The 60,948-nt window shown below is 37.4% G+C and overlaps 3 protein-coding genes, 2 long non-coding RNA genes and 2 pseudogenes across 6 annotated transcripts; 5 read left to right on the top strand and 2 right to left on the bottom strand.

Moving 5' to 3' along the window:
- The first annotated feature begins 3,649 nt into the window (after nucleotides 1–3,649).
- LOC113303708 lies at nucleotides 3,650–5,965 on the top strand. The gene is made up of 2 exons (XR_003337706.1): nucleotides 3,650–3,829; nucleotides 4,927–5,965. It is a non-coding gene; the product is annotated as an uncharacterized LOC113303708 (long non-coding RNA).
- A 3,852-nt stretch (nucleotides 5,966–9,817) lies between these two features.
- On the top strand, nucleotides 9,818–11,874 carry LOC113304395 (salutaridine reductase-like). Its single transcript, XM_026553497.1, has 5 exons — nucleotides 9,818–9,954; nucleotides 10,044–10,290; nucleotides 10,463–10,552; nucleotides 10,734–10,919; nucleotides 11,130–11,874. The coding sequence occupies exons 1-5, from the start codon at nucleotides 9,926–9,928 to the stop codon at nucleotides 11,505–11,507; spliced, it is 930 nt and encodes a 309-aa protein (XP_026409282.1). The 5' UTR covers nucleotides 9,818–9,925; the 3' UTR covers nucleotides 11,508–11,874.
- Nucleotides 11,875–12,949: 1,075 nt separating this feature from the next.
- Nucleotides 12,950–14,398, bottom strand: LOC113305237 (3-ketoacyl-CoA synthase 1-like). Its single transcript, XM_026554317.1, has one exon. It carries the CDS (start codon nucleotides 14,396–14,398, stop codon nucleotides 12,950–12,952), a length of 1,449 nt encoding a protein of 482 aa, XP_026410102.1.
- A 3,440-nt stretch (nucleotides 14,399–17,838) lies between these two features.
- Nucleotides 17,839–19,483, top strand: LOC113304397 (annotated as a pseudogene).
- Nucleotides 19,484–21,011: 1,528 nt separating this feature from the next.
- On the top strand, nucleotides 21,012–22,836 carry LOC113304836 (salutaridine reductase-like). The gene is made up of 5 exons (XM_026553976.1): nucleotides 21,012–21,088; nucleotides 21,181–21,427; nucleotides 21,645–21,719; nucleotides 21,808–21,993; nucleotides 22,203–22,836. Exons 1-5 carry the CDS (start codon nucleotides 21,060–21,062, stop codon nucleotides 22,578–22,580), a joined length of 915 nt encoding a protein of 304 aa, XP_026409761.1. The 5' UTR covers nucleotides 21,012–21,059; the 3' UTR covers nucleotides 22,581–22,836.
- A 15,578-nt stretch (nucleotides 22,837–38,414) lies between these two features.
- On the top strand, nucleotides 38,415–41,236 carry LOC113302838. Of its 2 annotated transcripts, XR_003337144.1 has the most exons (5): nucleotides 38,415–39,153; nucleotides 39,267–39,695; nucleotides 39,780–40,024; nucleotides 40,173–40,230; nucleotides 40,922–41,236. It is a non-coding gene; the product is annotated as an uncharacterized LOC113302838 (long non-coding RNA). The 2 variants fall into 2 exon arrangements; XR_003337143.1 differs by lacking the exon at nucleotides 40,173–40,230.
- Nucleotides 41,237–47,882: 6,646 nt separating this feature from the next.
- On the bottom strand, nucleotides 47,883–52,300 carry LOC113304901 (annotated as a pseudogene).
- Between the last annotated feature and the right edge of the window lie 8,648 nt (nucleotides 52,301–60,948).

The following is a 60,948-nucleotide window of genomic DNA, read 5'->3' as shown; positions in this document are numbered from 1 at the left end:
ATGCATCGTGGCCAAGATTTCACCTTGTAGATAAATTTACACCATGAACCCAATTTACCTCTTGACTCAAACACTACACTGTCACCATGAAGATTTTTGCACTCCCTATCCTCTAAATCTGGGTGCTCTGACTGTCACTTGAACATTACCTAGTTGTAGCGTCTTCTTCGCATTGTGATCTAAAACTTGTTTAGTATCGCAATTAATCAGAATCCTGATATAAAAATTTACACCTTGGACCTAAGATTGCTATCAAATATCAATCCTTATATTTATCTTGTGACCCAAACCTTTCTCGGGATTCAAAGATGCATGTGGCCAAAATTTCACCTTGTAGCTAAATTTACACCATGAACCCAATTTACCTCTTGTCTCAAAAATTACACTGTCACCATGAAGATTTTTGCACTCCATATCCTCCAAATCTGGTTCCTCTGACTGTCACCTGAACATTACCTAGTTGTAGCGTTTCACTCGCATTGTGATCTAAAACTTGTTTAGTATCACTATTAATCAGAATCCTGATATAAAATTTATCCAATGTCCCTAAACTTGCTATCAAATATCAATCCCGACATTTATCTTGTGACCGAAACCTCTTCTGGGGATTCAAAGATGCATCGTGGCCAAGATTTCACCTTGTATCTAAATTTACACCATGAACCCAATTTACCTCTTGACTCAAACACTACACTGTCACCATGAAGATTTTTGCACTCCCTATCCTCTAAATCTGGGTGCTCTGACTGTCACCTGAACATTACCTAGTTGTAGCATCTTCTTCGCATTGTGATCTAAAACTTGTTTAGTATCGCAAATAATCAGAATACTTATATAAAATTTACCCCTTGTCCCTAAGCTTGCTATCAAATATCAATCCCTATATTTATCTCTTGACCCAAACCTTTTTCGGGATTCAAAGATGCATGTGGCCAAAATTTCACCTTGTAGCTAAATTTACACCATGAACCCAATTTACCTCTTGTCTCAAAAATTGCACTGTTACCATGAAGATTTTTGCACTCCCTATCCTCCAAATCTGGTTCCTCTGATTGTCACCTGAACATTACCTAGTTGTAGCTTCTCACTCGCATTGTGATCTAAAACTTGTTTAGTGTCACAATTAATCAGAATCCTGATATAAAATTTACCCCTTGGCCCTAAGCTTGCTATAAAATATCAATCCTGACATTTATCTTGTGACCCAAGCCTCTTCTCGGGATTCAAAGATGCATCATGGCGAAAATTTCACCTTGTAGCTAAATTTACATCATGAACCCGATTTACCTCTTGACTCAAACACTACACTGTCACCATGAAGATTTTTGCACTCCTTATCCTCTAAATATGGGTGCTCTGACTGTCACCTGAACATTACCTAGTTGTAGCGTCTTCTTCGCATTGTGATCTAAAACTTGTTTAGTATCGCAATTAATCATAATCCTGATATAAAATTTACCCCTTGTCCCTAAGCTTGCTATCAAATATCAATCCCTATATTTATCTTGTGACCCAAACCTTTCTCGGGATTTAAAGATGCATGTGACCAAAATTTTACCTTGTAGCTAATTTACACCATGAACCCAATTTACCTCTTGTCTCAAAAATTGCACTGTCACCATGAAGATTTTTGCACTCCCTATCCTCCAAATCTGGTTCCTCTGACTGTCACCTGAACATTACCTAGTTGTAGCGTCTCACTCGCATTGTGATCTAAAACTTGTTTAGTGTCACAATTAATCAGAATCCTGATATAAAATTTACCCCTTGGCCCTAAGCTTGCTATCAAATATCAATCCCGACATTTATCTTGTGACCCAAGCCTCTGCTCGGGATTCAAAGATGCATCATGGCGAAAATTTCACCTTGTAGCTAAATTTACATCATGAACCCGATTTACCTCTTGACTCAAACGCTGCGCTGTCACCATGCAATTTTTCCCACCCCCTATCCTCCAAATCTAGCTCCTCTGACTATCACCTGAACATTACCTAGTTGTAGCATCTTATACACATTGTGAATTAAAACTTGTTTAGTGTCACAATTAATCAAAATTTTGATATAAAATTTATCCCTTGGCCCTAAAATTGATATCAAATATATACTCCTTAAAACCAAAACACGTTGTAACCAAACATTTTAACGTGACCACAAATATACTATGCGATTCGTTATCTGCTTACAAGTCTCGCGACTTCAAAAGTTACGCACAGATCTAAAATGAGTCCGAAAATCAAAATATCCACCCTGATTTTTCACAAGATAAAATCTAGGCCACAACTCAAAATTTATTACTAAAACGCAAAGTTCACATGTAAGTTACAACTCAAAATCTACCCCGTAGAACAATATGTCTTGTGAGGCCCGTAACTCAAAATTTATCACTAGAACGTAAAGTTCACTTATAAGTTACAACTCAAAATATACCCCGTCGAACAATGTTTTGTGAGGCCCGTAATTTTCCTAGTGACCAAAGCTGCTGCTGTGATCTAAATATCCATTGCAATTTAAAAATTTACCCATAAGCCAAATTTCTTTTATGACCCAAAATCTACAATGTGATCTTGGATTTGCCTTTGTAGTCCAAGATCTACATATGCGACTCAAATTTTCTTTATGCCGGTGTTACTGTAGTACAGTGGTAAAATCACTGGGTGATGATACCAGTGACCTGAGTTTGAAACTTGCCAGCACTAAATTATTTACTGATAAAAAAAATCAAACTTGCCTTATGATAAACCCAAGATGGGTGTCTAAAGTAATCAAAGTTGTACATTAACCACGATGAACTTTGAAATGTAATTTTATTGGAAAAAAAGTTTCGGAAGGAACAAATTATTCTTTCGGCAAGGAAGCACAATTTTGTCACAAAGAGTCCATCAGTGATGACCTCAACAAGAGTAATCTAAAAGCAGTGCCTATGGGATGAACAAACTCAGAGTTTGTTCATTTTTCTCCCACTATGGCATGAACAAACATGAAAAATGGATGTTCAAATCATCAAATCTGTTGCTTTGAACATTGAGTCGGAACATCTAGCGCTCGTCTGTGTTAGTGACGGGCGCCATTGTCACCAACGCTGGCGTCCGAAAGAAAAACGCGAGCGTCTGAATGTGCGACGCGCGTTTTCACTTAAAGCGCCCGCGTCAGTATTAAAAGCGCCAGCGTCTGTCTTAATGGCGCTAACGGCATAATCTGAACGGCTGAAAAATCTTGTAATCCAACGGTTACATTTTTTGAATTCTATAAATACTCCTCATTTCAACTCTAAATTCACACATTCTACACATTCTTCTCTTCACTCTCAATTCTTGATTGAACATGTCTCGGCCTCGGTTAGTTCGGCGAGTTCCGTATGCTAAAGAAGAACATGAATCTATTTGCAGAAACTATGTTTTTTTATCTACTCAGCTTGTGTAGCACCACTAAAAATCTCCATTCGGATCCAAACCTGAACTCGACCCATTTTAGTGGAAAGCTAAAACTGTGCGCGTGCAATCCTAGTATAGGGTGCGTATAGCCGTGGTGAGTGCCCTAAACTAAATATGGGTGTTTTTATCTAAATAGGTTATCCCTTAGTAGTTTTAGGGTGCTGGATTATTATGAGCAATTAGGGAGAATTTGGTCTTTTTACAAAATCACTCTAATTTAAGAATCTGCTTTCTAGAATCCGTTTTCTTTCTTTTCTACTCCTGTGGATATTTCTTTTTCTCTCATTCAACAAATGCCATCGATTTCATTTGCGAAAACCAGCTCTGAGTACAAGTAGAGATTTTGGTTCAGACTCAAGATTAACCCACGTTCTGTATTTGGCTAGAGACTGTAACAGGTAGGGGGTTTTCTCTCAACATTTCATTTTGTGTTTTCTTTATTTTAAATTACCGAACTTGATTAATGCTTCCATGTTTAAAATGATTCATACGGATTAACAAATGGGTATTTGAGATTTTTGCAAACCTCTAACTTTATTTCATGAAATTCTTTCAAATTGTCTCTGTAGGTTTTGGGTGATTTTTGCACAATTAGCTCTTTTTGGTTTAAACCCTATACTTTCTGGGATTAAATCTTTGCATCCGAACTGTGAATAATTTCGAAATGTCACAAATTATTTTACTAAGATTTAAAAGTGTACACAACCATCAAGTTTTGATTTCCATTAATTTCCATCAATAACCAAGTCCTGTTGGATTTCCAAAGTAGCCTTCCAACTGTTTGTTAAAATGACAAAATGAGCTTATGAATTTAAAACCCCATTGATAGCCAAAAGAAAGATTGTATTTTCTACTTAAATGTTTCTCATTTTAATCCTTTCACTACCCTGGAGTCTAGATGTTACATGCTAATACTTTGCATTTCATTACGTTTACAATATCACCAGCATGATTCTTTAAAAGCCTTTGAACAATCCACTTTGAAAAGGCATACCGCCATTATTATGCAACTCATTTTTTTAAAGATTTTATTTTGCTTTTAATCAAACACTTGATTTTACCAGTTTTTAGAAATGCTTTGTCTTACAAAAATGAGTTCTAACTGGATGGTTTTTTTTTTTTTCTTTTTCTATTCACTCTGTTTACTAAACATTTTGGCTATCATTAATCATTGCACACTGACCACATGAAGGTATTAATTTAATTTTGTTGCCATCTCATGGGTCTTGTTTTTGTTTTTGATATGATTGCTTTGAAACAGAATATGGTCTACAAAAAATCTTAGCCTGCCTCAGACCTTAGTCAACTTTTCTCTTGATTTCCGCATTCATTATTTACCATTTCCACATGCTATGGTTTTATTTATGGTTGATCTTCTATTGCAATAAATTAAATAGGATTGGTTGGTGTAATCATGTCCTTTGGTATCTGATCCTACTTCATGTTACGGTTCTTTTTTGTAATTTGATGGCTTGGGTAACTGAATTTGATTTAGGAGCATGGTCTCACCTTGAAGTTTACTGCGTTTTCCGCGATCGATTTGTTGAGTATGTTTTGGAAGAATTTTAGAAGGCTACAGGTGAGTTTGTTAGGCCCATAGGGGCATCCCACAAATGTGGCTACCCGCGGAAGACCGTCCGGGACGGTGGCTGATATCCTGACTATCCTAACATTAGAGACTGGTCCTCACAAGTAGCATACGTGAATTTTCTTCAGCATCCCTTGACGATTATTTCATTTCTAGTGTTTCAAATGAATTGGGAAATGTCAAGCTTTATATTTATATTTTCTGAATTTGAAATGCTCAACTCTTTAGCTTGATTTACATTTCATTCGTCGTTGGTACATTATTTCGTTACCCCTACTGGGCTGTGGCTCACCCCGTTTTGGTTTTGTTTTCCACGGAGTACGAAGCGAGGTTGAGGCAGTAAGCTTGGGAAGAGCTTGCAGCCAGGAGCTTGAGCAAAAGTTGGTATTTTTGCTTGTCTATAATGTGTATATCACGGGGTTATCTGGGTGGTTTTTAATTTCTTGCTTAACCCATGCTTGGGTAGTTTATTTTGCTGTCGTCCCATGTCATTTTGATGTGTTTTGCTATTGTATATATGAGGGGATTTAGTAGAAAGCCCTTGCATGGTTTGCAAGGAAAACTTTGTTATGCCGAAATCGAACAGTCTGCATCATTTTTTTGGATCTACTGCATATGAAACTTGTCTTGATGTCAATTCAAAAAGTGCTGGCATGTAGATTGTGGAATGTTTTGTTTTGCTTTATATATAAATACTATGATCTTGCATAATGTTTAATTTTCGAAGCATCCAAGATTGCTTGTAAAAATAATTTCATTTTTCTTTTTATATATGTTCTGTAGTCTAGTCTAAGTTTGAACTGAACACTTTATTATTAAGAGCATTTGACTACTATGTCTGAGTCATATGGAATAGTTTATTGAATGCCTCATAGTATGTATGTTTTGGGAATCTCGTTCTTATGTAAAAATGATTTGAAATAAAATAAACTAGTGTACTGCTTAAGCTTCTAGTCCTTACGAATTGTTTGGCTCTCAAGAATTGAATGTTAATTTTACTTTTGATCAAGCTTTTCAGCAACCAAGTGTATTTGAGTACATTTCTTTAAATTTTATTGTGGTAACCATAATTCAGAAACTAGAGAACTTTACCTGACTATGTTGGAGCTACGGTTACGAACTTTTATCTCTTGTTTGTATGCATGCCAGTGCGGTGGTCTTTAATCCTTTGTTGCTCTTTTCTAAATTGAACACATTCTTTTTATCTTGTTCCGATTCCGAGTGATTTTTATTATACTGGATCATGGAAATGAAATGTGTCGTTTTAGTATTCGAATGTCGTTTTACTCCATACTTATGACATCTGCATATATTTATTTTATTTTTATTTTTCGACCCAGTCGGAACCATTTTACTTCTTGTTTCTAAAATGAATGTATATTTTTATTTTAACTTCCGAGTGACGTGTCGGGGTTTCGGCTCTGCTAATTCGGGTTGAAATCAACCCGTTAGAGGGGGAATTATCTTGTCCGTCACAGCTTGATTCGGCAAACTATCCATGGATGAATTTCTGGGCGGTTATTCACGATGGATTCTGCAGTGACACTCGTGATACGAGTCGTCGTTCTATATACGACATAGAACATCGTTTTGATACAATTAAGAAAGAAGTGAGTTTGTAGCTTTAACCATACAAGTAAATCGATATCGACTGAGAGGTGAAACTGATGCTGAGATGGTAACAAGTTCTCTGGATGAATGGCGAAGATGGAAAAATGTGGCTTTTCCTTTCGACAAATTTTTGAAATCCTTAAGGTGTTGAACAGTTTCAACCCCTTCTTTGTAGTTGTTGTTCCACCTAGTACTTCTTCTCGTTAGTGATGCTAATGTAATGTAGTCCTTTCAACCCCTTCTTTGTAGTTGTTGTTCCACCTAGTACTTCTTCTCGTTAGTGATGCTAATGTAATGTAGTCCGTCGTAATTTAGTGAAGCCAATGTAAAACGCTTACTTTTAAACATATGTAATTTTATTTAATTAAAACTGTCATACTTTTAAAATTAAAACTACAAATGTAGCATAATTAAAAATTACATTAATCTCTCTAACGTCGCTCATATCTAGCTCCCTCATCGTTATTTTATGGAGCCAGTAATTTAGAAAGTCCTGTGGATAGACCTGGGAAATCATCCAAAGCAAACATAGTATGTAAATTTCCAAATGTTGATAGACTTGGGGATAGACCTGATAGACATGGCTTAACAAAATTAGGTGATTGAAAAGCACTTTGTGTACTCGGTCCTCCAAGCATATAAGAGGTTTGTTGTTGTGGTGGTGTTGGTGTGTAGCATTCATTTGGGTTGTAGGGCGCCTAGGTTCAAGCCGATATGACTGAGGTTGAGATACAGACACAATTTGTGGTGCCACATTGTGATGTGTTTCTCGCACAACTGTTTCTTCACTTTCTTGCCATGATCTATCAGTTTCTTCACTTTCATGCAATGATCAGTTGCTCCGGGTGGAATTGAAAGAATGTGACTACCTCCCATCATCATTTGCAGTTGGAGTTGGAGTCAATCCAAATATTATGTTTGTCTGCCATTTTCCTAGTTGTTCTAAGTGCGTCGCATCTACTTGACGATTCCGCCAATGCAAATTCGTTGAGTCGAATCCGCAACTCTTCCTCACTGGTAGTGACATTGTTGTAAGGATAATCACGGTGCATACCTTTGGAAACAATGGGGATCGTGGTTGGCTCACCTTGTGAAGTAATACTTTGTAGCTCCCAATGAATTTCGGGCATATTTGACGAGGATGATGAAGAGCTTGCGCCCATCCTGGGATAAGTCACAAAGCTTGGCTCTTCTGGATGTGGTTAGCTCTGAACGATATTTGGATTATGGGACATGTTGGATAACCCTGGGAAATCAACCCTATAGACGTGCATGTTCTGTGTCCCAATCACAAGCTTCGTAATTGACTGGTACCAGTTGACATATTGCGCTTCACTAATATCCAACTTTGTATTCAGTTCATACCTCTCCCAACCGGTTATTCTCAGCCGATAAAAATCTGATGTAGAGGTTTGCATCTGTTGTAGCGAGTTAATTGCAATTGCAAATATACCTTGTATTTGGTACTGCATTCTTTCTCCCATATACCAAACCCCTCTTTGTGATTGCGGACTGTAAAAAACAACTCTACGCATAGAATAATCTAGAATTCTTGCTCCAACATCATCATTATACTGAGGTAAATCAACGTAAGGGTGAACAACTACGTTGTTGAGGCTCTGAGTCATCTGTTGTAACCTCTGCACAAAACTGGAACCAAAGACGTCGATGCCGGTGTTCTTCTCTATGTTGGTCTTCATATACATGTCCAACATTGGAAATCTAATTGTCCCGTCTTTTAGGATTGGTTTACCAATACGGAAGTAGGTATACCACCAATACTGCAAATTACTCCATAATTTTAGTATTTAGTAATAACAATAAATTTAAAAATAATAATTTTGATATTTACCTCTATGATGCTCCAGAAACCAGTGAAGTTTCCATCGCCCAAGGATGCTTTATCCAGCGCACAATACAATTCTGCTAAAATTGTAGCCCCAGTCATAATCTGGTGCTTTGTCGAGATCTTCTAACGCTTCAAGCCAACCAACATGAGCAACATAAGTTGAGTTTGGAAATAATGCCTGACCCAATACCCATAAGATAAACATCCTTTCGAGTTTAGGATAGTCATCTACATGTTCTGGGTTTGGTTAGGAAAATCTTCAAGGCTGCACATCTAATACCACCTTCTTTCAAATCATTACGAGGGATATCTGATTTCACAAACGAGGGACAAAGCGTCTCCCGTTTACTATTTGAGATCCATTCGTCTTGGTTGAATGGTGGCGGGTCTCCCATTCCACTTTGGATCCCACAAATGAAATACAAATCAAGGGGAGTAATTCCTATTACAAGTATAATATCAACTATGATTAATTCTTTTGATTATTTAATAATTATTTAAATTTTTTAATTTAAGTTAAGTTAAAAAAACTTACCAATTTCGAAATCCATAAAATTGAATGTGCGCGTCGTCATCCACCACCTTTCTACCACTGTTTTCGGATTTTTTTTATTAAGTTTTCTAGGCTTTATTCTATATAGTGCACGCCAAGGATATCTGTCAATCTTTTCTCGGACTGCAGCCGGTAAACCAACATAAACAACATTTAATTCTGAAAATCCACCTCTCGTGACATGATAATCCTCAGATCGTTCATGATGCCCCGACACATGATCTGGGACTAATAATGGAGCAACAACTATATTTGGGTTAGCAAACTCTTCTTCTCGATTTTAAGAAAAATCTACACCTGTATGAGGTAACGATGTCGATTCATTTTCTCGATCTCTTTTCTTCTTTATACTATTCATTGCCCTTCTCGCTATGTTCATATTGTATTAGAACTTTTTGATTTGGAAGAGTTTTAGAAGAAGGAAATGGAAGTGGTGTGACTGGAAATGAAATCAATAGAACGAATTTATAGGGTTCAAATTCGACCGTTGGAAATATAGGCGTTTGAAAGTCGACCGTTAGAGACTTTGTGTTTGACGTCCGAGTCAGGTCTATTGGCGCCCGAATTTTGCCTTCCAATACTCGAGTCTGTCTTCCGGTCGTGCACCTAATGGTCCAACGCCCTACATTTTGTCATAGTGAAAAATCCAGTTTGGCCACCCACGTGGCTAACAAGTATTTGAGTTTGGCCATTGCCACATGAACTGCTCTAAAACACTAATACTGTAAAAGTGGCAAGTCAAACTTTCAACTATAATGGTCGACTTTCGCTGTATTTTCTTGATAAGAACCTTCTTGGAACTCTCAATAATTTATTACGTCCTTTATCATCTAGCAATAAACAAGATATATATCTTATCATCTAGCAACACTCTAACAGACAGGATTGCAGAAATGGACTCAAATACTGAAACAAAAATCAGGTAATTATACTAGAAGAAATGTAATCTTTTAATCTAAATTAGTATGCAATTGTGTGTTCTTATATTCATGTTGATGTCTGTATTTTCAGGTGTGCGGTTGTTACCGGTGCAAATAAGGGAATCGGATTTGAGATTTGTAGACAATTAGCTACGAAAGGGATTTCAGTTGTGTTGACGGCTAGAGATGCAACAAAGGGTTTAGCAGCTGTTGAGAAGCTCAAGAACTCATTTGGTCTTCCAAATGTTGTTTTTCATCAACTTGATTTGATGAATCCAGTTACTCTTCCTTCTTTAGTTGATTTCATCAAAAGCCATTTTGGGAAATTGGATATTTTGGTAAGAAGAATTCAATCACTTAATTTCTTGTTCATATATACTATATGGCTAAGTGCAACTGCAATGGGTTTATTGATATACAATAATGCTTATATAATCTAGAAGTCATTAATAAATTTTGTGCTTAAATATAAATTTCAATTTAACAAGTATAATTTTGAAAACTTGAAAGGTGAATAATGCTGGAATTCTTGGAGCAATAACTGATACTGCTGGATTCACAGTAATGTTGCAAGCTCTTGAGGCAAATGTAGCTCTTGAGGTAATCATCTTAAAACAACGTATGTTAGTTGGCAATCTGATATGAACCGAGGGCTGAATGGAGGGGTTAAAAGTTTTGGGTTGGGGGAACAGATTTTCTTGTAGGGAAAATATACTGGGATACATAGTGATTCCTAATGCCCTAGATTTATAAGATTTTGATTACTATTACATTGTTCCAGGAGGGCCAGCACAAAGAGAAGCCAAATTTGAAACAAATGATACACGAGACTTACGAACTGGCAGAAGAATGCGTGCAAACAAATTATTACGGTGTCAAATTAGTGACCAAAGCACTTATTTCTTTACTTCAATTCTCTAGTTCACCGAGAATTGTTAATGTTACCTCCACCATTGGAAAGCTACAGGTACTTACTATAACCATCATGTTCTTGCATCATATTTATATCTTGTGGAGCCATATGGTTAAGACCTTACCTTAGTGCTAAACTGATAATATCCTTAGAAGCTGAGTTACCAATCTTGAATGACCAACCCTTTGGCCGGACTGGACAGTTACGGTCTAATTCTTGTATATATATATTCTCACCAAATGCATTCCCTTGTTTTGATTTTAGTTCGTCTCCAATAAAAATGCTTTGGACATACTTGGTGATGTGGATGGCTTAAAAGAAGAGAGTGTGGATGAGATGGTGAATATGTTTCTCAAGGATTTCAAGGGGGATTTATTAGAATCAAAAGGATGGCCTTTATGTCTACCTGCGTATACGATTTCAAAAGCATCTTTGAATGCTTATACAAGGATACTAGCAAAGCAATATCCTAATTTTCGCATAAATTGTGTCTGTCCTGGTTGGGTCAAGACAGATATTTGCTACCATAGTGGAGTTTTAACTACTGCAGAAGGTGCAGAAAGAGTTGTGAGTTTGGCTTTTATACCTGACGATGGTCCTTCTGGCCTCTTTTTTAGCCATGGAAAAATAACATCATTCTGATGCATCACACATACCAGAGAGCAAGAAAGATGTCATTTGACTCATTTCTAGCATATTTATCTTTACAAATCATGTAATTTTCACTACAGGAGACTTAATACATTGCAGCACCCAATGGTTATTGCATAAACCCCTACTAGTGTCGGGACAACCTATGTAGCAAGAAGTCTATTGCTGCACCCAATCTTTATTTCTGCAGCAAGAGATTATACTTTTTTGCCACACTCTTTTCATATTGTTGCTACAGTTAATTATAGCTTTTAGTTGCAGCTGAAAAGTATTGTGACTAGAAATTTGCTTTTGTAACATCTATATTGAAGGTGTGGCAATATATGGTGTAGCAATAGCTAGACTTTCTTGTTGTGAATTTTATTCTCATCAGTTTTTACTTTCTGTACTTGGTAATGGTAACCTATAAACGGTGTTACATAATAGTGAAGCCGCTCGTACTGTACCTCTAAATACAATTAGTCACAAGCATGGAACGGTCATCACCAGAATACCAATTTAATGAGATACTTCAAATGTTAAAATGAGAAGAGTAAATTTCACCTGAACCATGCATGAGTAAAGTGGCCAGGAAAGAAGAAATAAGGTCCTTCAGGATTTGTACTTCATTGGTGTCAAATGTAGAATTGTTCTGCTTGGCACCGTTTGAATAAACTGCCGTTACTGGCTTTGATATGTGAGAATTTGTAGCAGTATCCGATTTGTTGAAGTAAAGGATCTTACTTCTGTTCCATTCTGATGACCACTTACAGAATCAACAAAAAGAATGTACCGCTTCGTTTTTTTTCTTTTCTTTTCAATTATAATCAGAGCAAGCACAAGATGTAACACATAGTACATGGCATGGTGCGACTAGCTTTCAATGTGCATAGTGTGCAATTTGAGCACATAAACCTTTTGAAACTAGTAAACTGATAAGTACACTATTATACTCCCTCCGTTCTTTTTTAATAGGCCAGTTTCTATAAATAAAAGTTTCAAAAAAATAGGCCAGTTTCCTAATTGGGAAAATCAAATGTTATTTTAATTTTTTGGGACCACTTTCTCTTAACTTCTTTTGATGACAAGTGTCATGTGGACCACTTCACTTTACTTCTTTTGCTAACAAGTGTCATGTGGACCATTTCACTTCACTTCTTTTATTGATAAGTGTCATGAGGACCACTTTCAATGATTACTTCTCTTAATTTCCTTAAATTTCGTTAAAAACAAAACTGGCCTATTAAAAAAGAACGGAGGGAGTAGTAAACATGTTAGACTACTACAATGTAATGTTTCTTTCGTCGCCATTTATTTGATAAGAATTCTCAAACAGATCATCATTTCACCTCCTCGGCGTCATTAATATCCAAAAATAAATAATGATGGTAAATTGACCATATAATAATAATTGCTTCTCAGTTTCTCTCTTTCTGCAATGATCGAATTATTAGTCACCAAGTCCTTGTTGGATATCTATGGATGCAATCTCTCCATGGATTATCCATTTCGATTTCATCGTGGTTGTTGGGCGAATCTCTAAGTGATTTAAACACAATACTACACACTTTGAAACCAGTTCCAAATGCCAACATCCACATTTTATCACCTCTTTTCACCCTCCCTTTGGCTTCAAAATAAGCCAATTCATAAAACACCAAACTACTTGAAGTATTACCGAATCGGTGCAAACTCATTCTTGCCGGCTCAGTCACTTCCTCACCAAGTTTCAAAACCCTACTCACTTGCTCGATCACTGCTTTCCCTCCCGTATGTATACAGATATGATCAAACGCTGTTGAAAAATCGGGAACAATGGGTTTCAACTCACCCTGAGATAGAGCGGACCGAACAACCGAGTAAGCATACAAAGCGAGTTGACTCAATGGAAGAACCCGAGGTGCTAGTAATCTTATATGGTCTCGTAAGTTCGCACCAGCTACGCGTATCAGATCTTTAGTAAGTGATATTCCAAGGTTACCGAACTCATCTTCTTTTTGGAAAGCTGCCTTATATGCGGAGTCATCAGCTCCATGGTGAGTTCTAAGTGAGTTAACGAGTTCCATCTTTGAAAATCGGCGTTGACTCGGATCATTTGTAATAATCGCAGCCGCACATCCAACTCGAAAAATACAGTTAGTCACAAGCATGGAACGGTCATCACCAAAATACCAGTTCAATGAGATACTCTCGGTGATCACAACTAAGGCGTACTTAGATCTTGTACAACCTCGAAGCACATTGGCAGCTAAATCAACACACAGTACACCGGAACTACACCCCATACCAGAGAGAGTAAACGTTTTTACATCCGGACGGAGATTATACCGGTTGACCAGAATCGACGTAAGCGAAGGGGCGGATGTAAAAGTGCCAGATGTCACAATCAAGACATCAATCTGCTGTGGGTCCAGTTTTGTTTTGTTGAAAATCGAATCAACGGATGAGAACATACCTTCTTCAGCTTCTTGAACGGCGTAGTCTAGCGTGGACTCAACGTTAGAATTAAAAATGAAAGGGGGTACATATGTCTCATCACCTAGCCCCGATTTTCTGTATATTCCACGCATGAAATTTTCACTTTCATTTGTGAAACGTGCACTACGGCGTAAGAAGTATTCGCAGACTTCGAATGAACATTTTCTGTCGAAGTCAGGTTTGTAACATGAAAAGTCGACGAGGAAAGTGGGAGATGGACGGTTAGAGATGAAGAAATATAGAGATATGAGTGTGCAGCAGGCGCATGTTATAGAGAGGTGGAGGTTGTGTAGGAAGATGTTGAGGATGTAGGTGAAGGGAGTGTTGGATAGGAGAAAGTGGAACACGAGAAGGACTGTTAAGAGAGTTAGAAAGGAAAACTGAAGGATTTGGATTGATGTGAATGAGGAGGAGGAGGGTTTCATGATGAATTGAGAAAGGTATGTAGCTTAGAGAGAAAGAGAATGATGGTGGGTTTTATACACATGTTTAGGGGTGAGAGAGCAGATATAAATGGTGGGTGAGCATGGGTATGATGCAACTGTGTATGTGTAAGGTTTTTTATTGCATGGTGTTATGGAGATGGGTTCGGTGTGGTGAACCGTGCTATGGAAGGTGGTAACTGGGTAGCGGCCAACTGATTGAGGGTTGCAGTTGTGTCTGTGAGAGAGACGAGTAGTTTGTGGGATAAATGGGAGCCATTGGAAAGTGAGATTTTGAAATTGGGAAACCGAGTGAGATAGAGAGATCAGAGCAGGAAGCATAATCATCAAGTTTGGGACATCATTACCAGTACAGGAAGGAATGCATACAGTGCATGTCAAGAGCACGTGATTTATATTATGGAAGGCAGCTGCTAGCTAGGTCTGATTTTGGTCAGTGAGTACCATGCATGCACTTAACTGTATGGATCACTTTCTAATACTCAAGGTTATTTACATGGCGCCTTTCAAGAAAGAGCTGCTGGAGGTGAAGAGCCAGCAATAAATGTTATAGCCTATAGGTGATAGGATCTTGTAATTATTACTCATGCATCTTTCAACACACAATTGTTCTTATTTATATGGACCCATACCAGCTAGGTGTAATCAATATGTACTCGGGTAATGTTCAGAAAAGCTGCCATGTTAGCTGGGCGCTATGTTTTCCAGGGAGTAGTATATTGTGTTATTCGCGTTCTGGTGTTTTAAAGATGATTAAATAAGGTTATAGTCAGTCATAACAATGACAATATTCTAGAGATATGTTTTTGAGCCCCATTTGTTACCAGGAATCGTTGGTAGTTACTCATACAACAAAAATGTCCTAGATACGGAGATTTAAGTAGATCAATAATCAAAATTCAAAATACAAGTAAAAATTACTGAATGCTAGTATATCATGAAGAGAAGTAATGAAAATACTACGAACAACCCGAAAGAAAAGGGAAGAAAGAATGGAGGAGGGAATGTATCTAAAAAATAAAAGAATTAAAATTGGAAGGAATGATTCCGGATATGAATTGAAATCTATGATGCACAAACACTAATACGGGGATACTGATGCGACGATACTGATACGGGGATTCGTCAATTTTTTAAAAATGGAGATACGGGATACGGTGGGATACGTGTATTTAATAAAAAATATTATATATAATAATAGTTACTTATACTAAAAAAATCACATAAGATAACAAATTCCTTAAATATTATTTGGAATATTAAAAAAATATTGATAAAAACTATCTAACATATTACTCACCCATCATCCATCAATATTGTTTTTATCAAACATCGTCAAGCGAAAGATTTCCAATTTCAAGCTCTTTAACATTGTTAAGTGGATCAAATGCATCTCCACTAATATCTCACATTTTAGTTTCTCCGATCCTTTTGGAAAACATTAAATTCTCAGCATTTTGGGGTTCATTTTTAATTCTGTTAATTGAATGAATAAAATTTTGTGCACTCCGAACAACATGAGGAACATGGCTTCCCAAAAAACCCTAAAACTAGATTTTCTAACACTGGAGCTGAAGCACAATAAAATAACCACCAAATCTTCTTTCTTTGTAGTTAACAAGTTATTAGATTTAGATATAATTATTCGATATGTTGATGAGTATAAATATCTATAAATATTTTAATTTTATGTATGAATTTATAAATATATAGATTTCATATATAAAAATAAATTATAAGAAGTATCCCCTCTTAGAGTATCTAAGAGGTATCCCAGAACATCCCCTACCCTTTTTGTATTTAAAAAAAGATGACACTATAAATGGAGTATCTAATACATATCCCCAGATATCCGATACTGATACGGCGTCGATACGGATACGTCACCAATTTTGAAGTATCCGTGCTTCATAGATTGAAATTTACCATCTGCCTGCTGCCATAAAATGACATAATTTGTTTACGTTGTGAACCAAGACTTTCTAGGTGACCATGGATGACAATAAACCAGGTGTACTTCCAGCAGTACTAGAACTAGATTGACATTACCCTGAGTTTTTGTGTAGTATGCAGTCACTAGTGACATCAGCATCAGTTTAGTCACTAATGACATCAACTGGCCTAATCTAGGACAATAATACATTACAACATCAGTGTATAGGGCTGCACATGGGTGGTTTATGTCGGTTTTGGACTCACTCACCACCCAACCCACTGATAACGGGTAAAAGAAGTTGTAATCCGCAACCGACCCAACATCATAATGGGTCGGTTTTCACCTGACCCACATTACGACGGGTTGGGTCGGATGGGTGGCGAGTATACCCATTCTAATTGTTACTAAAGAAATTTTGACATGAATTTTTTAACCAACATTCAATTATCTTAAGCAAGCAGATTTCCTATTTCTATTTATTAGTATAACTATATCTTAATCTAAAGAACTTAAACTACTGAGCAAGCATAGTCATACCGGCATGAATTAAATCAGTTTCAGAGAGCTTATGCTTGGAACATCTCTTTTTAGATAATCTAATAATCTAAGATTGTACTGTAACTACTGTTTGATTGAGAGAAATAGTACCTCAGATTACTTTTAGCTCCTTGAAGAGGTGAACAAAATCCCCAAAATCCAATTCCAACATACACAAAAGATTAACAAAACAAAGTCAGAAAATCACAGAATCAATTAATCAAACATAAAACAGATAAATCCCAAATTAAAATAAAAAACAAAACCCTAACATATAAACCCAAATTAAAAATCACAGAAAATCACATAATCAAGTATATTATAATAGTTTTTAATCCTACCTTCCGTTATTGGATTTTTGCTGCCTGCTGTGGTGATCTACACAGCGAATTTGAGTTGAGAATTCACAGATCGAGCAAAGAGTGAAAAAGAAAATGCAGTCTGTCTGAGAAGGAGAGAAGAAGAGGCCGAAGTGAAAAGAGAAGCAAATGAAAGTTAGCGATGCTTAGGGTTGGGTATTTTATATCGTCACTTCAATGGCTGCGATTCATTCTAGGATAGATAATCTAAGGGCTAGGGAATATTGGGTGGGTGGGTGGGTCGGTTCGGGTGACGGAAGTTTCTAGCTACCCGTAACCGACCCAACATACGAAGGTTTCTAGCGTGCCTCACCCATAGTCGACCCACGCCTAGGTGGGTTGGGTGCGGGTATTTTCGGAGGGTGTGGGTTGGATCAGTGAGTTGAGTCGGTTATGTGCAGCCCTGTCAGTGTACATGAGGTCACTAATGACATCAATTAGACTAATCTGCAACATTAATATAGCATTAGTCAAGTCAACTTCAACTACAACTTTTCGAGCTTAAATGTATTTTTTTTGTACGAACTTTCGACTACAACTTCAGAACTTCAACTTTTTAAGGCATATTTAAGCATTCTCCCTTGTTAGGGTTTTATATACCTCATCATCTAGCAACATTCTAATAATAGACGCAGTTCAGAAACAAAAACAAAAAAAAGTTCTAATATACAGAATTGGAGAAATGGTTTCAAAAACAAATATCAGGTACTTATCTACGTTGCTGTGTAATCTATACATCTGAATTAATATAAAAGTGTGTCTTTTCTTATATATCTAAGTTGCTATGACCTATATTTTCAGGTGTGCAGTTGTTACCGGTGGAAATAAGGGAATTGGGTTTGAAATTTGCAGACAATTAGCATCTAGTGGGATTTCAGTTGTGTTAACAGCTAGAGATGTAACTAAGGGTTTGGAAGCTCTTGAGAAGTTCAAGACTTCATTTGGACTTTCTAATGTTGTTTTTTATCAACTTGATTTGACGAATCCAATTTCTCTTCCTTCTCTGGCTGAATCCATTAGAAGCCATTTTGGAAAACTAGATATCTTGGTAAGAAGAATATATTCAATCACTTTGTTTCTTTTTAATGTGTACTACGTGGCTAGGTGGAGTCGGGAAACAAAATCAGTAGTGTTGGTGTGTTTTTTCTATTTAACGCTAGTTTTAAATACTTCAAAAGGTGAATAATGCGGGAGTTCTTGGAGCCATAACTGATGAAGCCGGTTTTATGGTAATGTTGCAAGCTCTTGAGGCAATGGTAGCTCCCGAGGTAAATATACATAGTAGTATGGGATGAATCGTAAGGGGTGAGAATCGACCTCGCGACCCTCTCAACCATCATGAGGGGAGGAATAGGAACCTACTGAGATACGTAGTACATCATAATAATTTTTTTTGATGAAGAGTATCTAATTAATATGGTTGATTTCTATTCTACTGTTCCAGGAGGACCAAAACAAAGAGAAGCCAAATTTAAAACAAGTGATAACAGAAACTTATGAATTAGCAGAGGAATGCGTGCAAACAAATTATTTTGGTGTCAAATCAGTGACTAAAGCACTTATTCCTTTACTTCAACTCTCTAATTCACCGCGAATTGTTAATGTTACCTCTACCATGGGAATGTTGAAGGTACCTATTGTAACTTCATGTTCTTAATTACATCTTATTTACATATTGTGGATTCATTCTTTTATAATCCTCACCAAATGTATTAACTTGTTTTGATTTTAGTTTGTCTCCAATGCAAATGCTTTGGAAATACTTAGTGATGGGGATGGCTTAAAAGAAGAGAGTGTGGATGAGATGGTGAATATGTTTCTTAAGGATTTCAAGGGGGATTTATTAGAATCCAAAGGATGGCCTTCATATCTACCTGCATATACAGTTTCATAAGCTTCTTTGAATGCTTATACACGGATACTAGCAAAGCAATTTGCTACTTTCCGCGTAAATTGTCTATGTCCTGGTTGGGTCAAGACAAATATTTGCTTCAACAGTGGAGTTTCAACTACCGCAGAAGCTGCAGAAAGAATTGTGAATTTGGCTCTTGTACCTGATGATGGACCTACTGGCCTCTACTTTAGCAATGGAGAAGTAACACCATTTTGATGCATCACGCATATCAAAGAGCAAGATAGATGTCATTGGCTCATTTATACTGTTTTTGCGCTACAAATTATGTAATTTGTATTCCTCATCACTTTTGACTTTGTGTGCTTGGTAAAATGTTTACTTTCCCGCAAAATTCAAATAATCATATTATTATATGAAAAAACAGTTTTTATTAATCTACTTAATTTTACGACGTACTGAGTAATATAGTTCATCTCAATACTTTAAAAGAGAGCTGGACGAGGTTAATTAACATTAAATCACCATCAGGGCTGGCTGAATGCTACTGACATGAATACGATTGTCACACTGTTCCTATTACATACAAATAACATAATATTTTATGGTCAAAATTTCGGCAATTGACCTATGGTAGAAGGAGAAAGACCACTTCAAGAAAAAAATGATAAGTTGTACTCTGATACGGTTTTACAAAAACCAACCTGCAGCGAGAATCCTTTCTCTAATATCTTAATTGATGATTCAGAAAATGTACATGCGACTTGATTGAAGTTAATGCAAGCATCAAGAGTGTTGCATTTAGGGTAAAGAAACATGCAGGGAAGAGGTAAGAAAAGAAACAAATTATCATCAGGTCCTTATCAATTGTTGATAGCAAAACTGGTGAAGACACAATTGAAGAGTCATTAGAAAAGATTGGTAAGAAAACTTATGTTTAGTGAAAAAAAATGTGGAAGCTTTTATGTAGTTCAGATAAGAGTAAAGAGAATGAACTGGAATGGAAAATGAACTCCAACAAAAAAAAAAGATAGCATGCCCTTCGCAGTTGTTTTTAGACAATATTGGGTCATATAATTGGCTACTGCTCGATTCTGTGTGATTGGGTTGGCTTTAATGTCATTCTTTCACCTCTGTTGCACTAGTTGTGCTCAGTTTTCTTCTACGGAGTATTTCTATTTGTGCTTTCTTCTAACAAAATTTTAACCTTTTTCCTTCAAAACAATAAAAAGGAAAAAAAAATATATACTATATATACTCATCCTACATGTACTATATATACTCATCCTACAACAGTTTGATTTGATGCTTGATGATTTTACGAGTGATGTGTAATGTATACTTTACCTTTAAAAATGGATGTACGTGTTCTTTAAGCTCCTTGACAGCAAAACTTTACGAGCCATTAGTCCGTACATCCACTTTCTTTTCTTTTTTCTTCTTCTCATTTTCCTAGCATCTTCTTCATCATTTGGAAGTTTTGTCTAATTGTTAATTAGAATTTGGTAGGGCTTTGTTTGCAGTGGATTTATTAGCAAAGTATTCCGAACCAATTAGCTTCCGTTCCGTACGAATGGGAAGAGTATCTATCAGTTTTTATTTCTCGGTGCTGTCCTTTCATTTTCATAATTTGGATAGCTTTCGACAATTGGTAAGTAGAATCAGCTGGTGAATTGTTGGGTCTTTCAGAATGCACATGCTACGAACATGGTACCCAAAGTTTTTGTGTAGTAATGGAATACTAGCTATTAATTGACGCCACCAATGACATCAGTTGCAGTCTTGAACACTAATTATAGAATGGAATACTAATCTTGAACTTTAATATACTAATCTAGAAATACTATGCAGTCACTAATGACATCACCTATATTCTCCAGGCTTTGTATATATATCTTATCATCTCGCAGCATCTAATAAACATAATAGCATTATCGAGAAAAAAAAATAATAGCAGAAATGGATTCAAAAACTGAAACAAAACTCAGGTATTTATGAAGGGAAGAAAATGTAATCTTAACATCTACATTAGTATGAAACTGTGTGTTTTCTTATCTATGTTGTTATCTGTATTTTTCAGGTGTGCAGTTGTTACTGGTGGAAATAAGGGAATTGGATTTGAGATTTGTAGACAATTAGCTTCCGATGGGATTTCAGTTGTGTTAACGGCTAGAGATATATCCAGGGGATTAGAAGCTGTTGAAAAGCTCAAAAATTCTTTTGGTATTACTAATGTTGTTTTTCATCAACTTGATGTGTTAAATCCAACCACTATTTCTTCTCTGGCGGAATTCATTCAAAGCAACTTTGGAAAATTGGATATCTTGGTAAGAAGAATCCAATCACTTCATTTCTTGTTCTTATATTAGGTGCAATTGCTTGTCGACGAACCCATAGACCATGGGTGTGCTCCCCAGGGTTGTTGATCTACTTCGATAACTTCAATTGCCATATAGCATTATTAATCCTAAGATTATAGTAAAATAACAAAGTTTGTGTTTTCACCTGAATTTCTATTTAAACTCTAGTTTTAAAACTTGAAAGGTGAATAATGCTGGGGTTTCTGGAATGACAAGTGATGCTGATGGTTTTATGACAATGATGCAAGCCATTGTTAAGGTAAATATCCATCTAATGACATATCTTGTTAGTGATATTATGGAAATATATCTTGTTAATCAAAATGATTATTATCTCACCCTTACAGGAGGACCAAAACATAGAAAAACCAAATTTGAAACAAGTGATAATAGAGACGTATGAATCAGCAGTGGAATGCATGCAAACAAACTATTATGGTGTCAAATCAGTGACTAAAGCACTTATTCCATTGCTTCAATTCTCTGATTCACCAAGAATTGTTAATGTTACCTCCACCGGTGGAAGTCTCAAGGTACTTACTGCAACCCCGTGTTTTTACATCCTGTATACGCATATGGTTAAGGGCCTAGTGCTAATATATATATATCCTTACAAGAGCTTTTAATTGTTGGCTGAGTTCCCAATGTTGACTGACCCTTTGGCTGGCATGGAGAATTATGTTTACAATTCAGTCATTCTTTTATAATTCTCACCAAATGCACTCACTTGCTTTGATTTTAGTATATCTCCAATGAAAAGGCTTTGGAACTTCTAAGTGACGGCAGTGGCTTAACAGAAGAAAAAGTGGATGAGAGTGTGGACATGTTTTATAAGGATTTCAAGGAAGACTCCTTGGAAACAAGAGGATGGCCTACATATATACCTGCGTATACGCTATCTAAAGTATGTTTGAATGCTTATACAAGAATATTAGCAAGGGAATTGCCTACTTTTCGCGTCAATTGTGTATGTCCTGGTTGGGTCAAGACAGAGTTGAACTACAATACTGGAGTTTACACTACTGCAGAAGGTGCAAAAAGAATTGTGAATTTGGCTCTTATACCTAATGATGGACCTTCTGGGCTCTACTTTACCCATGGAGAAGTAACACCATTTTGATGCGTAATGCATATTAGCAGAAAGAAAGATGTCACTTCTATTGTGGGAGCTCTACCAATTTGGTAATTAGCATTCTGATTATCTACAGAGTGCTTGTGAAGTGTAATTTTATGAGAGTGCTGAGTTAGTTTTTTGGTATAAGTGTGTGAGTTGAGTTTGTTTGTGTTTGTTGGTATTCTTCGCGCTCGTGCACTGATGTTTAAGTATGAAGATTTCAACGCTGGTCTGTTTTAACGAGATTTTAGTTACGATTTCATTACTCTTCTTTAATATGCTTAACATTATCATGGGTACTAATAGGGTGTACTAGTAAATTATGGGTATCCAGACGGATCATCGAATACATAAATAAAATTAAATCAAAAAATAAACTTAGTTCAGTTGTTTATTTATTTTTGAAAAGGAGAGGGGTTAAGGAGATCCCAACCAACAGTAAAAGGAAAAACTGAGCAAAAATAAATAAATCAAAAGCACAACAAACCCTCACCAAGAAGGAGGTCAACACAACTCTTTCTACAAAACTCCCTCACAGCTCAACTGCTACTAATATACACCTTTCCCTTAGCATCATGATGAGTGCCAAATAATGTATATATTTGTCCCTTTTTATTGGCAATTAACTCATCTTTTGTGCATTAATTCTACATTTTATCTCATATTCTGTATTTTCATTGTTTTCAAGAATAAATATTTTTCTTACTTAATCTTGCATTTTTAGGTAATAAATAAAGTCTGGATGACTTGCGGAGCGGAAAAGAGCTGAAGAGTTGTGAAAAGCCGGAAGAAATTACGCAAGGAAGCCGCAAAGAATGGAGCGCACGTCCAAAAAGCTAGGAATGGGCTCAAGAAGGAAGAATTGTTCTTAAAGAAGATATGGGCTTGGCATACCCAAGGCCCAAAACCCTTACCCAAACCCATTTTCTATATCCATACCCGCCTCCATTCTCAGCCGTTAGATTGGATCCATCTCATCATCCAATGGTCGCTTCTTCATCATGCATCAAAATCTGAAGTCCCTGCAAAACACCATAGTGCCTAAATTCCAAGCCTTCAGATTAGATCACATTTAGATACTACGGTCGCTTCTTTGCCTGCGCATCAAATCTCGATACTTCCGCTTAACACTTCAACACCTTACCCCATCTAGAGCCGTTAACTTCGTTGTATCAAGACATCCGACGGTCGCTACCAGCCTCTTCAGGCGGAGCCGTCCGATTTACCTACCAGCTTCGATTCCAGTGGCTCAGCTTCGCCAACATCTAACTTTGATGCGCCCGCTCAACACCCTAAAAACGGATACCCTATACCCTAAACTGTCGACCCATTCTTCTTCTCTTTCATTTCCTTCTTCTTCTTCTCTTTCTCTCCACCTCCTCTCTGCAACACCCATTCCGCCACCATACCTCTGCCACAACCACCAAAAGCCATCATGGCTCTCACCAATCGAAACCCATCATCATCCTACCCTTCTACCTACCTATTTCACCATTCTCTCTTCCTTTTCAGAAACCCTAGAGGAGAGATTAGTGAAATATGTCGGGCTAGAAAGAGAAATTGAAGGCATGGGAAGGAGCAGATAAGGGAGAAGAAGCATGGGTTGAAGACGGACTCGTCTTATCACAGTTGGTGAGTAAAAAAATCAAAACCCTAATTTTACTGTTAATTTGGGGATTTTTGGGATTGAGCTTGCATGTACAAATTGAAGGCATGGGTTGCATCAGGAGAAGAATAAGAGGCATGGGTCAACGTATGAGGGCTGTTATCAGTAGGTTAGGTGAGTCAATTTCACTTTTTGGTGAAACCCTAATGCTCTGATATTTTGGGGATTTTTAGGTTTTTGCTTGCTTGTATAAATAGAAGGTGTTGGGTGTGAAATTGGCTCATGCTGGGTTAGCAGCCAGTGTCCAGAACTGTTATGTTCTGTTAATGTTTTTTTGAGTCTCTTCAATTTGTGCTGTTTCATGCACTGTTCCTGTTTAATCATGTATGTGTTCTGTTCAATTTGTTGTTCATGTTAAGCTGCTGTTAATGTGATGTTTGTGATGTTTGTTCCTTCATTGTTCATCTGTTGTTCATTATTTATGTTTTCCTGTTCTCTAATGTTCTTGTTATGTATGTTCTAAACCTCAAATGCTAGGACTAGATGAAACCATGAATCAATAAGATAGTCTTCATCATGTGCAGCTCATGTTCAGTGTTGCTAAGCCCTTAGACTAGTTGTGCTTTAATCAGACAATTAGCACTTTGGTAATTTTCTTAGCTGTGAGTAGAATATCCCTTAGGTTAATGGTGGATTCAACATCCTAGTGTTCTTTCATCACTCTTGTTTACTGTTTTGTGTGAATGTTAGGCTAAAGCCTTTGAAGCATTGGATTGATTGAGCAGTGGGGAGAAACTAGTGCTCACTAGTGACTGTGAGCAAACTGGTTCTCTTCCCACTCTAGTTGTATGCCTAGGCTCTCTTGTTTTGTCAACTGTTAGCTTCTCAAATGTTAGGTTCAATTCACTGTCAAGAAGTGATGGAATGTTAGGCTAGAAGCCTTAGAGCATTGTTTTGATTGAGCAGTGGGAAGAAACTAGTGCTCACTAGTGACTGTGAGCAAGCTGGTTCTCTTCCCACTCGAGTAGTATGCCTAGGCTCACCTTCACCATTTCACCTTCACCATCTCCCCTGCCCTTGGCTTAGGCCTTGGTTCCATTGTTCTTCGCTTGTAGTTTCATTGTACTGTCACATTTACTTCACTATTACCTTGTGTTTATTGTTTTATCATCCATTGCCTCATTATTTCACTACTATCTTCATCACTTTCACAATCTTTTGTCACTGCTTTGTTTAGTGCATTGTTGTTTAGTTCTTTGCTGTTTAGTCATTGTCTTGTTTAATTTTCTTCATTGTCTTTGCCTTAGGCTAACTGCCTTTGTATTATTGCCTCACTGCCTTCTTCCTCTATCTTTGCTGTTTTGGCCTAGAGCCATTGTTGCTCACTGTTACCTGTCTCTCCTGGTCACTTCTTTTCTTCTTGACCAAAAACTCTCTAAGCCCACTGTCCATTGTTTGTACAAACTGAAGCCCAGTTCACTGAGGCAAAGACCCAGTTCAATCCAAAGAACCAAAGCCCAAAAGGCTTCATAGTTAACCAACAACAAATTAGAGCCCAAAATAGCTAGAGAACTCCAAACACACCCAGTCTCTGTGGATCGACCCGTACTTGCACGAGCTACAACTGACGACCGTGCACTTGCGGTATTACTGTAGGCCCGCGTTTCATTTCGCTTCAATTTTATACGCTTTCCCGGGCCTACCAAGTTTTTGGCGCCGCTGCCGGGGATTGGTGCTGTGTTTTTCTTGTAGTTTTATTAGCTATTTTTTCATTTCACTGCATAGCATTTGCATCTGCATCTGTTTCACTTCATTTGCTGTTGGACCTGCTGTTCTGAACCAGTTTTTCCTCTGCTGGGACGCCACCAAGGAAAAGAACCAAAGCCCAACTGGGTTTTTGCAACAATATCAGAGCAGCTGGGCTGTGCTTAAAAGGTAACCCATTTAAGAGAACCCGAATTTTGGGCTTCCAATTTTTAATTGTGGGCTTGTAATATTAAAGCCAATTTTTGGGCTTTTTATTTTCTGTTGGGTTTGTAATTAATTTTTGTGGGCTTGTTTGTTTAATTTGTGGGCTTGTATTTAATTTTTGTGAGCTTGTTTAATTTGGACTTGTATTTTGTATTCTGGGTTTTTAAACCCAGCTGAGCTTGTAACCGATCACGCTAGGTTAACTCGTTAGTGGGCCGAGTACCCAAATTCTAGGCCGAGATTTTGGACTCAGTTTCACCAAACGTTTTCAAACCAGCTGAGCCAAAGCAAACACAAAACCAACAATGGGCTTGCTCCCATTCAAAAACCAAATTTTATTTTCCTTTAAAAAAAAAAAAAAAAAATGTCTCCCACCAAAACCAAATTTTTCCCAAAAATCCAAACCCTTTAAAAACCAAATTCTGAGCTTTGTACATTCTTTACTTAGCTTTTGAGCCAATCATGAATAGATCTTTTTCTACAGTTGGGGAGTACAACAAATCCCTTAGAGAACTTGCATATGGACAAACTTCACGTTATGAACCTTCCACGGACCATGATGTCAATAGTCATAGGAATTATTATGGACATTTTCAAAGTCCCGAGCCGCAATACATGAACCCTAATGACTATTCATACATGCATCATTCATCGCAACGTGAAATGAACATTCTGCTAGAGCCTCACTCACACAATCATCACTTATGGATCAAATAGAAGCTCGAATCACAGCTTTAGAAATGCAATCACATGAGGAATCTGTCACATCTAATTTTCTTAGGCAACCTGAAATCTATGCATGTCACGCATGTGGTAGTTTAGACCACCCTGTTGAGAATTGTCATATTTTGCATAATTTTAGGCAATCTAGAGAAAATCCAAGGTATGAAATGCCCATAAATTGTGAGAATGGTAGTCATTGGGACCATAATCAATCCTTTGAGGGTTGGGATCAATATTTTGTAAACCCTAATGACCATGCACACATGTACCATTCACCACAATTTGAACATGAAGAATTTGGTACTCCCATGAATTTAGACTCCACCACAGAAGCTTTAAGACTCTGCAGGCAAGACTATGATAGATCTACATCACGAATTCATGCATATTTAGATCAGATTTTGCTTCACCTACAAAAGGAGGAAATTCACGAGGAAATGTATGTTGTCCCTAATGAAGTGTCTAGTCCCATTCATGTAAATAATGTTGAATATGAACCTAATTTAGAGGAACATGAATCGACTAATGACACCACCACTGTTAATGAGGACCAATATGCATGCTACCATGATGATGATTATGATGATTATGATGATATGTTAGAAGAACATGAAAATATTGTGGAACCTGTTGGTTCAAAAACATATGGCTTCTCGCCCTCGACCTTCATGCATGTTGTTCTTTCTAATACTCATTGTAATTCATATGATTTTGATATTGACATGGGATTCGTACAATTATTCTGTGAAGATGAGCATGACATAGGAATAGTTGAATCTTCTGTAGACACTAATATGCATGAAAATATATTTGATGTGTCTGATTCTCTACCTAGGTCACATTGTGATATTTCTCCTGATTTGCCGATGCATGAGAATAAATTTGTTGATGATGTTGATGACTCTGATTGTGATCTTGCCAATTTGTTTGATGATTGTGAGCATGTTATGACACTTGTAGAAGACTTAGGAGATGTTGATGTGATTAATAATGATGTGCCTATCGTCCTACATAAGTCACAATCTGATGGCCTTCCACCCAACCTAGATTTGGTTTGTACCCATATTGTCAAACCGACTTTTCTGAGAGTCCCTAATCTAGGTTTGGAACTGTGTGCCTCTCAAGTCCTCTTGGACTATTTTGCATCTAAGTATAATATCTTTGAGGAACCACAGTTGGAATTAGCATGTGTACCCGTCCCTAGCAAAGTTCATTTTGAGTTAGACCTTGTACATGATGAACCCCCAAAACTGCGAGATTTTGTTTCCAAAATTTTATCCGTTGAAAAATCCAGGTTTGGGGGTGGCTCATTTTGTTTCACAGTTTCACTTGCGTTTATTTCCTGTTATATTTGTGTGAAGCTGTTGAAACCTCTACACTTTGTCTTTTGGGTTGATCCTCAACTCTTTAGATTGTTAGTGCATGGTGAATTTTTGTATATAATCCAGTAGATAAAATTTCTTAAAAACCTTTTTGTTCCTTTTGTATAAATTTTACTAATCCAATATGATCTCGGCTGACATATGTTGGATTCTTGCCTTGAATAACGGAGTTCTAATAATGCTTTCGCCGAAATCGGGTACTCTCTTTCCTTTTTCTCTACTCAACATGATCCTCTTCATATGTTGTATTATAATTTTGTTCATATTTTGAAACATTGAGGACAATGTTTAGTTTAGGTTTGGGGGTGAAAAGTAGATACTTTGATAATATGCCATAATTGAAAACAAGAACTCCTTCTTTTTGAAAAAATAAAAATAAAAATAAAAAATTAAAAAAAAAAAAAACATAAAAAATGGAGCTCATTTACCTTGAAATGTTGACTCTTGTGCAAATATGTAATTATTAGGAGTCTTAGTCTAGATATTTAGGCACCCTGATTCTAGCACAATTCACATAGTGATAAGAAATTTGCACGCGCACGATCTACCAATACATGTATGGCCTCGATCTTCAAGGTGTTTGATAGGAAGTCACGATTGCCAATCACTTTAGAATACTGAACGAAACTTGACTAGCTTGTTCTTTGGTTGGTTGGGATAGAAGGTGGAGGTTACATTAAGAAAACAACCATCGAATTTAACTGGGTGCATCAAAAAGGGCTACCTCTTGCAAAGTGTCATGTAATCTTTTGTTTCCTTTTGTTATGTATCAAAAGTGTTTCCTTTTCAAAAAAAAAAAAAAAAAAAAAAAACGATGTATATATTCAGAAAAAAAAAAAATATCAGAAAAATACAAAAAAAAAATAAAAAAAATCATGTATTTATCAATTCCATTCTCTCTTGTTCCAAAAATAAAAGAGAATAGTCAATGTAAATAAGAGTCATGTAAATAGTCATTTTGTTGTTTCATTATAATAAGCAAGGAGGGTGTATGCCATTGATGTACAACGCGAGTAATTGTGAAATACCTCCAACTCATTCACAATTCTCGTAAAGTCCGGACAGCTAGCTAGATTTCGACCTTGGTTCTTAGCCTGAGAAACTATCTCTTGGTGATTAGTAGTCATAACTTCAGATCTTTATTTACACATGTGTAGATACACTTTACACTCTTATCACATGTCTTTATTTATTATCAGTGCTAGGATTGTGCCTTTAATAGCTAGATTGACATCTCCATTTTGCTGTGAGCTTAAACTGACTTGCACATGTCACATTTGATGGAATATGAGCTTATATTTTGACCTAGAACTTTGTAGGTACGTTCTAAGCAAACCTTCACGAGACTTCAACTCGTCCACTAGGGACACTTAGTGGTTTAAAAGGCTTAGTGCATACGCTAAATGCATTCGAGAGACCAGCGACAGTGGTATAGGTAGGATTTCCTTAGTTTTGTTTTACTTGAGGACAAGTAAAATTCAGGTTTGGGGGTATTTGATGAGTGCCAAATAATGTATATATTTGTCCCTTTTTATTGGCAATTAACTCATCTTTTGTGCATTAATTCTACATTTTATCCCATATTCTGTATTTTCATTGTTTTCAAGAATAAATATTTTTCTTACTTAATCTTGCATTTTTAGGTAATAAATAAAGTCTGGATGACTTGCGGAGCGAAAAAGAGCTGAAGAGTTGTGAAAAGCCGGAAGAAATTACGCAAGGAAGCCGCAAAGAATGGAGCGCACGTCCAAAAAGCTAGGAATGGGCTCAAGAAGGAAGAATTGTTCTTAAAGAAGATATGGGCTTGGCATACCCAAGGCCCAAAACCCTTACCCAAACCCATTTTCTATATCCATACCCGCCTCCATTCTCAGCCGTTAGATTGGATCCATCTCATCATCCAATGGTCGCTTCTTCATCGTGCATCAAAATCTGAAGTCCCTGCAAAACACCATAGTGCCTAAATTCCAAGCCTTCAGATTAGATCACATTTAGATCCTACGGTCGCTTCTTTGCCTGCGCATCAAATCTCGATACTTCCGCTTAACACTTCAACACCTAACCCCATCTAGAGCCGTTAACTTCGTTGTATCAAGACATCCGACGGTCGCTACCAGCCTCTTCAGGCGGAGCCGTCCGATTTACCTACCAGCTTCGATTCCAGTGGCTCAGCTTCGCCAACATCTAACTTTGATGCGCCCGCTCAACACCCTAAAAACGGATACCCTATACCCTAAACTGTCGACCCATTCTTCTTCTCTTTCATTTCCTTCTTCTTCTTCTCTTTCTCTCCACCTCCTCTCTGCAACACCCATTCCGCCACCATACCTCTGCCACAACCACCAAAAGCCATCATGGATCTCACCAATCGAAACCCATCATCATCCTACCTATTTCACCATTCTCTCTTCCTTTTCAGAAACCCTAGAGGAGAGATTAGTGAAATATGTCGGGCTAGAAAGAGAAATTGAAGGCATGGGAAGGAGCAGAGAAGGGAGAAGAAGCATGGGTTGAAGACGGACTCGTCTTATCACGGTGAGTAAAAAAAATCAAAACCCTAATTTTACTGTTAATTTGGGGATTTTTGGGATTGAGCTTGCATGTACAAATTGAAGGCATGGGTTGCATCAGGAGAAGAATAAGAGGAATGGGTCAACGTATGAGGGCTGTTATCAGTAGGTTAGGTGAGTCAATTTCACTTTTTGGTGAAACCCTAATTCTCTGATATTTTGGGGATTTTTAGGTTTTTGCTTGCTTGTATAAATAGAAGGTGTTGGGTGTGAAATTGGCTCATGCTGGGTTAGCAGCCAGTGTCCAGAACTGTTATGTTCTGTTAATGTTTTTTTGAGTCTCTTCAATTTGTGTTGTTTCATGCACTGTTCCTGTTTAATCATGTATGTGTTCTGTTCAATTTGTTGTTCATGTTAAGATGCTGTTAATGTGATGTTTGTGATGTTTGTTCCTTCATTGTTCATCTGTTGTTCATTATTTATGTTTTCCTGTTCTCTAATGTTCTTGTTATGTATGTTCTAAACCTCAAATGCTAGGACTAGATGAAACCATGAATCAATAAGATAGTCTTCATCATGTGCAGCTCATGTTCAGTGTTGCTAAGCCCTTAGACTAGTTGTGCTTTAATCAGACAATTAGCACTTTGGTAATTTTCTTAGCTGTGAGTAGAATATCCCTTAGGTTAATGGTGGATTCAACATCCTAGTGTTCTTTCATCACTCTTGTTTACTGTTTTGTGTGAATGTTAGGCTAAAGCCTTTGAAGCATTGGATTGATTGAGCAGTGGGGAGAAACTAGTGCTCACTAGTGACTGTGAGCAAACTGGTTCTCTTCCCACTCTAGTTGTATGCCTAGGCTCTCTTGTTTTGTCAACTGTTAGCTTCTCAAATGTTAGGTTCAATTCACTGTCAAGAAGTGATGGAATGTTAGGCTAGAAGCCTTAGAGCATTGTTTTGATTGAGCAGTGGGAAGAAACTAGTGCTCACTAGTGACTGTGAGCAAGCTGGTTCTCTTCCCACTCGAGTAGTATGCCTAGGCTCACCTTCACCATTTCACCTTCACCATCTCCCCTGCCCTTGGCTTAGGCCTTGGTTCCATTGTTCTCCGCTTGTAGTTTCATTGTACTGTCACATTTACTTCACTATTACCTTGTGTTTATTGTTTTATCATCCATTGCCTCATTATTTCACTACTATCTTCATCACTTTCACAATCTTTTGTCACTGCTTTGTTTAGTGCATTGTTGTTTAGTTCTTTGCTGTTTAGTCATTGTCGTTTAGTTCTTTGCTGTTTAGTCATTGTCTTGTTTAATTTTCTTCATTGTCTTTGCCTTAGGCTAACTGCCTTTGTATTATTGCCTCACTGCCTTCTTCCTCTATCTTTGCTGTTTTGGCCTAGAGCCATTGTTGCTCACTGTTACCTGTCTCTCCTGGTCACTTCTTTTCTTCTTGAACAAAAACTCTCTAAGCCCACTGTCCATTGTTTGTACAAACTGAAGCCCAGTTCACTGAGGAAAAGACCCAGTTCAATCCAAAGAACCAAAGCCCAAAAGGCTTCATAGTTAACCAACAACAAATTAGAGCCCAAAATAGCTAGAGAACTCCAAACACACCCAGTCTCTGTGGATCGACCCGTACTTGCACGAGCTACAACTGACGACCGTGCACTTGCGGTATTACTGTAGGCCCGCGTTTTATTTCGCTTCAATTTTATACGCTTTCCCGGGCCTACCACATCATCCAGAACAATTTTCTTTAATTCCTCAGAGAAAGACTCAAGATCGATTTCTACAGACTCCCTTGTAGGATAGTAGCTAGCCAGTAAGTCGGAAGCTTTATTGGCCTCCCTGTATTTGTGCAAAGTAGAGCAAGCTTGGAATTTTTCACGAAGACGTAAAATCGATTCTCGTACATGATGGCAAGACCAGGGAGGTTTAGGATCATCTTTAATAAGGTATGACACAATAATCTGTGAGTCAGTACGAAGTGATATGTTCGAGCAACCCTTCATATAAGCAAGATCGAGTCCAGCCTCAACACCTTGAAGATCATGTAAAATTATAGAACCAGGAACAGAACTACGAGTCACATCACCAATAGGTTCTCTGTCCTAAGCTCTAATAATGGCACCAAACCCTGCATTATCCCCTCTTGCAGAGCCATCTGAATTAACTGCACTTTCACCAGGAGATGGTTTGATCCAAGAGGTAGCAATCTGAAAGCGTGGTCCACATCCCTAGTAGTTTGCAAGTTTCTATTCTCATTATTGTCTACCAGCAGTTTCTACAGAGCTCAATTTGCACCTAACATCAGAAGCATCTGAGGAGGGAGAGATCTATGAGTGTAAATTCTTCTATTCCTCTCTCTCCATACATGCTAAATACAAGCATTGAAGTCCAGCTTTCTCAAAGTGCCAACTAACCTATTCCCACTGAACTAAACATTACACCACTTAATTAACTTGATCTTCCCGGTCAGCAAAAGTAGCTATCCTTAGACCCAATAGAGGCAACAACTTCTCCCATAAAAAAACAACATAACTGCACTTAAAAAGTAAATGGAAATCATCCTCAAGCATCATATTACAAAGAATACACACTGGGTCAACTTTCATGCCTCAATAGAGTAATTTTTACCTTGTCTTCAAACCCCCATGCTTGGGACATACACACTATGAAGTAGTGTTTAGGGACACGGTGAGAAAACCACACCAGAGACTACCAATCTTTTTTGTCACGTGAGGTCTGAGTGCATTATATGTATCCTTAAGAGAGCATTCACCTGACATACCAGCAGTCCACACAATCCTATCCTCAATCAAAGGATCAGTTTTCACCTTAAGTACCTTCAAGTAAGTATCTCCTAAATCATGAACCAAGTTGGGGGATAATGACTATTCACCATTATTTAAACATCTAGATACTCACTCTAGCCTCCAGAGGGTGGTCAGCATCATAAAACATATGAGGAGGAAAAAAGTTAAGAAGGTTACCTTGAGGAAACCACCTATCTTTCCATAATTTAGTTCTCTCCCCATTGTTAATAAGATGGATGATAAACTGACTAGCTACAGCTCTATGATCCAGAACATGATGCCAACACCATAAAGAATAAGGAGGAGGCTTCAGGTGCCTAAAGTCTTTGCCCCTAATCAAATTTTGTTGCATCCAGTGTATCCAAATGGTGTTCTTGTTGCTCACTATGTCCCATATGCCTAAGGTTAGAGACAATATTAGTTGTCATAATGCATTTTATACTCATCCAACCTTCATTGTGGAGGAGGCAAGCAGTTGAAAACATGACTGGAGACTTCTTATTAATCAGATCAACATAAGACCATAAAAACTTCCTAAAGATAGAGTTAAGCATGTAAACGATTCTCATGGGAAGTACAAAACAAGAGATGTAAAACACTGACATACTACTCAATATCACTTTGATGAGTAAAACCCTCCATGCAAAAGATAAGATTCTAGCTTTCTGAGTCTTGATTATAGCAACTACATGGTCCAGCAGAGAAGATCAATATTTATGGGAAAGTTTTGTAGAGAGAACAGGTAGGCCTAGATACCTGACTGGGAGGATGCCAACTTAAAACCCCAATACATATTTAATGTTTGTAAAAGAAGTGGGATCAACATTCGATAGGAAGATATTACTTTTCCTGCTGTTAACAATCAAGACGGTTCTGTTAGAAAAAAAGTGAGAGTGGTGGTCAGAGCTCTAGCTGATTAAACATCTCCCTTCATAAAGACCATATAAGATCATCTGTGAAGCAAAGGTCGGTGACTAGAAGATCCTTACACCTTGAATGAAGCGACAAAAACCATAACCTGACCTTCTCAAGCATGAAAGAGTTTAACACCTCCATAATGAGAACAAAAAGATAAGGTGAGAGTGGGCATCCGTGTCTGATGCCTCTCTTACCTTCTATATACCTATAAGCAGTTCAATTAACCACGATTGAGAACTTAGGTGAAGTAATGTCCATACTAACCCATTGAATGAATTGATATGGAACGTTAATTTTTTTTAAGAGTGATGAGAAGAGCATCCCACCTGATACGATCATAGGCCTTTCTCGAGTCTATCTTGAAAGCACATTTGCGGGAACCTGAATCCCTGTAATAGTTTCTGAGTAACTCATGGGCCAACATAATATTGTATTTTATTGATCTCCCTGATATGAAAGAATATTTTCAAGGTCTCACTAGTTTCTTCGTACATGCTTCAATCTAATAGTTAAAATATTAGTGTTGCATTTATACATCACATTACAACATGCAATTGGCCTAAAATCATTTAAAAATGAAGCATTAGAGATCTTAGGAATCAAAGAGATTAGGGTAGCATTTACCTCACCAAGTAACTTGACACTAGAGAAACAACTCTTAACTTCCTTAATAAACTCTGAACCTATAATTCTCCAGCTACTTTTGAAAAAATGTGCTAGAGAACCCACCGGGCCTCGGGGTTTTATCAAAGTCAATGGTAGAAAATGCATAGATGATTTCATATGAATTTTATCAGGCTTGGTAAGCAAGATGGCTTCCTCATGTACAACGTGATGATTCAGTTTAATCTTATCCCACGCACCAGCATCAAATGGGACATCTGGATGGTGACCAACATATCGGTATAAAAGGATACACATTCTTGAGCAATCTCTTCATCAGTTGTAAGATTTATACCATCATAATTATAGAGAACCAAAATCATGTTCCTATCTCTTCTTTCCACAATGGACTTGTGGAAAAAAAAGAGAGTATTGCTATCCCCCAGCTTCAGCCACTGAACTCTAGACTGCTGCTTCTTTATTGATTCCTCATACCTGACTTTCTTGGTATAATTAGTCATGCACTGCAGCCCTCTCATTAGAAAAGGTAACAAGACATAAAGGAGTCTCTTGTAGGGATTTTTGGATATTGACCAGATGAGTCTTGGAAGCTTCTACTTGAGCACTAAAATTGAAAATTTTCCTTCCCTCCAAGTTATAAGAAAATGCTTTATATTCTTCAATTTAGAGACAAACCTATACATAGGGGTGCCTTGCATCTCCAACTTCTATGCTTCCTCCACCAATGCAAGAAAATCCACCTCCTCATCCCAAGAATTAAAGTACCTAAAAGACTTATGCCCAGTTCCTCTGGCAGCAAAAACATTAAACAACATTGGTGAGTGATCTGAAATACCACTAGTCAAGAACTCAGTGATAGAATCAGGGTATAGTTCAAGCTACTTAAAGTTAATAAGGACCATGTCAAGCTTGCAAGTGATTCTTATAGGAGCATCTTTCTTATTGGACCTAGTAAAAAAACACCCCACATAAGGGCAATCAAACAATTGAGAATTCTGAAGGCAATTTTGAACTCTAAGGAGATCAATTTATATCAGACACCGGAATCCCCCATTCCTTTTCATGAACATACAAACAAGCATTGAAGTCCACTAAAATACACCAGCGGAGACAATTAGACTTAGCAAAACTAGAGATCTTATTCCAAGAATCTTCTCCCAACTCTTCAGTGTTGAGTTCATACACAATGGAAAGAACAAACCAGGGTCCATTATGAAAGGATACTCTAGGAAACACATACTGATCAGAGTTATAAAAAGAACTTAACCTTGGCCCAATTGGGATCCCACATAATCTAAATACGGCCCAAAGCATAAAAATCATAGTTATATAAAACCAACCGAGAAGGTTGAATATTATTTCTAACTCTATCCTTATTCATATCCTGAACACGAGTCTCTACTAACGCTCAAATCTTAATGTTATTCATCTTAGTTAAATTCATTGACTCTACCTGGTTAAGGGGATGTCATTAAACCCCCATTGTATTCCAAATATATTAATCATGAATGGAAAGTATGGAGGGAGGCTGCCGAATCCAGCCTGATTTTTTCAGGTCAGCACCTTTAACACCCTTAAAAGAATACCCACTTGGTTTGCTAGTACTGCTCTTAGAACCACTCTTGACCATTTCATTGCAAGCACAACTGCTAGATAAGCCAACAGCTGGCAAACTTCCATCATAAGTAGTGCTAATTACTACCGTGGCATGATCTCCAAAACTCTCTAATGTCTCTTCTTCATCAATCTCAGCATCTTCAAACAAAGGTGAGAAAGTTTTCTAAAAGGTTAAAAAATAACCTACTTGTATATAGATTCTTTTTGGCTCAAAACCTGGTGGTCAAATAGGTGAAGCTTGAGCATCAGATATACCTTTACCAATATTCTCAGTACCTCCAAATTTCATAATTTTCCTCTTGTGAGAGACAAAGGTCCATTCCTTATCCAGGCTGAAACCCTTTCACATTTCAGCATCCTGACTAGTCTCTGGTAACACACCGGAATGGGTTGTGACGTTCTCACTCACCATAGAAGAATATGCATGAATAGGAGGAGTCACCTTCCTCCTCAGAGGGCATTTACTTTCATTTTGGCAAAAGGTAGAACACAAAGAGTATTTTGGAGGCTTCCACACATATATACTCAATGCCCACTACATATTCCTTACCATTCTCAAACACCACTGGGATAAACTTTTTTAACTCGTACTTTGGATTGATTTCAAATTCATACACGAGCAAAAGCCATCCTGGTTCTAGCTGCAGTTGGCCATCTAGAAATAATGGTTTTCCTACTATACTGGCAATAATTCTCAACCATGGTTTTCCTACCATACTGGCAATAATTCTCAACCATTCAGGATTAAAGGCATGAACTGGTACTATTGGAATCGCCTGGATGTTTTCCAACTCATCTTCAATAAACGATTCCCAAGCTCTGACAAAGAATGGGGTGTCATAGATAAACACCGGACCATGTTCAAAAGAAGCGATACGATCTTCTTCAAGCGAGAATTTCAGGATGAATGCCTTCTCTCCGTGAATAGTCATACTGAGATTTCCCTTAATCATTCAAGCCCTCTTAGTAAAACTTTTCACAAAACTAAAAAGGAAACGACGCCCTACAAATCCACCAACTAATAATTTCTCATACCCATCCTTATGAGTAGCAATATCAGCATCCATGATAGATGCAACAGAAACTCCATCTTTACGTAAGATTTGCAGAAGAACTAGGAAAAATTGCTCTAGATCTATTTACAACACCACTCCGTCTACGAAAAAAACCCTAAAGGTGAACTATTATTGATCTCCAGAGTCTGAGGATTCTGGAATGAGTATATTTAGATTAAACACTCTTAATTGTAGAGTGATAAAAATAAACTACTAGACCTACATTTTTGATCTAATAGTTATCTAGTAGAACTAACTAGCTAGATTTACATTAACATGATAAGCATCTCTAGAAATCTAGTTAAATAAACATCACACAACATCTTGGACTTCTTTGTTTTCCTTTGACTCCACAATTGTTATGGTTTTTCTTCATAATAACCTTAACTACTTGTTGGGCCGACCGAGCGAAGGGAGGGAGGACCTTATATGGACACTTTTTTGTCATATGTAAGTGATCAATTGACATAAAAAGATTGAGAATGGTCCACGCTGAAAAGCCAAGTATGCCCCTGTTGTAGTTGGATTTTTGGTGACAATGAACTAAAGGTCGCGGGTTTGAATCCCGGGCACCACAAAGTTTTTAGTTTTTATTTTTTTTCGTTTATCTTCGTTCTCCTTCAGTTATTTTCTTCCTCCAAGTTCATATCGAAACTGCTCCATCTTCTTCTTCAGTCCACCACCACCACCATCACCATCCACAAATATTGGTATTGATTATTATCTCGAACCTGTGAGTGACGCATAGATTTAAACAAGAAAATAGTGACATATATGTTTCTGAAGATGATTGATTTCAAGGGTTTGATGGATCTGAAGTTGAATTAAGAACAGAAAGGGGACTTGGTGCTGATTCAAGTGGTTTGAATGATGCTGATATCGAATTGAAGAAAGAGGAAAGAGGGAATTGCTGATTGTTAAAAGAAATTAGGGTTTGAGTTGTGATGATTCTGTAATCGAGACAGAGATGGAGATCGAGAACATGAGTTGAAGTTCTGAGATGAAAGAATAATTGGGTCTGTGAAAATGAATTTGGTGGTGAGCTAGATCAAGTGAAGATTGAGATGTTACAGGAAAGATGGAGACTAGAAGGAAGAGAAGATGAACTGTTGGTCTTGGTAACTGGTTATGCAGTTGAGAGTTAACAGGCGGAATTGGTACTGGTGGTATAGAAACAGAACTGAAATGGTTAATTGAGTGTGAAATGGCAATGAGATTCTAGCTGCTGGTGATAACTGAGCAGATACAGGCAAGTATGGTTATTTGCAGTCGAGTTGAAGCTGAGAATAAATGGTTATGGAGCTACAGAGTAATTGACTGAGAAGGTGTTGGTCCATATGCATTCTCAGAATTACAAGGTGAGTTGGGTTCTGTTAGTAAATTTACTGCATTCTCTCTTTTGTTGGTGTAGGAATGCTATTTGAAACCCATGTATTTTTCCCTTATGTGCTTATCATATCATGTTGAGCAGGAATTTGGCCTTGTCCTGAAAATTCAGTAAATGGGCATCTGTGAGATGAACTGTATGTGCTCACTGGAAGGAACTTTGAAGGAATTCCCATGCTTTTGTTTTGGCATTATTATGGAATACAATATTAACGCCAAAATGTAGTTTCTTTTGTAAAAACGAATGCAGTATTTACTGGCTTTATTTTGTTCTTGAATTTTCAGTACACCAGTAACCTATCAAGGTTTCAGGACAATTGTTACATCTGTATCATGTTCATAGTGCTTTTATGAGCTATTGAACCATCTACTTAGTTGTATTTACTTCGCCTGAGCAGAGCATTTCAAGAATGGATACATCTCCGAGAGTACGCTATTATGGGATGAAGGAAGAGTCGAATGACTGCCGTTGTCATCGATCCCTGACTGTTCACAGGAATATCTTCTATTACAGGTGAGTTTATGTACCAGATTTGGTTTAAATATGAAAGTTGCATATGACAGATATCTGAATATGTTTCTATTCATGTTACATCAGCGACTTCTGACAATGATGATGAGTTCGCCAAATGGCAAGAGGAGATTAAGAAAGCGGAACTCGAAGCTGAGGCTTTGAAGCATGGCTCAAAATTAAATGATGTTGGTGGGTCAGATCACTTGAAATACTTGGAGGGGGGTGTTGAGGAAAGGCCTTCCACACCACCTGATGGCGAGGGAGAATTCACTGATGATGATGGAACTGTGTACAAGTGGGGCAGAGGTCTTAGAGCATGGGTTCCCCAAGTAAGTTTTTTGCTGTGTCCATCTTCCTTGGTTCTAAACTAATACTAGATAAATAGGATATTTTTTTATCTCTGGATACAACCTGCGTGATTGAATGGTTATTGTCTTTTTTGCATTTGTGTATTCTTATTGTGTAATTGTGTTCGAGGCTTTTGCCGATGAGATGGATATACTATCGGTTCAAGAAATGGCATTACTACCTCCTGGTGAACACTGAGTTTTCTCAAATTTTTATTTATGCTTGTTTCGTTATAAGCTGTGGAGGGGTTTAGCTTTTGATTTTAAATTGAAGACAAAAATTGAAACTGTAGTGTGTTTTGTCTTTCTGAACTTACTTTTAAGTGGACCTCGAGATGAGCAACTTGTTGCATGTCTCGATTTATTTGGTTTGTTAGAGTAGAAGAGAAAGAGGCTTTAGTGTGGAGACTTAATAAACATCTTTTTTATTAACTTGATAGATTCTACAAGCAATGTGTTTCCAGTTATGTGGACCTCGTATTCGTTAGTAGCTTCCTTCTTTAGTCCTTCAGCAATTGTTTGAACTATTATTCAATGGATCATTTTGTGAGATTGCAATCAAATGCATAGAAGTACAATCCATGATCTGTTATTTTGGTTTGTTTTGTCTCTCATAATTGGAAGCAAGAGCATTTGCAGTACCAAATTACGATAGTTGCTAGATACAAGCATGCTCTGCATTTGAGTGCAAAGTTCGAGATACAGTTTCCCTGGTCATTTTTATCTTTGAGATACAGGATGTTGTCATCACACATCAGGAAAACTGGTCTAGGGGTTGCAATTTGAATCATTTGACGAAAACCAAGTTTACACGTTTTCATAGGTACTATTCTTCCATTTCTTTTCACTTATTCTCTTTCCTGCTGCTAATGTTGGCAGAGAACTGTCGAAGAAGAAAGCACAAAAAGCAAATAATATGTGGTGGCGTCTGAGTGGTGTTCTAGGTGATCATATCCTGTTCCAAGCTGCATTCACAGTTGCCACAATGGCTTTAACTGTGCCAATATTTCTGTCTTACGAATTCCATATAAGTTTGTGGAGTGTCATGTCTCTTGGGATACGTTTCGATACGTTTCGAATTTTTGTTGAAAGGTTTCACTAGTGAAAACAACTCTACATAATTTAGTGTAACTAACTAAATATAATTTGTATTCGTATTTGAGGAAGGATCTCTTCACACTATTATTTTCACAATATCTCACATTTTGAGAGACATTTTTTTTTTAATAAAATTTAAACGGTAGTGTGTTTGGAGCTAATATTTTGAAGATATGCTCGTCTTACAAAACTTTCGATACCGAAAAAATGAGCACATTCCGAAATATCAAACGACACCATCTACCAATCTTAATTTTAACGGTTAAAAATTCGTTGATTTTCAATAGTTGATTTTCAAAGTAGTAGATGGTGAAATTATACATTTCGGAATGTGCTCATTTTTTTTATGAGTTTGTAGAACTTTGTAAGATAAACATATACCGAAAATGTTGGCTTCAAATATTCTACAGTTTGGTTAAAAAGAATTAGTGTTCGTGCGAGATAATCCGTCAATTGTAGAGAATTATATGGACGCACAACTCGAAGTCTCCAACCTAGATTTTAACAAGAGAAAATCCACAACAACAATCAAAATATTGTCATCCGCAGCCAACTACCCCATTAGTTAAAATGTCTTACGAAACCGTTAACTTTTCTCGGCAGCAATAGTACGCCTTGTGATCAAAATAACCAATGCAATTCAAACACTTGCTCCTGATCAGAAAATTTCTGTGACTCAGAAATCTCCAATGTGATGCAAGATCTACATGACTACATATGGTACCCAAGATTTACCGTTTGATAAAATCTGTCACGTAGTCCAAATTGGTGCTAAAGAAACCCAAGATGGGTGTTTATATACCTGGCTAAGTTGGGGCCTATGCCATAACTACATGACAAAATATGATTGTTGGTAGAAAATTTATAGAAATTCCTTATCCAATATTTATATTAATGCCCAATATGCCGTTATTAAATTAGTGCTAATTCGGATTATTAAATAATGTTTAATCAAGTTAATCCCGAAATTAACTTTCATTAATTGATAATCAAAACTTGTAAAAAAAATTAATTTTTACTTGATCCAGAATCGGTTTATGTTAGTGCATTTGTAAACCGATTCTGGGTTGAGTTTTATGCTTAGGAAGATGTAAACCCATAATCGGAGTTTGATCAATACCCACATAAGCCGATTCCAAAAATCGGGGCTTTTGTAATGCACATGTAAACCGATTATGCCTTACTTTCAGAAACAAAATATTCATTACATAGTTTAGAAAATTAGCCCACTACATATATATAGGACTCAGTATGGGAATTCTAGAATTTGACACATCGGTACAACATCGTATATTCTTTGTGGTGAATGAACTTTCTTTATTAGCAAAGGATTTAACGAGACACAAATCTTCAAAGGGTTCCCATTCCATTTTCTAGGCTAAGTGTGTGATGTGGGAGTGGCTCAAAGAGGTTGTCCTTATATAGATGAAGTCTTAACGACTATTTTTTTTTGAATTCAAGCCAAACAATCGGGATTTTGTAATGCACATGTAAACCGATTCTCAAAGTTACAAAACTTTTCTTCACCAAAATCAGAATACATATTTATACATGTAAACCGATTCTAAAAGTTACAGAACTTTTCTTCTTAGCAATCGGATTATATATAGGTAGATGTGACCCGATTACGAAACTGAACATTTGGGAAACAGTCAGAATCGGGTTACATATTTTTATATGTAAACGGATTCTGACAGAAATAATGCCAGGATCCTCCATTTTTTCCACACACATTAAGTTATTCATAAACTAGAAACCAGATTAAGTCATTCATAGAATAAAAGTGTAACCAGACATAATTCGACAATAAGTTTAAGACAAGACATAAGTTTTAACTCCATAATTATCCATACTTAAAGTTATAAACATGAATATAATCATTTATTCATGAACATCCCCACCACGACCACGTCCACCTCCACCTCCACTACCACGTCCTCGTTTACCAGGTTGGGCGCCGCTAGATGCACCTTCAGACATCTTTTTTTTTTTTTTTTTTTTTTTTGGGGGGGGGGGGGGGGGGGGGGGGGGAAGGGGGGCTCTCTTCCTCTTCTTCTTTGGCTCCTCCTCCTCCTTATCATCCTCCTCCTCCTCCACAAACTTTGCACCATCTTCTATATCTTCGGGACCGTTTAATTCATCAATCAGCTTTTCATTGGCCTTCACATTTTTCCCTTCCTTGATTTCTAGCTTTGCTTGGGTTATCAAGTGTCCAACTCGTCTTCTCTGTTTCAATTTCAAACAACAAACATTCAATATATAATGCTAAAACCGTTAACAAAATTGTAATTGAGTAACAATACGTACCAAGTATTCGAGATCCGTATCTTTGTCCTCTATCATGGGCCTCTCATCTACTCGTATCACTCGAGTATGCAAAACATTGAGGTACCACGGCATGTAACCCGGAATTGCCTCGTCATCTGTTCGAGATGGACCAACCAAAGGATATTTGTGAAACGCTCTGTTATCCCAATAATCACATGATGGGAAAGGCCGGTGAACAATGACATTATCACTGTCATATGCTTTGGTTTTTGTCTCATTGAAGTTGAAATCCTTGTGCGCGTTTGGGATTTTTTGTATGTAAGGCATTGTCTTGCGACTCTCGACGGGTTGTACATTACATATCCTCTTAGGTGAAACAAAAGCCCATGATATTCACCTTGCTCTGGGCACCCAACCTTCTTTCCTTTTCCTTTATCCAAAGCCTCCTTGTAAGGAGACAACATCCTTCGTCGTCAAGTTGTTTAACTGGCGTCTCAAATTCAGATAATCCGTTCTTTGTTTCTTCGGCTTACTTCTGTAGGTGTACTTTTTTCCATAGTGCTCTCCGTCCCAATCCTTGTTCTCAAAAGCCCTTTTAGCAAATATTGGGAAGTGCAAATATATCCACGCCTGCAGAAAAGCCATATTCCCTCTGAGTTGGTTCCTTTGAGCCCTAGGAGACTTTCTCAACTCCGTCAAAGAGTGTGCAAGGATGGCAGTGCCCCAAGAGTAGTCCTGTATCTTGCCAAACGGTTGCAACATCTGGATAAAATTGGCGTTCACACGGGCACCGGAAACGTCGGGTAAGATAACAGCTCCAAGGATATAGAGGACATACGCATTGGTTGTGCCGATGATACGTTGCGGCGTCACCTCTTTTCCCTCAGTACGAAGCTTCTTTGTTCCCATAAAGTTTCTCCTCAGCCTCGAGATATGGAATAACCTCTGCTTTGCCTTTCCTACTAGCATCTCCTTCTTGGTCTTCTCCTCATCCTATTGGAACACTTCCTTGGTCCACGCATAAATCTTGTCCCAGTCAAGCTTTTGCACGTACTCTTTTTTCTTCACGGCTTTACCTTCTATACTTAGGCCGGTAATGAAATTCGCATCATTTGGAGTTATCGTCATTTCTCCAAACGGACAATGTAACGTATCCGTTTCCCCGTAGTATCTCTCGGCAAAGGTGGAACAAAGAGGTCTGTCGTAACCAAGGTGGCCCAAATTGTTGACCGCAGAAAGCAACCCCGAAGAATTAACTAGATCGACCACTTCCGGAACTTCTCCACTGGTTGATTCATCAGCTATAAGTGGTCATTTCCTCATCTTACTCACTGACGTTCCTGGCTTCATAAGACGAACGACATGCTTGTGATCCTATAAAACCAAACAACCACGATGGACAACAATCAAAACACTACACGGATAATAATGTTTACATTACATAGCACAAGGTTTAGGTACTTACTATGGTATTTTAGATGACGCCGGTCCAACTGCCTTTGTAACCCCATAATACATTTTCTCCATCACCTGGTATCCCTAAAGGTGGATCATCAGGGCCGCGAGAAAACATATTCAGCTCTTCGGGCATGTGGTCACCTTTCTTCTTCTTTGGAACTTCTTTCTTCTTACCTTTTCCTTTAGGGTCTCCTTCTTGGTCTTGTTGTTCAACTTCTTGTTCTTGAACGACTTCTCTTATCACCTTATCACCTTCCTTGTCACCTTCACTATCATCACTTTCACTCTCATCACTTTCTTCTTCACCACCTTCCTTGTCACGTTCTTCTTCATCACTTTCACTCTCATCACTTTCTTATTCACCACCTTCCTTGCCACCACTTTGTTCCTCATTAACCCCCTCATCACATTCTTCTTCTTCAACTTCTTTGTCACCACCTTCTTGTTCAGTAGGTGTTTCGGAATCAGATTCTTCATGTGTTGGTTTCTCCGCTTGTGGTGGTGGGTCATTGATGATGATCCCTTTGGCTTTACTCCCTGTGTCCCTTGGGTTTCGGTGGGAAACATTCAAATTTTTACCGTCTTTTCGACGAGGTCCCAAAGGTTTAGGAGTAGCATGGTCATATTGCTTCTTATATTTCTTTTCGGCTTCATTTTTTTGCTTGTAGAATACGGATTTAAGCGAAAAAAAACAATGGAATAGAACGCATTTTTAAAGTCAGTGTATATAAACGGTTTACTCGATATACATATGAAATCTGATTCCAAACATATAAAAATAACAATCGGATTTTTGCAAGTGCTAATGTAAACCGATTCACGAAATCGGTTTACTCGATATACATATAAAGTCTGTTTCTGAACTAAACAATCGGTTTTTATTGAGACATATGTAATCCGATTCCAACAAAATAAGATCCAGGAAGATTGGCTACAATAATCGGGCTATTTATACACTAACGTTCCCCGATTCCTTTTCACATGCAGAACAATCGGACTATAAGTTTATGAACATAATCCGTTTCTAATAAGGATCGGGTTACTTCGTGATTAACGTAATCCGATTCTGTGAACACTGAATTTTGTTGATTTCAAAATTCTCGATTTCTAACCTATTGCATGTTACTAAAACCTAGTTTAGAGGATTGGGTTGATAGAAAAGTACCTGATTCGACCCATTTCCTCCTCTTGTGCGATTCGATCGGCTTCGGCTTGTTGTTGCACTTCCTTCGTTTTATTTCGAATTGCTTGAACAAGTCCGGGATTGTCGGAAATAGAATAATTCATGTTAGTAGCAAACTTAGTTCTTGTTGGTTTCGACATTTTATGGAAGAAAGAAAACGATTAATCGTTTTTGAGTCGTTTGATCATCGACAATTTTTGGTTTCAAAAGAAATGGAAAAAGAGGGAGTGGAGGAGATGAATCGGTTTTTATGTTAGAAATAAAAACTGATTTTGGTTAGTTAGGTTTATTAAGGATTGATGGGGATAATTTAATAATATTAATATTTTTTTGATAGTTTACATAAATATCAAAAAATCAGACACCCCTTATCATAAATATTAGACACCCCTTATCATTGTAAATTGGGTAGATGAAGTAATCTATAGGCCCCAATTTAGCCAGATTTATATAAACGGCAATGAACTTCGAGAAATACGATTTTAGACTCTCCGAAGTATTTAGCTTTTTGGCATTAATCACTAAGATGGAATGCACTTCAATTACGCTTTCTTTTGTTTACTTCTAAACCCAAAGATGTACCACAATAATCTACGGAAAATGGATCATTTGTCCAAATATTTTTAAAACATGGTTCAAATGGACGAGTAAAAATTAGCATGGGTGAAATGGACACCAAAAAAATAGCAAGGATGAAACTGGATTCATCATAACTTAAACTTAAAAAATAGCAAGGATAAAATGGGTAGGATGAAACTGTTTACATTCTGACTATTTTTATATTTTTGTCTATTTAAACAGTATTAAAATCTAAATGTTTTTTTCGTCCAGAAATTGTTAATTTTGAGCTTTTTAATCAATTTTGTGAATAATCTATCATTCCATTCACACTACAAGTTAAGAAATTGGAAACAAAATTTTATCTCAATAAGGAACAAATTACAAGTACGAGTACGTCTAAACTGACGGCAGGTTGGGTCCCGCAGCTTGTCCCACATGAGGTGGCCCCATTATAAACCCACCTTGCTGAACCACCGGGTTGATGGGCCTCACCCCACTGCCTCCTGCGGGACACACCGCGGGGGAGTGTATCACCACAAAAGGGGAGTGTATCACCACAAAAGAGTCCATCAAACTAGATAATATTTTAATTGTTTTACCGCGTGCGATTATTTGTTTCTTTGAAGATACATGGTTGCACTGGAAGCTGGAAGTTGATTTAATTATTTGTCGCTAAGTGAAAGCTTCTTATATTGATCATCAAAGGCCATGCACTTTGATGCTTCCAAGCCACTTTGAGGCAATCTCACCCTGGCGCTTTCGTGTGCTTGGGGAGTTGGGCGCGAAACGAAAGTAGCCGCATTATGCAGTATGAGCTTTAACAATTGATATATTGTAACTAGCGTATTTATGATCAAGGGATACCTATGAGAATCTATCTAGAATGAAAAGTGGTTACCTCTTTTATTGTTAGATGACTTCTTATTACTGCCAGTATAAGAGCTTCAATCTGTAGACATGAAATTTTTCTTGTTGCTAATTTGCATGATGGGTCAACATGATGATGCTTCTCCATTGGTAAGGTAGAGGGGAAGGTCCATCGTCAGGTACAGGGCCAAGTTTACAACTCCGTTCGACACCTTCTGCAGTAGTTACAGCTCTGGTATTGTAGAGTGTTGTAGTTAAAATCTGAATTGATGTGAGATGTTTTCTTGCCACGAGCTCATTTTGAACAACATGGCAATGTTTTTAAAAAATTTATGTCACAAGATAGATTCTGGCTCATGAGCTATAAGGCCAATTTACTCTTAACGTCTTGATAGTAAAATCAAGTAATTAATGTGATTATTTTTCCATTTAATAATATGATAATTTGCAGCAAAGTAATTAGTGTATAATTCGTAGAGCTAAAACAGTAATCATGACATCTTTCTTGCTGCTATATTGTATTAATATTATACATCAAAATGGTGTTACTTCCCCATTGGTAAAGTATAGGCCAGAAGGTCCATCATCAGGTACAAGAACCAAACTCAAAACTTTTTCCGCACCTTCTGCAGTAGTGAAAACTCCACTATTTTAGCAAATATCTGTTTCAACCCAACCAGGACATACACAATTTACGCGAAATGTAGGAAATTCTCTTGCCAATATCCTTGTATAAGCATTCAAACATATTTTTGAGATTGTATATGCAGGTAGACATGAAGGCCATCCTTTTGTTTCTAAAAGATCTTCTCTGAAATCCTTAAAAAATATGTTCACAATCTCATCCACTCTCTCTTCTGTTAGGCTATCGCCGTCATCAAGTATTTCCAAAGCCTTTTTGTTGTATATATACTAAAATCAAAATAAGTGAATATATTTGGTGAGGATTATAAAAATAAATAAATCAAAACACTATTCATCAGTCTGGCCGAAGGGTTGGTCAAGATTGGCAATCACTTTTTCTAAAGACATACAGATAATATTAGCACCGTGGTTTTAACCATATGGATCCGCAAGATGTAAAAACATGAGGTTGCAGTAACTACCTTCAACTTTCCTATGAGGGAGGAAACATTAACAATTCTTGGTGAATCAGACAGCTGAAGTAAAAGAATGAATGCTTTAGTCACTGATTTGACACCATAGTAATTTGTTTGCATGCATTCTGTTAAGGATCGAGCAAGAGAGAGGAGAGCACAAACGCGGAAGCATAAAAGACTACATTGATAATAATTCGGTGTATTAACTTTCATGACTCAACGACCTATTTATATTGTTCACAAACTTGACGACCATTCAAGGCACTTTCCTACCTAAGATCAAACTCTAAACATAGACACTTTCCTAATATAACTCAAACTCCTTAAAGTGTATATCTCCTAAATATAGACTCCTATATTATTTCCTAATACCCTCCCTCAAGATGGAGCATGTAGATCACGAATGCCCATCTTGGACAAAAGAAATTTAACTTCGATTTTCTTCTTTCTTCTTCTTTTTTTTCAACGCTTTTGCGAAAAAAAAAATCTTCAGACCGTAGTTTAAGGACGTTTCGGTCCCCTTCATAGTTTAAGGACATTTCGGTCCCCTTCGTAGTTTAAGGACATTACGGTCCCATCTTCGTAGTTTAAGGACGTTTCGGTCCTCTTCGTAGTTTAAGGACGTTTCGGTCCCATCTTCGTAGTTTAAGGACATTACGGTCCCAATAGTAGTTTTAGAACATACAGGTTCCATTGTTGTAGTTTAGGGACATTTCGGTCCTCTTCGTAGTTTGGTAGAATACTTCTTGTACTCTTGGTTTCTTGGTTTCTTCGATAGAATACTTTGTGTACTCTCTCGACAACTCATAGGATTTTAACCTACTATTGTTGTTCTTTCTCTCATCACCTCTTGATGATCGATTCTCTTTCTTCACAACATTGTCGTTGTTTCTTCTTCTCTTGTTCCAGTCACGCTATTGTTGCGAAACCTTCACACTTCTTTGTTCTTAAAGATTCTCTCATAATCTTTTTCTTGTTACGCTTCTGCCACAAGCAATAACTAACACAAAGTCTGTCACACTTTGTAAGTTTTCCAAGTTTCTCTCACAAATTCTTCAACCACACTTCACTTCTTCCAACATGTTTAACAGCTTTCTGCAATACCTCTGCCACAAAACTGTCACAATTTTCTGCACCGTCACAATTCTTTTGTCACACCTACTGTCACAACTGTGACCTTTTCTTCTCTCACACTTCTGTTATTGTTCAACTGTAACAGTTCTTTAGTTAGGCTTCTGTAACTGTTCATTACTGTGATTGTTCATTTTTTTTTTCTTTTTTTTTTTCCGGCAAGCAATAATATCGGCTGATCTTAGGATTGTGAAACCCCAAATCTCCAGCAAACGTCGCCTCCATAACTCATATCCATCAACTTCTAAATACCGATCAACATCTCTGTTTTCTTCTCTAGATCGACTGCAAATGGCCATCAGCACACTCCCATATCCATACGCACCATACCGCAGCAACAACAACTCTCGTCTTGCCTCTTACTACTCGGCCTCTGTAACAAACCATCAAGTCTCGTGTTGTTCGGATCTTCTAAACAAGCCAATCTTCGCAACCAATCAATCAAACCACGCGATTAACAATCTTCTTCTCTAAACACAATGACAACACTCAACTTCTTCCTTCTCGAACTCACGTACTCCTTGGAATCATGATCAATATCATCGTCTTACTCATCTTCAGCCCTAGACCTTCTGATATCAGCATCCATCCGTAGGTGATCAATACCTAATTTTCTTCATCACTGTTGGTTTCTTAACTCAAGTTCGAATACGCCAGCTAAACCCAACACACAAACCACGGACCCTAATCCAACAAATCCAGGAAACTGATACAACTTCCTTATTTATTTTGACTTCCAAAAGAAGCCCATAAACATTCGCAAATACTGACATCAATCATCGCAGCAACCACTCTCTCTATTCATCTTTGCCACAGACTTTCAAGCACAATGATCAACCCATTGATAATCAGTTTGGGCTCTTTCTTTGCAATCACCACCATGATCAACCATGGTTAGCACCAACCTCGTCTACCATCACCATCTCGTCATCAACAGCAACGAGAATCACCTATATTAGCTCAACTCAATTCTCAGTATTCTTCCCAGCCATCAACCACAGCGGTTATATTCACCATCAGAACAGTAAACATCATCACTGGAAATCAATCTAGGGCACCAACATCTTTTCCTTCTTTATAAAATTCGCCATCTTGCTCCAAGTTCTTTTCGTCAACAGCACACGAACAAAACCACATGAACATGACTTGACGGGTAACAAGTCATCTTCACTTTTATAACAGCAACACGGCTGATCTCACGCCTTCTTCTCAGTAGGAACCAAACTTTTTTTTTTTTCCGAACCCTTGTGAAGACACCAACGCCTCAACAAACTTGTAACTCAAACCCTAACACGATGAAAAACTTCCCTAACTCTTTCTCCTTCTCCTCTCTCTTCCTCTCACCTGGCTCTGATACCATGTTAAGGATCGAGCAAGAGAGAGGAGAGCATAAACGCGGAAGCATAAAAGACTACATTGATAATAATTCGGTGTATTAACTTTCATGACTCAACGACCTATTTATATTGTTCACAAACTTGACGACCACTCAAGGCACTTTCCTACCTAAGATCAAACTCTAAACATAGACACTTTCCTAATATAACTCAAACTCCTTAAAGTGTATATCTCCTAAATATAGACTCCTATATTATTTCCTAATACATTCTTCTGCCAATTCATAAGTCTCTGTTATCACTTGTTTCAAATTTGGTCGTTTCTCTTTGTTCTGGTCTATCTGTAACAGTGAGATAGTAATCATTTTATCTAACCAAATATGTTGCAATAATGTCACTAAGAAGATATGTCAATAGATTGATATATACCCGAACAAGAGCTTGCACCATTGTCGTGAAACCAGCAGCATCAGTTGTAGCTCCAAGAATTCCAGCATTATTCACCTTTCAAGAATTCAAAAGCAGAATTCAAAAATATATTCAAATTAAAGAACACTTTATACGCATTAATCATGTTATCTGGTATTTTGAAGTTATTACAGTAGATCAACAAACCCTGTCCTCGGATCATACCCCATGGTCTTTGGAGTCATCAACAAGAAACAATACTGAATGTATTCGCCAACTTTGATTATGGTTGCAGATAGTACGTATATATGAATCAAAAACTAAGTGATTGGATTCTTCTTACCAAGATATCCAGTTTTCCAAAGTGGCTTCGGATGAAATCAGCTAGAGAAGGAAGAGTAATTGGATTCACCAAATCAAGGTGATGAAAAACAACATTAGAAAGTCCAAATGAATTTTTAAGCTTTTCGACAGCTTCTAAACCTCTACTTATATCTCTAGATGTTAACACCACTGAAATCCCACTACAAGCTAATTGCCTGCAAATCTCAAATCCAATTCCCTTATTTCCACCGGTAACAACTGCACACCTGAAAATACAGATCATAACAACATAGATAAAAAAACATAATATATAGTTTCGTACTAATTCGGCAGATACTTGAGATTACATTTATTTTTCATTTTACGTACCTGATTTTTGCTTGCATTTCTGTTATTCTGTTTCTTAAAATGTTGCTAGATGATAAGATACTTTTAAGGAAGGAGAATATGTGGTTTACTGTCGAAGTTGAAAAGTATTGGTTAGTTGGATAGAGTTTCTGATAGACTTTACTTTGTAATACTTGTTCCTAAAGTCTAACCTCTAGAGTTGGTTTCAAATTTTTGTCTGAACTCTAATCCGTAATGTGCATGCATGTATTCCACTGACTTAAATGGCTGTATATGGAAAAGAAAAGAGAACACGTTTTATTTGGATTTTTGTTTGAGGGTCAAAAAAAGATCAATATTTTTGTCCGACTAGATCGGATTCAACCAAATGTGATAACATGAATTCCCAAATGCTCTACAACCATAAAATCCTAGGTATGCTCAAGAGTCAAGACGCAAAAGAACAAATAGATTTGTCACTAGAGATATGGGGTTGTATGCAACTTTATGTTAATGTTCATTGCTTTCTTTGTGTGGCATTGAGTTGAAGGCCGTGATAATCTAACACTTGTAAATGAAATCTTAAGAACTAAAAACTCACTTATTATTCATGTACGTATTGTTCAATCCACAAATGCAAGATAATCATGGTGAACTTGTCTATATAAGTTTCAATCAAATTTGGACAAAGTTAACGACATCTTGGATTATGTATTAAATCGTACGTATTTCTGCATCATGAACAGGAGAAATAAAGTGTGGAAAAAATTCGATTAACAAATACAGCTATGTGAAGAAATAGACTGGATACTACTAAGTACGAAAGTCCTTTAATGAAAATATATTCCATATACCATTTGAGAGACTAAAAATTAAAGTTCTTGTTTTTTGTGTTAAGGACTGGATTCCTTTGCTTTATTAACTTGCTAATCAGCACCAGAGTCTATGATTAAGAGCGTTGTTTTAATTAAAGTGATATAAGCAGGTTTGGTTGACGGTTAAATGATATAGTGTTGGACGGAGACAAGAGAGAGAAGAGCACAAATGCGGAAGTCATTAAAAGACTACATTGATAATCAAATTCGATGTACAAACTCTTATGGTTTAAGAGTCTATTTATAGTCTCACAAACTCGACCATCACTCAAAGTAAACTTTCCTAACAAAGATCAAACTCTAAACAAAGAAACTTTCCTAACATAAACAAAACTCTAAATAGAACTCTCTAGAACCAAAACACTTGTTTCTCAAGAAACTCGACTTCCAAATATAGTCTTGGTTTATTATTTCCAACATCCTCCCTTAAACCAAGAATGTCATTATTCCAAGCTTTCCACACACTGATCAAGCCTCACTTCAATTGAAACTTCTTGAGAAAACATTCTCAACAATCCTTTGTAACCGCCAAACGGTTCACTCTTCAGGCTTTTGTTTCTTCAGCAGAATGTGATCGTCTAGACAGCATGCCACCTTGCATATCACTCCGTCTCCTTTGGACCGATGATGGGAGATCTCTGTTGGAAAAAGATTAATAAAAAAAAATAAGTTTTAATAAAAAATTATAATTATTGTTTTCTTTTGTGAATGAAACTTTTTAGTCCTACATTGTGGAGTTTCCAATTTTTAGTAGTTTTAAGAAACTATATAAACTTTTTAGTCCCACATCGGGGAGTTTTTCTTCTTAAGTTGTATTTGTCAATTATATAAACAAATTCATTACTTTTGTAAAATCTATGGTAAAGGGGTTGCTCTATATTTAGAGAGACCCCCAAGGGAAAAAATATTTTATATTGTTTTCTCAAGCGTTCGAGATTTTCCTTTATGGTTTTCTCGGAGTTGCCAAGCTCAAGTTGAGCATCTACTACATATGCTAGTAGTAGGTGTATTAGAGTGTTTTATCCTGGAGATATTCGTCCTGTGAGGGATATAGCATCACTCTTGAGTGTAGCCAGACGCTAATGTCTTAAGGGCAACGTGTTGAACACGTGACTCACTCTGTTTTTCCAAAGTTTTACCTTGTTACTGTTGCGGAGATATGGGGAGCTCATTCGTTTCATCAAATCGATCACTTCCATTATAAAGGAGCTAAGTATCAATAACTTTTTCTTATTTGATTTTTCCTTATTTTTGATTATTGCACTCAACAATCTTAAGACATTACTTATTTGTAATAATCAAAAATGGTTGGTTGGTTTGTGAATCATGGATGTTAATTGTGGAGTGAAAAACAAAAACGAATTTTTGGTTAGCTGTAGAGTTTCGAGTTTATCTCTTAACCTAGAAGGAATTTCGATGAACCCTTTTGACACAACGTATTAGACATCCTGATAGTTACCCACGTAAAATTTCAGAAGTTTTGGAGTTGTAAAAGTATTTTTTTGATATTTTACAAAACTGAGAAACGTTCCTGAAAAATTCTGACGGGCAGAATTTTGTTGTTAACTAAAGTAGTTTTTATGGGTAACCATGAATTTTTTGATATGGTGGTTCAAACGAAGTTTATAAATCTAGATATTATCTTCAAAACTCATATTTTATCTGAACTAAGGTATGTAAGATATGGTGTATTAGGTGATTGGGAAATTACCGTGTCCGTGGTCAGAGTATAAACGAAGTTTGTGACATGAAATTGAAAAGGAACATGGCTACCAGGCGCATGTGGATGAACACAAGTCTTCAAAATCTTACAAAAGATAGAACATCAAACACAACTCTAAGCATAGTCTTCATAAGAAAGATATTGATAGACACATTTTTGTGTCTACTTTGTCCTCAATGTCTGTATTGTTGGAACTCTATTTTTGTACTAATATTGTGTTTTTATGTATTTTTTGGAAAATTCAGTTCGAAAAGTTGATTTTGGCACCCGAAGGACAAGTGTTTTTCGGACTCTCGCTTTTGGATAAGGGGTAACCTAATTACTAAGGGGCACCCCAGGTCACCCCCAAGGCATCTGCAATTCGCACCCCAGTCCAGGATAGGGGGCATATCATCTTCAACCTTTTGAAATTCAAATTTTAGCGGGAAAAAATTGTTCTTGAACTGTCGTGACTAGGGTTGAGGATTTGAAGGTGTTCCAGTGAGATTCAACGGCCAAAATTAAATGGGTTTGTTCTTAGGGCCTAGACAGAGCTGGTATGGGTGTTGGATTCGGTCAAATTTGGTTAGATAATCCGTGGGAATCAAAACAGGGAAGATATTCTCAAATAGGGAAGATATTCTATTCTTGGAATTGTTGGATGGAAGAGACGTGCATGGGTTAACTCTATTGGCTGAAAACTTCTCCTACAGCTCAGAGATGATGCGTGAAAGAGATAAACCAGGAAACAATCCGTAACAAATCAGAGAAATAAATGAAAAATATTTCGGAAAATATTCTTTTTATGGACGGATATTCTTGGAGTTATTACAAGGATTGGAGTGACCTATTGTGTATAAATAGGTCCCTAGTGTCGAGCAGAAGGGGTTAGCAAGTTTATGGAGAGTTTGGGAGAAGTATAGAGCATTAACAGAGCGAGAAAATCAAGTTACAGGAAAGTTTCTTCTGCTGCTGCTGCCATTGAAGAACACGAAGAACGGACAGACCAGGGCAGTCGTTCTTCAAAAGCGATAACGACTAACACTGAGGGTCTTATAATTACCGTCAGCAGCAGTTTATTTCTATCATTTCTGTAACAGCGTTCTGCAACATTTATAAGTGTTGCAAACACCCGATTTACTCAATTATTTTCATTTTCATCATTTGTAAAACACTTGTGAGCATCAATGAAATATTTTGAGAGGTTTTCCAACATGATAAGCGGCAAAAATACCTGGTGACTGAGGCGACGGAGGAGCTATTCACTCATGTTTGATTGGTAAATTCTTTTTATAATTTCGTAATTATTTATTTTATTTAATTCACTTGGATCAATAAAAAAAAGATAAAAATGGTTTTCTTAATTAGTTGTGAATCAGTTTGATGTTTTATGCTTAAAATTAATTCTTTGATAAATCATGCTTAAGGATTACAATTTAATATTTGGACACCTTATAGATTAATAAGTGATTTGATGGAAATAGAGCTAGATAATAATTATGAAATATTTTTGTAACCAATCAACTTGAAGTAATAGTGAATCCGGAACCTTAGTCCATTTTAAATCTTGACATCACTCTTTGAAAATTAATTTGCTTTAATTTTATTTAAATAAAAAGTTACCTTCACAAGTTCGAAAAGAACCAGTTTTCACCACTATCTGCAACAACTTTTGAAAAAACATCAAATTTTTGGCGCCGCCGACGCGGACCTGTGCTTAGGTAGAATTTTTTTTTAGGTTTATTATTTTTTTTTTAGAATTGTTTGTTCCTTTTTACGTTTCTTTTTGTCTTTATTTTGCAGGTTCAAAGTGAAAACTAAGGACTTGGAGAGGAAAAAGCTTAAAGCGAAAAGCGAAAAGAGAAGAAAAGAGGACAATTTTAGGATTTAATTTTTAATTCTTTTTGAGTGTGTGAGGAAAACTGTAATTTTTTTTTTATTTTTTTTTTCTTTTTGAACTTTAAATTGGACTGGACATTTGGACTTTAATTTTTAAACCCTACGGAAGGGTACCCTTAAATACGAATTGTGTGCAGGGAAGGACGGTGATTACAATATCACCTCGGCCCCTCGGGTTCGCACACGGCATAGGAGTCGTGGCCCGAGTCGACGATAACGGTTCATCCCCCGTCTGGTACGGGAGGTAAGTCCAATCGAAACACTCGCGAATCCCCTGCAAGCGAGTTATTGTACTCCTTAAGGTGCTAATTGTTTGAGGACGAACCAGACTGTCTTTATTTTCCTAGTAAAGGGCAAGGCTTGGCCTATACAAGATAACGGTTCGGATTTCATCACCACTCCCTTCTTGACCGCTTTAGGAGAACAAAACCTAACGCGAACCCAAGCTTTAAAATTTGATTAGAAAGAGACCTATACGGTATCGATCTTCTTAGGAAAAAATTTCGAAGGATATTGGTTATTCTTTTAGCATACTTCGAAGTTCATGACGGTTTTTGTGAGTTGAATGCGTGACTGCGCCGTCTTGTACTGCGGTGAGGCCTTGGGTATCAAAGCTCCACTAAGCTTCCCTCGCCTCGATTCAACTTACTTTAACTCGGATTGATTCCAGAGGGGTTTGCTTAAATTGTAACGAATTCCCTTTCGAGATAGAGAAGCTAGTCTAGAAACAATCTAAGTGAGCCATCATGCTTGTTGTTTGCTAGAAATCTCTAGGTTTGCTGTGGTAAAGTCGAGTCAGCCTGCTGTGTGATTGCTAGAACCTTCCTGTTAGGATTTTTATTTCTTTTTTATTTTTTTTAGTGTATGCTCGATTTTGTTAATAGAGCTTGGAAAAGAGATACTCTAGGTCGATTGATTAGCGAAAAACCTAGTAGTTCTTCTGATATAAGCAGGGAGCTGGAAGATTGTTCTTTTGAGAGCCCTGTTTTTGGAAACTTCAGTTTTAAGAATCTTTCTCTAGTGAAAAGTACCCCTAGTACTCGTTGTGCCAGCGATGGCAACTTTGAAAGATTACATGTTCCCAACTAGGTCCAACCGAGCTTCGTGCATTAAATTGCCAGCCACTACGGCTAATTTCGAGATAAAACCTAGTATTCTCAGATGATCCCTATATTCTTAGGAAAAGATGATGAGAACCCTTATTTCCATATTAGGGACTTTGAGGAAATTTGTGGGACAATTAGAATAAAAGACCTTACTGATGAAGTCTTGAAACTTAAGATGTTTCCCTTTTCCTTGAGAGATAAAGCCAAGACCTGGCTGAACAACCTACCATCTGAATCCATAGAAACATGGCAGGAACTTATCGCTGCCTTCTATATGAAGTTCTACCCTAAGCATAAAACTGCAGCTGTTAGGCAGAAATTAGTGCTAGTGTGCAACAAGAGGGAGAGTCTCTTTATAGGTTTTTAGAGAGATTCAATGATCTCCTATCTCAGTGTCCTCACATGGATTTGATAAGATGAAACTTGTAGAATTATTTATATGGTTTAGACTATTCGACCAAAGCCATGGTCGAGTCTATGTGCGCTGGTGAGTTCACTAGTAAAAATGCTGATGATGCTTTTACCTTCTTAGAGTATCGCTGAGAAATCCCAACAGTGGGAATCTTGTGTGGAACCCCCTAAAAACTCTTGTCAATAAAGTAGCACCAATATGGTAGATACAAGTTTTGCATCAGATGCCAAGTTTGCTGCTTTTCTAGAAGGTTAGAAGCGTTGGAAATGGGTCAACTAAAAATAAGTCCCTTGTTGAACCTAATAGAGCCTCTCAATCTCTAGTTGTGGAATAGAGCCCGATAATCATTTTGGGAAGGTCAGGTTAGTGAAGAGCAAGCTCATGCTGTCTATAACAATGCTAGGTTTGAGAACCGTCAGAAGTTTGACCCCTACTCAGAGACCTACAACCCTGGTTGGAGAAACCATCCTAATTTCTCTTGGTCTAAGGGAACAAGGCCAGTCTAGTAATTCTCAGCCCCCAGGTTTTGGTTATACTAAGAACCCTTCAGGACAGACCCAGAACCCATCTGAGAATAGAATAACTAGCTTAGAGGAAACCCTTAGTATATTAAGGAAGAGCCAGGAAATGCTATCACAAAGCCAGGAAATGTTAGTAAAAAGCCAGGGTAATTTTCAAGAGGAAACCAAACAAATTTTAAGAATGCCCAGTCTTTTGCTAAATTAGAACTTCAAGTCGGCCAAATAGCTAAGTATATTAATGAGAGAGAGGAAGGAAGGTTCCCTAGTCATACTGATCCTAACCCTAGAGGAGAGAAATCGTACAGTCATGTTAACTCTGTTACGACCCTTAGGAGTGGAAGGAAAGTTGATAATAAGGTCGACATACCTGAAAGTGAACATGCTGTAGTTCACCCGTCTGAACCAGAGAATGAAGAGACTGATAGAGTCTCTAAAGAGACCAATGAGGGTCATGTTGAGTCCGATTTTGTTCCCAGAGCCCCATTCCCCAGCTGCTAGTTCCGACTAAGAGGGAGTCCAACTTTAATGATATATTGGAGGTTTTTAAGCAGGTTAATATCAACCTTCCATTATTAGATGCAATTAGGCAGATTCCCTCTTATGCCAAGTTCCTTAAGGACTTGTGTACGCGAAAGCGTAAGCTCAGTGTCCAAAGAAAGCCTTCATAGCTAGTCATGTGAGTTCTATTATTCAAAACCACTACTCCTAAGTATAAAGACCCAGGGTCCCCTACCATTGCTTGTACAATAGGTAAGTACCGTGTTGAGAAAGCTTGCTTGACTTAGGAGCCAGTGTGAACTTACTACCATACCATGTGTACCTTAAGCTAGGACTTGGTGAGATGAAACCTACACAGATGACACTTCAGTTAGCTGATAGGTCCGTTAAAATTCCTCGTGGTGTGATCGAGGATGTTCTCATAGAGGTCGACAAGTTTATATATCCGGTGGATTTTGTTATCCTAGATACCCAACCTATCCCTGACCCAGAGAACCAAATACCAGTGATTTTAGGTCGCCCGTTTTTAGCTACATCCAATGCGATCATTAACTGTCGAAATGGTATTATGAATTTGTCTTTTGGTAATATGACTATTGAGCTGAACATTTTTAATATTAGTAAGCTACATCTGAGCTAGATGACACGTGCATTGAAGAGGTCATGATAGGAACCTTAGTTCGAGTCTGTACCAAACACCGAATCGGAAGATCCATTAGAGAGTTGTCTAGCCCGTTTTAGCATGGATTTCGACGATGATAGCAACATTGAACAAGTAAATGCTCTGTTGGATTCTATTCTTATGTTAGATACCGATAGATGGAAATCTAGGTTTGAACCATTACTAGCTACCGAATCTACCTTAAGCCCTTATTTCGAAGAGCCTAAAGATCCTCCTGAGTTGGAGCCTAATTATACATTTTTAGGCCCACCCGAGTCTTTTCCTGTGATTATAGCTTCCGATTTGGATAGTGAACATGAGAATAGGCAAGAGACCGTGCTTCAAGAAAATAAGGAAGCTTTAGAGTGGACCATAACAGATATAAAGCAAGTAGAGGATGAACCACCTGATCATAACTTAGAGAAAGCAATTGACCTTTTTCAAGAACCCGATGGTCTAGAAATTAGGAATATTGTGACCAGTCTATGTAGAGACAACCAAAATCCTAAGTTTTGGAGTAGAGAACTAGAAGAATCTCTTGAGTATTTTAAGGACTGGGATGATCCGGAAATTCAAGCAATAATCAGAGGTTTGTCTGAGAGTGGCCAAAATCCTAAGTTTGGGGGTAGTGATGATTCTTGTGATCGTCAAGTGTCCCTAATTCGAGTCCCTAACTTGGGACTCGAACCTTGTACGTCTGAGATACTAATAGAGTTTGTTCAGACTCCGCAACCCGATCCTCCTGATACTGTCCAGGAGGTAACCCAGGTATTAGAGACCCATTTTGCGGATGACTCTAGTTATCGAGACACACATATGAAGCTCAATCATGCAAACCCAGTTGTCTTGACAGAAACCTTACATGAGGACGTGCTCCTTCTTTTCATTTGTCTAAACCAGTGTAGTTGTCTCATACTTGTGTTAGCTCTATTTGGTCTTGTGGATCCACAATTGTTTCGGCTATTGGTATACGACTTTGGAAGGTGACAATTGGTGGGCCCGGGAAAGCGTATAAAATTGAAGCGAAATAAAAACGCGGGCCTACAGTAATACCGCAAGTGCACGGTCGTCAGTTGTAGCTCGTGCAAGTACGGGTCGATCCACAGAGACTTGGGGTGTTTGGAGTTTCTAGCTATTTGGGCTCTAAATTGCTATTGGGCTTCTAATTGT

This window comes from Papaver somniferum, chromosome 8 (genome assembly GCF_003573695.1).
Source record: "Papaver somniferum cultivar HN1 chromosome 8, ASM357369v1, whole genome shotgun sequence".
Taxonomy (NCBI): domain Eukaryota; kingdom Viridiplantae; phylum Streptophyta; class Magnoliopsida; order Ranunculales; family Papaveraceae; genus Papaver; species Papaver somniferum.
The sequence above is the reverse complement of the archived record's forward strand: the minus strand, read 5'-3'. Positions and strand labels throughout refer to the sequence as shown.

What these genes read in the sequence shown, in the direction of transcription:
- LOC113304395 (XM_026553497.1), top strand. Translation starts at nt 9,926, where the DNA reads ATGGACTCAAATACTGAAACAAAAATCAG. An exon ending in TTGGGAAATTGGATATTTTG is followed by an intron (nt 10,291 to 10,462) that starts GTAAGAAGAATT and finishes AAAACTTGAAAG; the next exon opens with GTGAATAATGCTGGAATTCT. An exon ending in CCACCATTGGAAAGCTACAG is followed by an intron (nt 10,920 to 11,129) that starts GTACTTACTATA and finishes TTTTGATTTTAG; the next exon opens with TTCGTCTCCAATAAAAATGC.
- LOC113305237 (XM_026554317.1), bottom strand. Translation starts at nt 14,398, where the DNA reads ATGAAACCCTCCTCCTCCTCATTCACATCAATCCAAATCCTTCAGTTT.
- LOC113304836 (XM_026553976.1), top strand. Translation starts at nt 21,060, where the DNA reads ATGGATTCAAAAACTGAAACAAAACTCAG. An exon ending in TTGGAAAATTGGATATCTTG is followed by an intron (nt 21,428 to 21,644) that starts GTAAGAAGAATC and finishes AAAACTTGAAAG; the next exon opens with GTGAATAATGCTGGGGTTTC. An exon ending in CCACCGGTGGAAGTCTCAAG is followed by an intron (nt 21,994 to 22,202) that starts GTACTTACTGCA and finishes CTTTGATTTTAG; the next exon opens with TATATCTCCAATGAAAAGGC.